Here is a 72,089-nt window from a genome sequence, read left to right as displayed (position 1 = left end):
TGTTCTGGGAGTGGAACTACATAGGGAATATTTTTGAAATGTTTTCTATGGAAAATTGCAAACTTTTTTTAATATACCTTGATAAGGGAAAGCATACTCAGTGAGGAATTATGATTGAACTCATGAGGAAAAAGGGGATACTAAATGGTATTGGAATTAGTATATATTTTCATTATACTATCAACCTTAGCTACTGGAATTTATTGTCGCGCATTCAAGCGGTGGAAGGAATTATGTGTCGCTAAGGGAATTTCACACATCATTTATGATCGTGGAATGTGCATTACGACCTGTCACTTATTTTGAAGTTTATGGTTAAAAGCAGACACACGAGGAAGTTACCATTCTATACAGGAGGTGTGGAATAATTAAACTCGGGTACGTATATTTCATTTATTTGTATAATAATACTAATATAGTGCAGGTTCACTTACTATAGTCAGGAATTCTTTTCGAAACATGTTTACACATGGAACTTCATATATTGATTAATATGTTTCAGCCAAGTGGGAGATGTTGGATATTTATGTGGCTTTCAACATTTATTCAACATGGCTATTATTTATTTAAATCAGAGTGGAATTATTCATATTATTAACATTTGTGATGGGGAATAATTGATGCGGAATTTCACTCGAGGAAGTAATACTCGAGGTGCCGAGGATGACTGTGATGGAATACAATAGAGGATTTAATAGGGATCGACTCTACTGGAATTTATATGTACATACAATTTTTTCCCGGGACATCACAGGGTGAAAGAGCTGGGTTTGTTTTGCAGGATCGGCTCTGCAGGTTGTTGACCCACATGATTAAGATTGGAAGTTGATCTCACATATACAATCAAATCATGGCACATGACTCACACATGTGTGCTAGGGACTAGTATATTTAGACTCGAAAAACTGACATGTTTTATCGTGGTTGGTAACATTGCTCAGGAGTCATACGGATCTTTCCGGAAAAAGGTGGAACAATAAAACACATGGAAGTGGAGTCTATAAATAGATCCCTACACTCTAGCCTCAATATGCATTGTGAGCGGCACCATGGAAAAGGCAGAGGAATTAGAGGGTAGACCGAATAGCCCACAATTCTAACAGTGCTGGCATTTTGGAACGGAAGGAATACCTGGCAGAAGCAACGACGGTGCAGTACTACTTCATCTCGTATGGTGCAGCGACTATTTTTCCTCAATCTGGTCTCCGAGAGAATTTTGCTATTTTAATATTTACACCATAATAGAATGACTGATTTGCTTAGTGGGGTTAGGCTACAACTGTTAGGTTTTGCCATACATAGATTACATTTTCTTAGCAAATTCAATAACATGTACCTGAGATCATCTATCTTATCTGTGACAGGTAGAGCATATGCCCAGCTGGCTGCTGCTATCTTGAGAGCCTTGGCCAAAACAGGGGTATGTATGTATGTATCTTTGGGTGGACAGGAGGCGAAGATGGTCTCATGTAGTATATCATACATATACTGTAACAGGTAGAGCATATTTTTTCAAAAAGGAATTAAGCAAGGATGTGCAGGCACCGTTACTTATTTCAGATGAACAACTCCTGACAAGTTGCTTGTTTTTCAGGCACGCAGCTTATTCGCTTATTCAGTTATGCGGATGCTCCTTGTGACTGAAATGGGTCAATGAACATTACTCGATCTTCACTTCAGGTAACCGTTGTTACAATGGGAAATGATTCAGTGAATGAGATTTCTTTCAGCTGCCTGGTTAAATGTTGTCCTGCTCTGTTGTTTACTAAAATATGTCAGAGATGCATATATACATGTCTTAGCTAGCTAGGATTATGTTGTAAGTGGGTGGTGCAAAAATTGTTGGGTAGCGATGGAGGAATGCAGTTGCTGAGTACTCCCTCCGTTCCGAATTACTTGTCGCAGGTATGGATGTATCTAGAGGTATTTGAGTTCTAGATACATCCATTTCTGCGACAAGTAATTCGGAACGGATGGAGTAGTTGACAAACATACTAGTTGCAAAAACAGAGGTCCGGGAAAAACAGAGGAGCTGCTCTGTTTCCTTTTTCCGGGAACTCTTAGTTCATCACAAGACAAGACAAAGGTAGTGTATTCGCAGGGCACTGCTCAAGTTGAAGCTTTCTTTATGGAACCCGAGTTTGTTACTGTCAGTGGCACGACCAAAGCTTCAATGAAGAAAGGTACTCCCAAGAAAAGATGAAGCTCGGCGTGGTTCAGTTAAGTTCAATTAGCGGATGGCCCAGGGATATGTGAAGACAAATGGCTGAGACACTGCTCCCGGAGTTGATGCCAACAAACTTGAATTATAACATCATGGACGTAATGCAGAATGATGGTGTCATTAGCTGCCACAGTTAGCTGCACAGAAATAAGCACCCCCCCTCTCTCTCTCTCAAGTGGAAGATGATCTACAAACAAGCATGTAGTTCAAGGCCGGATTTTGGAAGAAGCAAAAGAAAAATCCAGTATCACTAATTAGATCATGCTTCCAAGCCTCTGTTTCTTGTCAGTTCATAACCTTGAATTAACAGATATAGTTTTTTTTACGCAAAGGTTCTGCTGTTAAATCTTGTAAACAGTTGTAGGTCGAGTTTCTACTTTGAAATTTAAACAGTTTTTTTTTCTTTTCTTGTGCACCCAGGGTTTCAAACCCAGCTCTCTCTCTCTTCTTCTTGACATATATACATAATATATGCAGCACTCCTGCATATAAGTCAGTTTTCTTATGTTGTGGTACAGATTACTGGCAGGTAACGTTTAGTGATGGAGTAAGCAACCAAGATGGTTGAGATGGCTCTCCTCTCCCCCTCCCCCGCTCCCCCTTCACCTCTCCCCTCCCCCACCGCCTCCCTGCCCCCTGCTGCTCGTGCCCCGCCGTCCCCCTCTGCTCCCGGCCCCTCTCCCCCTTATTCTTTGTCGCCGTCGCGGTCCTCGGTTATCCCTGCGCAGTCGCTTGGTTCTCGCTTACGGGCTCTGGATGTCGCTGGGGTTGACTCCTCAGATGAGGAGGATGCGCCCTCGCCGGTGTCCCTCCTGCCGGCGTCGGCACCCAAAGGCGTGCCCCGTCCCCGCAACTTTGCGCCTGGGGGCCAGTGTCGGTGTCAAAACCGGCGGATCTCGGGTAGGGGGTCCCGAACTGTGCGTCTAGGCCGGATGGTAACAGGAGGCAAGGAACACGATGTTTTACCCAGGTTCGGGCCCTCTTGATGCAGGTAAAACCCTACATCCTGCTTGATTAATATTGATGATATGGGTAGTACAAAAGTAAATCTACCACGAGATCAAGGAGGCTAAACCCTAGAAGCTAGCCTATGGTATGATTGTTGTATGATGAAGTTGTCCTACGGACTAAAACCCTCCGGTTTATATAGACACCGGAGAGGGTTAGGGTTACACAAAGTCGGTTAAAATGGTAGGAAATCTTGAATATCCGCATCGCCAAGCTTTCCTTCCACGCAAGGAAAGTCCCATCCGGAGACGGAACGAAGTCTTCAATCTTGTATCTTCATAGTCCTGGAGTCCGGCTGAAGGTATAGTCCGGCTACCCGAACACCCCCTAATCCAGGACTCCCTCAGTAGCCCCTGAACCAGGCTTCAATAACGACGAGTCCGGCGCGTAGATTGTCTTCGGCATTGCAAGGCGGGTTCCTCCTCCAAATTCTTCATAAAAGTTTGTAAACACCAAGAGTAGTGTCCGGCTCTGCAAAATAAGTTTCCACGTATTGCCATAGAGAGAATAATATTAACACAAATCTAATCTGCTGACGTATTCCGCAGCGTGACATCACACTACGGCCAAGACTTTATTCGAATCGTTTTCACTTTTCCACCTCAGCGTGTTTTGCGAGGCGGTTTCCTTGACACGTCTTGTCAAAGCAGAGATCGTGTCCTCCATTTACGGGATTCTCATCAATACGGACGTGGGTAACCCAACCGCGCCATTTATCACGGCGCTTGAGAGGCAAGCGAGTTTTACTAGGCTGGTGGGGACGCATAGTCGCATCCGCCCATATAAGAGGATAAGGATCCACCTTTTTACCTACGCCTTCTTCCTCCTTTGCCTATCCATCTTCTGTGCACCCGAGCTCCAGCGCCCAAGCCCGCACTTCCTACCTCAACCCTCTCCAACAATGTCCGGAGCGGGAGGCAAGTGGATGGTCTCCTCCGTCACGGAGGGCCATGTCAAAAGGCTAAGGAAGGCCGGATACTTGTCCAAAGACATCGCACACCGACTTCCTGAGGAGGGGCAACTTCTCCCCACCCCAAGGCCCCATGAGAGGGTAGTATTTCTTCCCCACTTCCTCCGCGGACTGTGTTTTTCTCTCCACCCATTCGTCCGCGGGCTCATGTTCTACTATGGCCTAGATTTCCACGATCTGGCCCCGAACTTCATCCTCAATATCTCGGCGTTTATCGTCATGTGCGAGGCTTTCCTCTGCATCCGTCCCCATTTCGGCCTCTGGCTCAAGACCTTCAACGTCAAGCCAAAGGTGGTGCGCGGCAACCAGGCGGAGTGCGGAGGTGCCATGGAGGGCAAAATAGCCAACGTACTATGGCTCGAGGGCTCCTTTGTGGAGACCTTGAAGGGGTGGCAGTCAGGGTGGTTTTATATCACCGAGCCACGTGATCCGAAGTGGATCACAGCCCCTGAATTCCGATCCGGACCACCTACGCGGCTCACGTCCTGGAAGGAGACAGGCTTGTCGTGGGGCGACGAAGAAGAGGTGACCGGACTACAAAAATGCATCCAGTCCCTGGTGAACAAGCAGCTCAAGCTTGTCAACGTAGTCCAGGTCATGCTCGTCCGCAGGATCCTTCCGTGTCAAGAACGAGACTTCAATTTGTGGGAGTTCAACCCGGCGCAGCACCAAACTCTGAGCAGGCTCTTCGACACGACATACGAAGATGTCTGGAGGGGGCTAACCAAAGGCGCCGAGGCTCCCACATCCGCCTCCGAAGACCGCGGATTCAGCTCGCAGCGTCCTGCTGGCGAGGTAAAATATTTTCATCTTTTACAGGATGTTAAGTTTTCTTCATAGTTTGACTCTATGAGGGATCTAAACTCCCTCACCGTTGACAGGATTGGCAGGCGAAGTCCGGACTGATTAACTATCCGGCTCCCTTGCCCGAAGACCCAGCCCCTGCTCTCTTAGTGAAGCTGCTAGTTCCGGCACCTTATGTGGTGCCGGAGAAGAAGGCCAAGAAGAAGAAGGCCACGAGGACTCGAAAGAGTTCCCGGCATATGGTGGTGTCGGACTCGTCGTCCGACGAGTACGAGACGCACTCCTCCCGTGAAGACGAGAAGGAGGAAGAAGAGACCTCTCCCCCTCCAGCGGGGGGAGGAAAGAAGAGGAAGGCCGCCCTACTAGGGGAGGCCGAAGGGTCCAAGAAGAGGAAAACCCCTCCGCCGGACTATGCCCCCGACGCCGACGAGGAAGAAGAGGAGTGGCCGGATAGGGCCAAGCGTCCGGCGAAATCGTAAGTGTTCGGATACCAGAGTAACTCATGATATTCCTTTTGTTGCACAGCTTTCCCTAATGTCGAATGTAATCATGCAGCCCGCCCAAGGACGGGCTCGACGAGTCGTCGAGCGGCTCCCTGGATTCATCGGACGTGAATTCAGTTTCGCCCGCGCGCCTCCCCCTGTGCTAGGGATGACGCCGAAGTGGCGTCGCGACAACCTCCGGGGCAAGAGGAGGTGGTCCAGGAGGAGCCGCGAGGCGACCTCCCGGACTCCATGAGTAGAGGGGACAAGACCCCCCAGGGCTCCAAGTCCGGCTTTAAGCCGGACACCGTGCCGGAATCATCAACGGTTCCCGACCGCGGCAGGCGAACTCCTGCCAAGAGGAGCAAGCCTATTGAGCCGGTGTCCTCCATCCAACCGGAGGCGCCGGACAATCTGCTGGAGGTGCTTGAGGGCGCCTCCAACGACGAGGAGCACCGTACCATCATGAGTACGGTGGTCCAGAAGGTTCTGTCCGCCAAAAGCGGACTGACTGAAGCTTGCGCTAGCCTTCTAACAGGCTTCGAGGTAAGTAAAAAATATGTAAAAATATTACCGCATAGACAGTAGCCCCTGATGCTCTGTTTGGCGTTCGGAAAGAAAAGTCGAATAGAAGATCTATTAAATATCGCAGGAGTCTAACTAAAAAGGAGTCAATATACGTATGCAGGCTTCGCTGCTGGCCACCGCCGCACTGACTGCGGAGGTGGGTGCCCTGAAGCAGGGCCTCGAGCGGACCGAGCAAGAGCTCGGCCTTGCCAAACGGCAGCTCGAGGAGAAAGAAGGTAAGAGATACCTTATAGAAAAAATGCCTATAAGAAGACGCAATTGCAAAAAATGACAGGAGTACACTGCTTATTGTAGGGGCCACAACTGAGGTGGCGCCCTCAAGCAGGCGCTGTCCGGGGCCAAGAAGAAAGCGGCCACGGAGCGCACCGAGCGGGAGAAATTTGAGGCGCAGGTCGGCGAGGTGCAGCAAGAGCTTCAGGCTCTCATGGAAAAACATGAGAGTTTGGAGCTTGACTCGAAGACGCGAGCGTCCGAGCTTGCTGCGGCCCTTAAAACTGCCAAATCTGCCAAGGCCGAAGCCCAGAAGGCCCTCCAGGAATTGGATGCGGTGAAAAAGATAGCGGCGGGTAAGGCATTCTCTATGCAAAGCAGACATATAAAAGTAAACTACTTGTTATTTACCTGAATCCGGTGCTCTCCAGGGGCATTCGCAGATCTTCCCCGCAGTGTATCCGATGCCGCCGCATTCTACCGAGCCGAGGAAGGCAGCTCGACGAAGAAGGTGTTCTGGTCTCAGTACACTGAGGCCGGACACCCTGTGCCCTTGAGCGACCAGCTGAAGCAGCTGGTCGAGCTCCACAAGGCAGCCGAGCAGGCCCTGAAGGGCTTCATAGTTCGGATGTGGCCTGGAGAGGCCCTGCCTGGGAGCTACTTCGGACTGGTGCGGCGGCTGGTGGAGGCTTGTCCCAGGATCGAGGTCATCAAGTGCTCCGTCTGCATCGAAGGTGCCCATAGGGCCCTTGCCCGTGCAAAGGTGCACTGGGGTAAGCTGGACGGTGAGAAGCTTGTGAGGGACGGGCCGCCGCCGGGGAAGGAGGATCGCAAGCCCGAGAACTATTACAAGGATGTTCTGGCTGGTGCCCGCCTTATGGCGGATGAATGTACCAAGGATGTAATTTTTGAATGAACTCGCTCGTGTTATCCTGTGCGCTGAAAACTTGTTCATATGCGCTAAGCAATGCTTGTTGAATTTAAAATATTACTTTCTGTGCGGCCGTTTATCAAAAAATTGAGAGATGGCCAGTCGTCGGCTTCTGCCCCCATGCCACTAGTGCTGGGGTGTTCGGGATAAACCTGAGCGCTCTTTTTTCCCATGATTGGGTCCGTCGAGGGAGGCGCTCAGCACAATGAACAAGGCAATCGGACTATAATGCTTGAACACTCTCACTTAGCCATAGAACTCTATAATTTTAAATTTCGGCGAAGCCCCTAGTATTCGGAAGACCAAGCTCGGGGCGCTATCCACGCCTTGGCCGGACAAAGCGGGTTCCTCGCTCGAAGCGTCATAAGTCTTTAAGGACTCGAAAAACCTCTCGAACAGCGACCGGTCTCTCGCCTCATCATGACAGTCAGTTTTAGCTTTCTCCACTGAGGTGCTCGGCCCAGCTCAACTGGGGCACAATCGCAGTGGTTCTCCTAGTGCTACCTTAGCCGATATAGTGGAACGTAAGGCACCAAAACATAGGAGCCGGGCAAACCCAACTATTGACCCAAATCATGATTCGGAGCCGATGCATATAGTGCTATAAGTTCGGGGTGCCGCACTTGTGAAAGTGTACGGACTTCTCATGCCATATTGATGGTTACTGAAGCCCCTGGCGTATTTTGCCGTACCACAGTGTACGGATGCAACATGTTATTAATAAACATATATATATAAAGAGGATAATGCAAAAAATAGACAAAAAGCTATGCATTGTTTATAGAAAGGCTGCTATGAAAGCGGAACGATACAAATAGTGCGGTAAGCAAAAGAAATTGAACTATTTAACATGTCCTGGCCAGAGACAGGCCGTCGGATTGTATTAAAAAACAGGTATACTGCTCGCAATAGAGACCACCTTGGAGTAGCATAATGCGGCATGGCTTGTCTGCTTGCCTGGATCTTGCATCGTTTGTGCGGCAGTTGAATTGCCGAACGGGTCATCCGAAGTATGGAGTCCTGAGAGTAAGAAAAAAGGAAAAAAAGGAATCTGGCAGCCCCTGGTGCGGTTTAAGCCGTATTTCGGGCGTGCCGTGATAGTGCCCCTTCCCCTGTGCCCATGGTATTTTAAGAGCGTAGTTATGTACGCGAAGCACTGGTTTCGCTATATCGCGAGGGCTAGGGTTGGGGCCACATTGCTACGCTAGCTCAGAATGTGGCAGGCGGTCTTGTTGTAGGGTACTCCGGGCGTGCTTGACAGTGTCCGGCTTTTTGAAGGCCGAACTGGAGAACTTCCTAGAGAGGCTGCTTTGTACTTCTGCTGCGAGCGCTGCCGTGTGCTCCTCCGTTCGGAGGGAGCGTTCAGTGTTCCCATTGACCATGATTACTCCTCTAGGGCCTGGCATCTTGAGCTTGAGGTATGCATAGTGTGGTACCGTGTTAAATTTTGTGAATGTGGTTCGCCCGAGCAGTGCGTGATAGCCACTACGGTACGGGACTATGTCGAAGATTAACTCCTCGCTTCGGAAGTTATCCGGAGATCCGAAGATCACTTCCAGTGTGACTGAGCCTGTACAATTGGCTTCTACACCTGGTATGACGCCTTTAAAGGTCGTTTTTGTGGGCTTGATCCTCGAGGGATCTATGCCCATCTTTCGCACTGTATCCTGGTAAAGCAAGTTCAGGCTGTTGCCGCCATCCATGAGGACTCTTGTGAGATGAAATCCGTCAATGATTGGGTCTAGAACCAATGCGGCGAAGCCGCCGTGACGGATGCTAGTGGGGTGGTCCCTTCGATCAAAGGTGATCGGGCAGGAGGACCATGGGTTGAACTTTGGGGCGACTGGCTCCATCGCATATACGTCCCGTAACGCATGCTTCCGCTCCCTCTTGGGGATGTGGGTTGCGTATATCATGTTCACCGTCCGTACTTGCGGGGGAAATCCCTTTTGTCCACTGTTGTTCAGCGGCCTGGGCTCCTCCTCGTTGTCGCTATGCAGCCCCTTGTCTTTGTTTTCGGCTCTTAACTTGCCTGCCTGCTTGAACACCCAACAATCCCTGTTGGTGTGATTGGCTGGCTTTTCGGGGGTGCCATGTATCTGGCACAAGCGATCGAGTATTCGGTCCAAACTGGACGGGCCCTGAGTATTTCTTTTGAATGGCTTTTTCCATTGACCGGATTTGTAGCCTCGGAATCCGGCATTAACTGCCGTATCCTCGTTGTTGTCGCTGTTAACGCGGCGCTTTTGTTTGTTCCGACATGACCTGTCACTTTTGTCCTTGGTATTCGGATTACCAGGGTTCTTGGTTAAGTTGTTGCTGCGAGCTAGCCAGCTGTCTTCTCCCGCGCAAAAGCGGGTCATGAGTGTCGTGAGGGCTGCCATAGATTTCGGCTTTTCCAATGCTGTTAAGACAATGCCGGGCCGGTCCCTTAAGTTTGAGTGGGAGGTATTTGATGGCGTGTAGATCATCACCGCGGGCCATGTGGATATGAAGGAGATAATCCTCGATCCATACCGCAGGATCTGTTGTGCCATCGTACGATTAGATGTTTACGGGTTTGAAGCCCTCAGGGATTTTATGACCCATTACTTCATCTGTGGAGCATAGTGGGTGTGCGGCGCCTCTGTATTGGGCTATATCACGACGCAGATCGAAGGAGCTTTGTCTGTTGAGTTTGGCCCGGCCGGATTTATTGCATCTGGAGTGACGATCACCGTCACGTGCCGTGGGGCGCCTGCGCGATCCGTAGATCGATCTTGTTTGCCTTGCCTTGTCCTCCAGTATGTCGCGCAGGTCGGGTGCATTTTCCCGTGCCTTAGTATGCTTGACGCGGCGTCGGGGCATGGCTTGAGTGGAGGGCCAAGAGGCCTCTCTGTCGCTGCCACGAGGTGGCCGGTCGGCCATGTCATGCGCTGGTGATGTAGGTGCTTCCTCCTCTAGTCGGGGTAGCAGCCTGCGCTTTGGGTAACTCTTTGAGGGGCGTTCGAGTTCATACTCTTCGGCCGCAAGGACTTCAGTCCATCTATCAGCTAGCAAATCCTGATCAGCTCTAAGCTGTTGCTGCTTTTTCTTGAGGCTGCTTGCCGTGGCCATAAGCCTGCGTTTAAAACGCTCTTGTTCGGCGTGATCCTCTGGCACGACGAACTCGTCGTCGTCGAGGCTTGCTTCGTCTTCGGAGGGAGGCGTATAATTATCGTCCTCAACCTCTTGGTCCGCCGCCCTCCCATGAGGGCTGGCTTCTCTGTCCTCCTGTGCTGAATCTTGCTGGAGGGGGTGTTCTTCGGTGCTATCCGGAGTAGTATTATCTCCCGTGCCGGAATCACCATTTTTGCTTTGGCAGGATTTAGAGCGGCGTCGCTGATGCCGGCGCTTGGGTTGTTTCTTAGAGGTATCGTCCCCTGCTGTTCCATCGCCATCTCCATCATTTGGAGTGTCCACCATATATATGTCATATGACGAGGTGGCCTTCCAGCGCCCTACAGGTGCTGGTTCTTGTTCGTCTCCTGCATCGTCGTCCATGCCGTTGATGTCTTCAGAGTCGAAGTCAAGCATGTCGGTTAAGTCGTCGACAGTGGCTACGAAGTGGGTGGTGGGTGGGTTTTGAATTTCCTCATCGTCCGTATCCCAACCTTGCTGACCGTAGTCCGGCCAGGGCTCTCCTGATAAAGAGAGAGACTTTAGAGAATTCATAATGTCACCGAAGGGCGAGTGCTGAAAGATATCCGCGGCAGTGAACTCCATTATCGGCACCCAATCAGATTCGATCGGCAGGGGCGCGGGGGGCTCGGAGTTCGGAGAGGAATCCGGCTCCTCGGAGTCACAGGCCATGCGGGGTGTGGGGCTGGAGTTCGGCTCGATCGCCTCTGAGATCGCAGCCCCTGAGGCAGCGTCCAACCGCGGATCCTCGATCGGTGCAGTAGGCTCCGAATCAATGGTCGAAACCGATGCGTGTGCGGCCTCCAAGGTGTTGTTCGGCGGCAGAGCTATATCATGCCCATCGAGACAGTGCGGCGCGCTTGGCTGTGGCTCGAATCCATCGAAGATCAAGTCCCCGCGGATGTCAGCCGTGTAGTTCAGGCTTCCAAACCTGACCTGATGGCCAGGAGCGTAGCTTTCGATCTGCTCAAGGTGGCCAAGCGAATTGGCCCGCGGTGCGAAGCCGCCGAAGACGAAGATCTGTCCGGGGAGAAAGTCTCACCCTGGACTGCATCGTTGTTGATGATCGAAGGAGCCATCGGGCCTAAAAGCGACGACACAGAGGAACTCTCAATGAAAGCACCAATGTCGGTGTCAAAACCGGCGGATCTCGGGTAGGGGGTCCCGAACTGTGCGTCTAGGCCGGATGGTAACAGGAGGCAAGGAACACGATGTTTTACCCAGGTTCGGGCCCTCTTGATGGAGGTAAAACCCTACGTCCTGCTTGATTAATATTGATGATATGGGTAGTACAAGAGTAGATCTACCACGAGATCAAGGAGGCTAAACCCTAGAAGCTAGCCTATGGTATGATTGTTGTATGATGAAGTTGTCCTACGGACTAAAACCCTCCGGTTTATATAGACACCGGAGAGGGTTAGGGTTACACAAAGTCGGTTACAATGGTAGGAGATCTTGAATATCCGCATCGCCAAGCTTGCCTTCCGCGCCAAGGAAAGTCCCATCCGGACACGGGACGAAGTCTTCAATCTTGTATCTTCATAGTCCTGGAGTCCGGCTGAAGGTATAGTCCGGCTACCCGAACACCCCCTAATCCAGGACTCCCTCAGCCAGGGTTAGCTGGTGGTGTCGTCGGAGGAGGGTGCAGGCTGGATCCGTGTGTCTCGTCATCATCGGAAGTCTGGACGGGACGCGAAGATGGTCTCATGTAGTATATCATACATATACTGTAACAGGTATGCATACTTATTTCAGATGAACAACTCCTGACAAGTTGCTTGTTTCCCAGGCACGCATCTTATTCTCTTATTCAGTTATGTGGATGCTCCTTGTTGCCCTTTTTAGCCGACAATATAAATATTGTGGTGAGAAAGAGCCACAAGTTCAGAATACAATGCCATGTTGAATGAAATGAGTCAATGCACATTACTCAATCTTCACTTGAGGTAACCATTGTTACAGTATGAAAGAATTCTGTCAATGAGATTTCCTTCAGCTAACTAGAATTCCAATTCGTATGTTGCCCGTTCTGGTACAACAGAAGATAAGATTTTTGTAACTAGAACATGTGCCTGGCTAAATGTTGTCCTGCTCTCTTGTTTACTGAAATATGTGGGAGATGCATATATACTACATGTCTTTGAGAGTGTTTGTTCTTGTAGCAAGCTAGGATTATGTTGTAAGAGGGTGTGGTGCTGGAATTTCAGACCCTAAATTGTTGAGTGCACTACAAAAAAAGACACATCCGTGATATTTTGGACCGAACGGAAAAAAATTCTGTCATACATATGACACTTCTATGACGATAATTGTGACAAAACCCGGTATCATCATAGATGTGGTGGGCTCCTACTTCTATGACAAAAAATCATGACAGAAAATGGGCTTTTCGTCCTGGGCGGGCCGGAGACGCAGCTGCATGACATTCTTTGGGCCGTCCATGACGGAAAAAACCATGGTAGAAGCGAGGGGGAGGAAAACTTCGGGCTCGTAAACATACTATGATGTTGTTCTTGCCATGTCTAGCTTATATGTCATTTCTTCTTGATGGTTGTATGCTTAGATTGTCATGCCATGCTTTGTAGTGAGTGCATCGAGCTCGTAAACATGCCTGCTTGTTAACCTGTTTTGCATGCTCTAGTTTTTCACTAAGTCTGAATATGTTTATGTTTTTGCTATGTTCACATGCTTGCAATTGTATTTTCTGATCCCTTTTGGCTCAAGGTCACTAAGTGACTTTTGTTATGTGCTTAGAGTAGCTTCATTCCATGCCTTGCTTTGCCATGATATGTTCCTGTAGCATGTAGTTATCATGCTCGTAAGATTGCTTCCTGATGATAAATTCATGACTTGCTGTTAATTTCACAAAGTCTGAAACCTGTTATCATTTGCACTTTTGCTATCCTTGTTTGAACCTGTTAATGAGTGAATTAGCCATAGCTCACTGTTCATCTTTTGTCAAGCATCATGCGTGGATCCCTGCCATGTATTTTGTTTCCATGTTTGACTGTTGTAGCATACGTAACTTGATGCATTTAGATGGTCACTTGCTGATTATCGCAAACCGGTGCCATATTTGTTTTGCTTGCCATTTCCAAACCGTGCATCCAATTCCGGTGATCTTTATATCGATTTCAACCAAAATCACCTCACCTTTCCAGTGGCACTCTTGGCTTTCCAATTTGAGGCTAGTTTCAATCATTCCTTTCCAAATCTTTCATATGCATCACATATCGCATCCCGCATATCATACCATGTTTGCATCATGTTGCTTGAGCATTGCACGTGGTTGATTGTGCTCCTTTTGCTTGTTGTTCTTATTTGGGTAGAGCCGGGAGACGAGTTCGTGAACGAGGAGCCCATTGAGTTCGCTTACGAGGATCAAGGCAACTCTGAGAATTTTGCAGGCAAGATGACCATAACCTCGAAATCACTTCTATCTTTGCTTGCTAGATGCTCGCTCTTTTGCTATGCCTATCCTACGATACCTACCACTTGCTTATCATGCCTCCCATATTGCCATGTCCAGCCTCTAACCCACCATGTCCTAGCAAACCATTGTTTGGCTATATCACCGCTTTGCTCAGCCCCTCTTATAGCGTTGCTAGTTGCAGGTGAAGATTGGAGATCATTCCTTGTTGGAACATGTTTATTGTTGGGATATCATAATATTATCTTGTTTATCTTAATGCACCTATATACTTGGTAAAGGGTGGAAGGCTCGGCTTATGCCTGGTGTTTTGTTCCACTCTTGCCGCCCTAGTTTCCGTCATATCGGTGTTATGTTCCCGGATTTTGCGTTCCTTACACGGTTGGGTTATAATGGGAACTCCTTGACAGTTCGCCTTGAATAAAACTCTTCCATCATGGCCCAACATTGGTTTTACCATTCGCCACCTAGCCTTTTTCCCTTGGGTTTCGCGGACTCAAGGGTCATCTTTATTTTAACCCCCCCCCCCCGGGCCAGTGCTTCTCTAAGTGTTGGTCCAACTGAGCGATGTCTGGGGCTACCATGGGCAACTCTGGGCTGGCCTACCCGACGTCTGGCTCATCTGAGTGTTCCCTGAGAACGAGATATGTGCAGCTCCTATCGGGATTTGTTGGCACATTCGGGCGGCTTTGCTGGTTTAGTTTTACCATTGTCGAGGATGTCTTATAACCGGGATGCCGAGTCTGATCGGATTGTCTTGGGAGAAGGAATATCCTTCATTGACCGTGAGAGCTTGTGATGGGCTAAGTTGGGACTCCCCTGCAGGGATTTGAAGTTTCGAAAGCCGTGCCCGCGGTTATGAGCAGATGGGAATTTGTTAATGTCCGGTTGTAGATAACCTGAAACTTAACTTAATTAAAATGCACCAACTGCATGTGTAACCGTGATGGTCTCTTCTCAGCGGAGTCCCGGAAGTGAGCACGGTGTTGGAGTAATGCTTGACGTAGGTTGTTCTAGGATCACTTCTTGATCATAGCTGTTCGACCGTGCTTTTGCCTCCTCTTCTCGCTCTCTTTTGCGAATATGTTAGCCACCATATATGCTAGTCGCTTGCTGCAGCTCCACATCATGCCTTACCTTACCCATAAGCTTAAATAGTCTTGATCGCGAGGGTGCGAGATTGCTGAGTCCTCGTGACTCACAGTTTACTTCCAAACCAGATGCAGGGACCGATGATACCGCTCCAGATGATATGACCGAGCTCAAGTGGGAGTTCGATGAAGACTCTCGTCGTTACTATGTGTCTTTCCCAGATGATCAGTAGTGGTGCCCAGTTGGGGCGATCGGGGACTTTGTCGCATTTGGGGGTTGATCTTTATTTTAGTTTCATAGTCGGACCCTGAGTGTATTGGATGAATATAATGACTTATTTATGTATTCGTGTGATGTGGCGAGTGTAAGCCAACTATGTACCTTTCCCCCTTCTTTATGTACATGGGTTGTTTGTGAAGATTATCTCACTTGCGACATTGCTTTCAATGCGGTTATGCCTCTAAGTCGTGCTTCGACACGTGGGAGATATAGCTGCATCGAGGGCGTTACAAGTTGGTATCAGAGCCTTCCCCGACCATAGGAGCCCCCTGCTTGATCGAATCGCTGATGTTGTTGAGTCTAGAAAAATGTTTTGAGTCATTTAGGAATTATATATCGGAGAGTTAGGAATTCTTTTTACTCCTCAGTCCCTTCATCGCTCTGGTGAGGCATCCTGACATAGAGTTTTGACTCTTCTCTTCTCAAATTTCACTAAAATAAATTTTTAGGATCACGCGGGTATCTTGGAATCGTTCCGATGGTTTTGTGATGAGAACATTGTTCTTGGTGCCTCCTGTTATTTAGGGGTTGTGGCAGTGTCCCAGGGAGTTGAGCTCCGAGGTGTTGTCGTCACAATTTTATCGTTGAGGTTCTGGAATACCTGAGTTTCGCCGACATTGAAAATCTCTTTTATGCAGTTATTAGTGAGATAACCTCGACGCCACCCAGTACTGGGGCAGGAGTTCGGGGGTATTGCCATAACTTGTATAACGGATGCTTTTCGAAGGTTGAGGTAAATGATTTTCGAAGGTTTCTTGGTTATGTGTTGAAGGATGGATACAGCTGAATGTAGGATTTGCTTGCTTTGGGTGAGATATTATGCTTCCCCTGTATCCCCAACACCTGATTGCATAACCGGAAAGGTTCAGGAGTTTCATAGGTGGGAATTCTTGTAGCTCTAGTTCTTCTTCCGTGGATATTTGGTTTGGGATTGGGTAATCCTCACCAAGTATTTGTTCATGCCCGTACCTTGTTGTTTTATTCTTCTTCCTCTATCTAAGTGGCTTATAAATTTATGGAAATGTGACCATTTCAATTGGAATGCATTTGTTCATTTTGTTCGGATGTGAAGACTATATGTTGCAATTTGTATCCGTTGGATTTAGCTTAAATATTTTTCTGTCAAGATGCTAACGGATGTCACCCTCTTCAGGATGGCTCCTGCTAAGGGTTAGAATCAGAATCAAGATCTGCCACCACCACCTCCACCTCCGGAGGCATGGCAAGCTGTGATGGCTGCTACCAATGCAAACACGCAGCTGATCATGCAAATTCTGCAAGAGCGCAACCAAGGGAATCATGGCCATGGCAACAATCAGAATCAGTTTTCTACACTCAACCAGTTCCTTGCTAACCAACCAAAGACCTTCAGCAACTGTGTCGAGGCCTCAGACGTTGATGATTGGCTCGTGGACATATGCAAGCATTTCGAGTGCAGTAACGTCGGGCCTGAGGACTTTGTCAAGTTTGCCTCCTTCCAACTCAAAGACCAAGCTGCAGAATAGTTTCAACAGTACAAAGATTCCAGAGGAGGCTGTGTGATTACCTGGGATGAATTCCGTCAAGACTTCAAAGCTCATCACATTCCTTAGAGTGTGGTTGAGAGCAAGCGTGAGGAATTCCGCAACCTGAAGCAAGGCACTATGTCTGTTTACCAGCACAACATCATGTTTCAGAAGCTCGCCCGTTTCGCTAAGAAAGACGTCCCTGACGAGAAGAGCATGATATACCAGTTCAGAGGTGGCCTCAGAGAAGAACTCTAGCTAGCTCTCGTCCTTTTTGAGCCCAAGAAGTACGATGAATTTTACAACATGACAATGAAGAAAGAGGTTTCCCAACTGAAGTGCGATGCTTCCAAGAAGCGAGTCAGAGATGTGACTTCTTCCTCAACTCAAGTGGCTTCTAAGCAGCAAAAGTATTGGCTGCCTCCTCCTCCGTTCCGTCAGCCTTATCAGCAGAAGAGCAAAGGTGGCAATGGATCTTCCCACCCACCCAACCCTGGCTTTCATAACAAGACTTCGTCTCAAGCTCCAAGATCAAGTGCTCTGTATCACCGTCTGCTCTCGGAGGTCACGTGCAACAAGTGCCAACATAAGGGTCATTATGCCAACAAATGCTTCAATCATAGGCGTCTTCCTCACCTCCTCCTGTGAGATCTGCTAGCACCGCAGTGGTCAAGCATAACCCCAAGTCTGCTAAGGTCAACTTGATGAATGCAGCTCAGGAAGAGGACTCGTCAGATGTCATCATGGGTAACCTTTCTGTTAACGATATTCCTGCAAAAGTTCATTTTGACACTGGTGCATCGCATTGTTTCATCTCGAGACCATTTGTTTCTAAGCATGAGTTGCCTTTACAAGAATTGCCTAGGAAGTTATCGGTTGTTTCTCTGGGTAAATTCATGAATGCAAGCGCTATGATCCCGGATGTTACTATCACGTTGGGCGACTATAAGTTTCTATCCTCTCCAGTGGTCCTTGGTAACTCGGATATCGATCTTATTCTCGGAATGGACTGGCTTTCTAAGCACAAGGCTCACCTTGATTGTGCTGCCAGGCAGATTCAATTGACTCATTCGTCTGAGGATGTAATTGTCTTTGCCGCAAGGGATGATACCATTCGACTGTTTTCTCTCAATGAGAAGGGCGAGCTGGATGCCATCTCTCAAATTCTAGTCGTTTGCGAATATCAAGACGTCTTTCCAGAAGAGCTTCTAGGAATGCCTCCGCACCGGCCAGTTGAATTCGTCATCGATCTTGAGCCTGGCACGGAACCTGTTTGCAAACGTCCTTACAAGCTTGGACCTGAAGAGTTGAAGGAGCTGAAGAAGCAACTCGATATTCAAGAGCGTATGGGTCTCATCCGACCTAGTTCTTCTCTGTGGGGTTGTGGTGTTCTTTTTGTGAAGAAGAAGGATGGAACGGACCGACTTTGTGTTGACTACCGTCCATTGAACAAGAAGACTATAAAGAACAAGTACCCACTTCCCAACATCAATGAGCTGTTTGAACAACTCAAAGGTGCTCAAGTATTCTCCAAGCTTGATCTCCGTATGGGCTATCATCAGATTCGCATTCATGAGCAAGATATCCCCAAGACAGCTTTCAGAACAAGCTATGGTTCATATGAATATATTGTCATGTCTTTTGGCCTCGTCAACGCTCCGCCAACATTCTCTCGCATGATGAACTTCATCTTTAACCCCTACACAAATGACTTCGTCTTGGTCTACCTCGATGACATTTTGGTCTTTTCCAAGAACAAGGAAGATCATGCCAAGCACTTGCGTTTGGTGCTGGATAAGCTCGGAGAACATCAGTTCTATGCCAAGTTTTCAAAGTGTGAGTTTTGGCTCGATGAGGTTCTCTACCTTGGACATATCATCTCTGCCAAGGGCATAGCGGTTAATCCTGAGAAGGTGTCTGCAATTATGAATTGGGAACCACCTCAGAATGTGAAGCAACTCCGCAGCTTCCTTGGTCTCGCAAGCTATTGTCGAAGGTTCGTTGAAAACTTCCCTAAGATCGTGAAGCCTCTTTCCAACCTTCTCTAGAAGCATGTGAAGTACATCTGGTCTCCTGAATGTGACATCGCTTTCAACACCCTGAAAGAGAAATTAGTCACTGCTCCAGTTCTGACTCCTCCTGATGAATCCAAACCGTTTGAGGTCTTTTGTGATGCTTCCCTTCAAGGTCTTGGTGCAGTGCTGATGCAAGAGAAGAAAGTTGTAGCTTATACCTCTCACCAGTTGAAGCCCAATGAAAAGAACTACCCCACTCATGACCTCGAGTTGGCGGCAGTTGTTCATGCTCTTTTAACTTGGAGACATCTCTTATTGGGAAGAAAAGTGGACATCTTCACTGACCACAAGAGTCTCAAGTACATCTTCACTCAGCCTAATCTCAACCTTAGGCAGACTCGTTGGGTCGAAATGATTCAAGAGTATAATCCGAGTATCGAATATACTCCAGGCAAGGCCAATGTAATTGCTGACGCATTGAGCCGGAAGGCTTACTGCAACAGTTTGATTATCAAGCCTTACCAACCCGAGCTTTGTGAAGCTTTCCGCAAACTCAATCTGCAAGTTGTTCCTCAAGGATTTTTGGCCAACCTCCAAGTCTCTCCTACTTTGGAAGATCAGATTCACGAGGCTCAACTTCTTAATGTTATGATGAAGAAGGTGAATATTGGGATTGCCAAGAGTCAACCCAAGTACAAGTGCTATCGCCTTGATGACAAGGATACTCTATTCTTCGAGGATCGCATTGTTGTGCCTAAAGGTGACCTTCGTAAAGTCATTATGAACGAGGCTCAAAATTCACTCCTCTCTATTCACCCTGGAAGTACAAAGATGTACCATGACCTCAAGCAGTCGTATTGGTGGACTCGAATGAAGCGTGAGATTGCTCAGTTCGTGAATGAATGTGATGTCTGCAGAAGAGTGAAGGCAGAACACCAACGACCAACTGGTCTCCTCCAACCTCTTGTCATTCCAGAATGGAAGTTTGACCACACTGAGATGGACTTCGTGATTGGATTTCCAAAGTCCAAGCGTGGCAATGATGCTATCTTCGTTGTCATCGACAAACTCACTAAAGTGGCTCATTTCCTTCCTATCAAAGAATCCATCACATCAGCTCAATTGGCAGAGCTATATACCTCCCAAATTGTCTCTCTGCACAGCATTCCGCAGTTGATATCTTCAGATCATGGCAGCATCTTCGCCTCCAAGTTTCGGGATTCTTTTCAGAAGGCCATGGGCACCAACATTCGTTTCAGCACAACTTTTCATCCTCAAACTAGTGGCCAAGTCGAGCGTGTCAATCAGATTCTTGAAGATATGCTCAGGGCTTGCGTCATCTCCTTCGGTATGAAGTGGGAGGATTGCCTTCCATATGCCGAGTTCTCCTGCAACAACAACTTCCAAGTGAGTTCGGGCAAGGCCCCATTTGAAATTCTCTATGGCAGGAAGTGCCGTACTCCTCTTAACTGGTCAGAGACTGGTGAATGTCAACTTCTTGGCAATGACTTGATCACAGAGGCAGAAGAGATGTGCAAAGTCATTCGTGATAATCTCAAAGCCGCGCAATCGCGCCAGAAGAGCTACTATGATAGTAAGCATCGTGACTTGGCTTTCGAGATCGGAGACCATGTCTACCTCCACGTCTCTCCAATGAAAGGTACTCGTCGCTTCAGTATCAAAGGGAAGATTGTCCCTAGATAAGTAGGTCCTTTCAAGATCGTCAGCAAAAGAGGCGATCTCGCCTATCAACTTGAGCTTCCCTCCAACTTTGCAAATGTGCACGACATGTTTCATGTCTCTCAGCTCCGCAAGTGCTTCAAGACCCCTGACCACACCGTCAACTTCGAAGAAATTGATCTCCAAGAAGACCAGTCTTATCGTGAGCACCCCGTTGCTATCCTTGAAGAAACTGAGCGCAAGACTCGCAACAAGTCAATCAAATTCCTCAAAGTCAAGTGGTCACATCATTCCGACCGTGAAGCCACCTGGGAACGCGAGGATCACCTCCGTTCTGAGTACCCGGAGTTTTTCCAGTCCTAGATCTCGGGACGAGATCCTTTCGTAGTGGTGGAGTGTTGTAACACCCCGGATGTAATTTACCTTAATTGTATCCCAACTCTTGCCGTTTTCGACACTAAGTTATTTTTATTTCATCGTTGTAGGGTTTTTGTCTCTGTGTGTTTTGTCTTGGTCATGCATCTCATATCATGTCATCATGTGCATTGCATTTGCATACGTGTCCGTCTCATGCATCCGAGCATTTTCCCTGTTGTCCGTTTTGCATTCCGGCGCTCCTGTGTCCTCTGGTGTCCCTTTCTACCTCTTTTCGTGTGTGGGTGTTAAACGTTTTCGGATTGGACCGAGACTTGTCATGCAGCCTTGGTTTACTACCGATAGACCGCCTGTCAAGTTTCATGCCATTTGGACTTCGTTTGATACTCCAAAGGTTAACCGAGGGACCGAAAAGGCCTCGTGTGTGTTGCAGCCCAACACCCTTTCCAAACTGGCCCAAAACCCACCTAAACCTCTCCTATCATCTAGATCGTTCGATCACGATCGCGTGGCCGCAAACCGCACCTCGTTTGGAGCTTCCTAACTCCCTCTACCTCTATAAATAGGTCTCCCCTCGAAATTTCCGGGTCTTCTCCTACCCTAACCCTAGTCTCTTTCGTCCCCGCTGCCGCCGGACAAAATCCCACCGATCGGACATGTCCGGCTAGCCGCCGCCGCCACGTGTCATGCCCCCGTTGGCCCGGCCGCATCCCCCGCCGCCGGCCCGCCGAAGCCCGGGGCGGGCCCTCGTCGCCGCCTCCCGGGCCGCGTCCCTACGCCCGCTTCACCGCTTGTCTTCCTCACCGCGCCGCCCGAGGAGCCGCCGCGCGCCGCCCGCACCGGCCGGTCGCTCCGCCGCGCCGCCGTCAATGTACCTCGTCGCCGTCGATGTGCCAAGCTCGCCGCTGCCGTCTATCGCCTCCAACCTTGCCGCCCGGAGCTCCCGGAGCTCCTCCGTCGCTCCAAAGCTCGGATCCGGCCGCCTCCTCCTCCACTCGCAAAGTCTGGCGACCTCAATGCCGGCGCCGACGAACCTCGTGAACAGTGCTGCTACAGTGGATCTGGATCTGGTTCTTCTCGGATTGACTTTTCCCTCAGAAACCCTAGTTTTTTTGCTTACTTTGACATGCCATAACTCTGCATCCGTAGCTCCGATTCGTGCGTGTAGCATATCAAAATGTTCGTCTCGACGAGTGCATCATTTCATCTCGTTGTATCAATTTCATTTGAGCTCATCTTGATGCCCGAAATGCTGTTGGTAGAGGGCTATGTGAGGAATATTTTAGATCTGTTTCAGCAAATGGCCTTTTGTCATTTTTGCCACGATTAATGTGTGCATGCTATGATCCTGAGCTTTACATGTGTTTTGTAGAATGCCATGCCATCTTTACAGGGGTATATGCCATGTATTTTTGTGATCTATGTGGTGACTAGCACAAGCATGCAAAGTAGCTTACTCAATGATGCTGATTTCAGGGACTTAGAATTTCACTAAGTCCTTGCCCTGTATTTGTTTTTATGCATATGTTCATGTTGTTTCCCAGTGATCCATGCCTCTTTTGACGATGATCAGTAAGGATGTTTTGTTAATATTGTGGTGCCCTATCCATCCATGTCTTTGTTTGCATATATGGAGCGCCCTAGGTTGATTCAATCGAGCTCTACTTTTGCTATAAAATGTTCCTGGCAGATTGTTAACATGTTTTGCAATTTTGTCAAGCTTGTTGTTGTTGTTGATCCGTGCATACTATGATGTTGTTCTTGACATGTCTAGCTTATATTTCATGTCTTCTTGATGGGTGTATGCTTATATTGTCATGCCATGCTTTGTAGTGAGTGCATCGAGCTCGTAAACATACCTACTTGTTAATCTGTTCTGCATGCTCCAGTTTTTCACTAAGTCTGAATCTGTTTATATTTTTGCTATGTTCACATGCTTGCAATTGTATTTTCTGATTCCTTGTGGCTCAAGGTCACTGAGGGACTTTTGCTATGTGCTTAGAGTAGCTTCATGCCATGCCTTGCTTTGCCATGATATGTTCCTGTAGCATGTAGTTATCATGCTCGTAAGTCTGAAACCTGTTATCATTTGCACTTTTGCCATGCTTGTTTTAACCTGTTAATGAGTGAATTAGCCGTAGCTCACTGTTCATCTTTTGTCAAGCATCATGAGTGGATCCCTACCATGTATTTTGTTGCCATGTTTGAGTGCTGTAGCATATGTAACTTGATGCATTTAGATGGTCACTTGTTGATTATCGCAGACCGGTGCCATATTTGTTTTGCTTGCCATTTCCAAACCGTGCATCCGATTCCGGTGATCTTTATATCGATTTCAACCGAAATTACCTCACGTTTCCAGTGGAACTCTTGGATTTCCAAGTTGAGGCCAGGTTCAATCATTCCTTTCCAAATCTTGCATATGCATCACATATCGCATCCCACGTATCATACCATGTTTGCATCATGTTGCTTGAGCATTGCATGTGGTTGATTGTGCTCCTTTTGCTTGTTGTTCTTGTTTGGGTAGAGCCGGGAGACGAGTTCATGAACGAGGAGCCCGTTGAGTTCGCTTACGAGGATCAAGTCAACTCTGAGAATTTTGCATGCAAGATGACCATACCCTCGAAATCAATTCTATGTTTGCTTGCTAGATGCTCGCTGTTTTGTTATGCCTATGCTACGATACCTAAAACTTGCTTATCATGCCTCCCATATTGCCATGTCCAGCCTCGAACCCACCATGTCCTAGCAAACCGGCTATGTTACCGCTTTGCTCATCCCCTCTTATAGCATTGCTAGTTGCAGGTGAAGATTGGAGATCGTTCCTTGTTGGAACATGTTTATTGTTGGGATATCATAATATTATCTTGTTTATCTTAATGCACCTATATACTTCGTAAAGGGTGGAAGGCTCGGCCTTATGCCTGGTGTTTTGTTCCACTCTTGCCGCCCTAGTTTCCGTCATATCGGTGTTATGTTCCCGGATTTTGCGTTCCTTACACGGTTGGGTTATAATGGGAACCCCTTGACAGTTCTCCTTGAATAAAACTCTTCCAGCATGTCCTAACATTGGTTTTACCATTCGCCACCTAGCCTTTTTCCCTTGGGTTTCGCGGACTCAAGGGTCATGTTTATTTTAACCTCCCCGGGCCAGTGCTTCTCTAAGTGTTGGTCCAACTGAGCGATATCCGGGGCTACCATGGGCAACTCTGGGCTTGCCTACCCGACGTATGGCTCATCTGAGTGTGCCCTGAGAACGAGATATGTGCAGCTCCTATCGGGATTTGTCGGCACATTCGGGCAACTTTGCTGGTTTAGTTTTACCATTGTCGAGGATGTCTTGTGACCGGGATGCCGAGTCTGATCGGATTGTCTTGGGAGAAGGAATATCCTTCGTTGACCGTGAGAGCTTGTGATGGGCTAAGTTGAGACTCCCCTGCAGGGATTTGAACTTTCGAAAGCCGTGCCCGTGGTTATGGGCAGATGGGAATTTGTTAATGTCCGGTTGTAGATAACCTGAAACTTAACTTAATTAAAATGCACCAACTGCGTGTGAAACCGTGATGGTCTCTTCTCGGCGGAGTCCGGGAAGTGAACACGGTGTTGGAGTAATGCTTGATGTAGGTTGTTCTAGGATCACTTCTTGATCATAGTTGTTCGACCGTGCTTTTGCCTCCTCTTCTCGCTCTCCTTTGCGAATATGTTAGCCACCATATATGCTAGTCGCTTGCTGCAGCTGCACAACATGCCTTACCTTACCCATAAGCTTAAATAGTGTTGATCGGAGGGTGCGAGATTGCTGAGTCCCTGTGACTCACAGTTTACTTCCAAAACTAGATGCGGGGACCGATGATACCACTCCGGATGATATGACCGAGCTCAAGTGGGAGTTTGATGAAGACTCTCATCGTTACTATGTGTCTTTCCCAGATGATCAGTAGTGGTGCCCAGTTGGGGCGATCGGGGACTTCGTCGCATTTGGGGGTTGATCTTTATTTTGGTTCCGTGGTCGGACCCTGAGTGTATTGGATGAATGTAATGACTTATTTATTTATTTGTGTGACGTGGCCAGTGTAAGCCAACTATGTACCTTTCAACTTTCTTTATGTACATGGGTTGTTTGCGAAGATTACCTCACTTGCGGCATTGCTTTCAATGCGGTTATGACTCTAAGTCGTGCTTCGACACGTGGGGGATATAGCCGCATCGAGGGCGTTACAGTTGAACAGTAGCCGGTGGAGTAGCGCGCGGTGAAGGCTGGATAAACTGGAGCCCGTGGAGGCTGGAGGAGGTCGACGGTAGCCCGTGGAGGCTGGAGGAGGTCGACGGTGGAGATGAACAGTATCCCGTGGAGTCCCGTTTTGCGGTACGCCACACCCATCCCAATGAACAGGACCCCCGTTTCGACCGTAGGAGGTCCGTTTTGTCCGTTTTGCGGTACGCCACACCCCTCCTAATCAACAGGACCCCCGTTTCGACCGTAGGAGGTCCGTTTCGTCCGTTTTGCGGTACGCCACACCCCTCCCGATTAACAGGACCCCCGTTTCGACCGTAGGAGGTCCGTTTCCTCCGTTTTGCGGTACGCCAACCCCTCCCGATCAACAGGACCCCGTTCTGAACGTAGGAGGTTCGTTTCCTCCATTTTGCGGTACGCCAGGCCTCGTTTCCATCGCATGTTCCGTCCAAGCCCTCCCGATGAACACGATCACGCATTCCGTTCCGACCCAGTCGGTTAGCTCCCACGCGTTTCGTAGCCTCCCGATGAACACGACGCATTCTGTTGCCTCCCCATGAACACGACGCATTTCGTTGCCTCCCCATGAACACGACGCATTCCGTTGCCTCCCCATGAACACGACGACGACGTTGTTTCTCCTTTCCGACCCAGCCATGTACACGAGCCCTGGCCGTACATATGCACGAGTAGGCATTTAAGACCCCGCCCGTATGTACACTACGTGGTCGTATTTTCTTTCTTGCACCCTGACCATTGTACGTACGTGTACATGCTACGTGCGCGCCTCTACTACGACACGTACGCGCCTCTACTATGACACGTGCGCTCCTCTACATCCACCAGTATATATGTAAGTACACGTTCATGACCAGAATGACAACGCTACGTACGCTTCGACCAGGTGGGTCCCGACTGTCAGGCACTTCCTTGACTGCGAAGATGTAGCTGGTGGGTCCCAGCAGTCAGGGGGCGAATCGTTTTTTTTTTTGCCCGGATGCACTTCCTTGCGTGCGAAGATGTAGCTGGTGCGTCCCAGCAGTCAGGGGCAAACATATTTTTCGCGAAATACGGTGGCCCGTCCGGTGGGTCCCCGCTGTCAGGTGGAGAAATAATTATTTTGCACGTAATAAGGTGGTAGTTCCTTGTTACGGCCGTGGACCCAGCTGCCAGCCTCTCCACGTACAGTCCACGTCCGATGGAAGTCGTTCCTTGACCACGTTGACCATGCCACGCCGAGAGCACCAGGGCGGTGGACGACGGCGAGGCCTAGGAAGGGGACGACGTGGAGCCGGGGAAGACGCGGCAGTGGATGCCCACGCATAGAGGAGTACGAGGGTTCACTGGTTCGCTACGGTGTGAGGCTGCCGTCGCCGTAGAATAACAGGGGTGTGGGTGAGTAGAGGGATGGCCTGGCCAGCGGTGGGAGTAGTAGGGGGCGGTGAGGCCTCCGACGCATCGCAGCCGGCCACGGGAGGCAGGAGCACGAGGCACGACCGGCGCTGGTTTGGGCGGCTGGAGCAAGAAGACCAGAGGTTGAAGAAGCACTACGGCCGTTGGATGGACATCGTATGGTCACTGGAGCTAGAATCATGCATACTGACTAAGTTGACAAAACCCTCCGTCCCCGTCAACTTAGTAGGCCCACAAGTCTGCCTGCCACTATACGGGGTCCCAGCTAACAGGGGGAGTATTCATTTTTTGTGTGTAATAAGGAGGCACTTCCTTGCGTGCGAAGATATAGCTGGTGGGTCCGAGCTGTCAGCGGCGGTAACGTTTTTTTTGTGAAATACAGAGTCCCTTTCGGTGGGTCCCTGATGTCAGGTGGAGGAATCATTATTTTGCGTGTAATAAGGAGGCATTTCCTTGCGTGCGGCCGTGGACCCAAGTGTCGGCCTCTCCACGTACAGTCCACTTCAGATGCATGTCGGTCGTTGACCACGTTGACCAGGCCGCGCCGAGAGCACCAGAGCGGTGGACGACGGCGAGGCCTGGGAAGGGAATGACACGGAGGCAGGGAAGACTCGGCAGTTGTTTCCCACGCGGAGGGGAGTAAGACTGCCAAAGCTTGGGGATGCCCCGGAAGGCATCCCCTCTTTCGTCTACTTCTATCGATAACTTTACTTGGAGCTATATTTTTATTCACAACATGATATGTGTTTTGCTTGGAGCGTCTTTTATGATTTGAGTCTTTGCTTGTTAGTCTACCACAATCATCCTTGCTGTACATACCTTTTGAGAGAGCCATACATGATTTGAAATTTGATATAATACTCTATGTGCTTCACTTATATCTTTTGAGCTTTATAGTTTTGCTCTAGTGCTTCACTTATATCTTTTGAGCTTTATAATTTTGCTCTAGTGCTTCACTTATATCTTTTAGAGCACGATGGTGGATTTGTTTTATAGAAACTATTGATCTCTCATGCTTCACTTAGATTATTTTGAGAGTCTTGATAGCATGGTAATTTGCTTAAAATCCTAATATGCTTGGTATGCAAGATTAATAATAAAACTTTCTTATGAGTGTGTTGAATACTAAGAAAAGTTTGATGCTTGATGATTGTTTTGAGATATGGAGGTAATAATATCAAAGTCGTGCTAGTTGAGTAGTTGTGAAATTGAGAAATACTTGTGTTGAGGTTTGCAAGTCCCGTAGCATGCACGTATGGTAAACGTTATGCAACAAATTTGAAACATGAGGTGTTATTTGATTGTCCACCTTATGAGTGGCGGTCGGGGACAAGCGATGGTCTTTTCCTACCAATCTATCCCCCTAGGAGCATGCACATAGTGCCGAGGTTTTTGATGACTTGTAGATTTTTGCAATAAGTATGTGAATTCTTTATGACTAATGTTGAGTCCATGGATTATACGCACTCTCACCCTTCCATCCTTGCTAGCCTCTTCGGTACCGTGCATTGCCCTTTCTCACACTGAGAGTTGGCGCAAACTTCGCCGGTGCATCCAAACCCCGTGATATGATACGCTCTTTCACACATATACCTCCTTATATCTTCCTCAAAACAGCCACCATACCTACCTATTATGGCATTTCCATAGCCATTCTGAGATATATTGCCATGCAACTTTCCATCATTCCGTTTGTCATGACACATTCATCATTGTCATATTGCTTAGCATGATCATGTAGTTGACATAGTATTTGTGGCAAAGCCACCGTTCATAATTGTTTCATACATGTCACTCTTGGTTCATTGCATATCCCGGTACACCACCGGAGGCATTCATATAGAGTCATCTTTGTTCTAGTATCGAGTTGTAATTATTGAGTTATAAATAAATAAAAGTGTGATGATCATCATTGTTAGAGCATTGTCCCAAGTGAGGAATAAAAAAAGACCATAAAAAAGAGAAGACCCAAAAAAGAGAGAGGAAGTCCATAAGAAAAATAAAAGGCCCAAAAAATGAGAGAAAAAGAGAGAAGGGACAATGTTATTATCCTTTTACCACACTTGTGCTTTAAAGTAGCACCATGATCTTCATAGTAGAGAGTCTCTCATGTTATCACTTTCATATACTAGTGGAGATTTTTCATTATAGAAATTGGCTTGTATATTCCAACAATGGGCCTCCTCAAGTGCCCTAGGTCTTCGTGAGCAAGCAAGTTGGATGCACACCCACTAGTTTCTTTTGTTGAGCTTTCATACATTTATAGCTCTAGTGCACCCGTTGCATGGCAATCCCTACTCCTTGCATTAACATCAATCGGTGGGCATCTCCATAGCCCATTGATTAGCCTCGTTGATGTGAGACTTTCTCCTTTTTTTGTCTTCTCCACATAACTCCCCTCATTATATTCTATTCCACCCATAGTGTTATGTCCATGGCTCGCGCTCATATATTGTGTGAAATTTTATAGCTTTGAGATTACTAAAGTATGAAACAATTGCTTGGCTTGTCATCGAGGTTGTGCGTGATGAGAGCATTCTTGTGTGACGAAAATGAAACATGACTAAACTATATGATTTCGTAGGTATGAACTTTCTTTGGCCATGTTATTTTGAGAAGACATAATTGCTTAGTTAGTATGCTTGAAGTATTATCATTTTTATGTCAATATGAACTTTTGTCTTGAATCTTTCGAATGTGAATATTCATACCACAATTAAGAAGAATCACATTAAAATTATGCCAAGTAGCACTCCGCATCAAAAATTCTCTTTTTATCATTTACCTACTCGAGGACGAGCAGGAATTAAGCTTGGGGATGCTTGATACGTCTCCAACGTATCTATAATTTTTGATTGCTCCATGCTATATCATCTACTATTTTGGACTATATTAGGCTTTATTTTCCACTTTTATATTATTTTTGGGACTAACCTATTAACCAGAGGCCCAGCCCAGAATTGTTGTTTTTTGCCTATTTCAGTGTTTCGGAGAAACAGAATATCAAACGGAGTCCAAACGAAATGAAACCTTCGGAAACGTGATTTTCTCATCAGATAAGATCCAGGAGACTTGGACCCTCCATCAAGAAACCCACGAGGCAGCCACGAGGGTGGAGGGTGCCCCCCCTAGGGCGCGCCCCCTGCCTCGTGGGCCCCTCGAAGCTCCACCGACGTACTTCTACCTCCTATATATACCTACGTACCCAAAACAATCCGGGACGGAGCGAAAAACCTAATTCCACCGCCGCAACTTTCTGTATCCACGAGATCCCATCTTGGGGCCTATTCCGGAGCTCCACCGGAGGGGGCATCGATCACGGAGGGCTTCTACATCATCATCCAAGCCCCTCCGATGAAGTGTGAGTAGTTTACTTCAGACCTACGGGTCCATAGTTAGTAGCTAGATGGCTTCTTCTCTCTTTTTGGATCTCAATACAATGTTTTCGCCCTCTCTCGTGGAGATCTATTCGATGTAATCTTCTTTTTGCGGTGTGTTTGTTGAGACCGATGAATTGTGGGTTTATGATCAAGTCTATCTATGAATAATATTTGAATCTTCTCTGAATTCTTTTATGTATGATCGGTTATCTTTGCAAGTCTCTTCGAATTATCAGTTTGGGTTTGGCCTACTAGATTGGTTGTTCTTGCCATTTGAGAAGTGCTTAGCTTTGGGTTCGATCTTGCGGTGTCCTTTCCCAGTGACAGAAGGGGCAGCAAGGCACGTATTGTATCGTTGCCATCGAGGATAACAAGATGGGGTTTTTATCATATTGCATGAAACTATCCCTCTACATCATGTCATCTTGCTTAAGGTGTTACTCTATTTTTAAATTAATACTCTAGATGCATGCTGGATAGTGGTCGACGAGTGGAGTAATAGTAGTAGATGCAGGCAGGAGTCTATCTACTTGTCTCGGACGTGATGCCTATATACATGATCATACCTAGATATTCTCATAACTATGCTCAATTCTGTCAATTGCTCAATAGTAATTTGTCCATCCACCGTAGAATGCTTATGCTCTTGAGAGAAGCCACTAGTGAAACCTATGGCCCCCGGGTCTCTTTCTCATCATATCAATCTCCATCACTTTATTATTGCTTTGCTTTTACTTTGCTTTTACTTTTTTACTTTGCATCTCTATACCAAAAATACCAAAAATATTATTTATCATCTCTACCAGATCTCACTTTCGTAAGTGAACGTGAAGGGATTGACAACCCCTAAGCGCGTTGGTTGCGTTGAGCTATTGTTTTTGTGTAGGTACGAGGGACTCGCGCATGGCCTCCTACTGGATTGATACCTTGGTTCTCAAAAACTGAGGGAAATACTTACGCTACTTTGCTGCATCATCCTCTCCTCTTAGGGGAAATCCAACGCAGTGCTCAAGAGGTAGCAGCTACAAGTAAAGCTGACTCATCCAGCTCTGGATAAGATTTGCTCTCATTGTCTTCGCTCGAAGACATAGGATTTTGGTTAAGCATCACTTCAGTCACTCTGACTTTGTTCACTGGGACCCCACTTAACAGTACGGTGGTTCCTATGACTCAACAAAGAAGAAAAGGAAACAACAAAACAACTAAGTCTTCGCGCTCCATGGTCTTCACTCAATGTCTTCTCTTGTCATAGTCTTCAATGTGAATATCTTCACATACCACCTTTGTCTTCAATGTCTTCATACATTTTTAGGGGTCATCTCCGGTAGAAAACCAAATCATTGAGGGACTACTACTTGTGTTATCCTGCAATTCTTCACAAACACATTAGTCCCTCAACCAGATTTGTCGTCAATACTCCAAAACCAACAAGGGGTGGCACTAGATGTACTGTCATTAAGTCTCTCTATATATAGCTCAGCTCTTTCATTGCATGTATATATAATTATCCTCACTATATTATGCAGACTGAAGATCGTCGAAAGCATAAAAGCAAAAATCTATGATATTGAGTTCATTAACACAAATCTCATATACTAATATACGGTTAAATTTGATGCCAAAGAAACCGAGGCCAACTTGCTACGATCATTGCTTCAAAATCAAAACAAAGATAAAATACTCTTTCCTTACAACTTCAAGTGAGTGTTACTTTCTTGTGCATATTCAGTTTCCCTTATTACTCGAGGTTATAGTAATGTAATTGATGAGTTATGCATGCGTGTGCAGGTTCCACTATATTCTCCTAGAGATTAAGCTTGAGCAGGGACTAGTAACCGTCTTAGACTCGAGACGAAAATCTCCCGAGGACTATGCAGACATGACTAAAATTCTCGAGAAGTAAGTTCAATCGATCATTATCGCACCATATCGAAAACTTTGTTCATTTCATGATATCAAGTAATTGTTTTCTTTGTCTCACAGGGTTGGGAAAGTATTCACCGCACAAGCTCTGGGACTGCCGGGGGAGCTGCGATGCACATACCCGAAAGTAAGTAGTACTAGCTAGCTAGTTCCGCGCATCTCGATCCCGTTGATTCTAGCTACTTTCATCAATACCATTAATAACGCTTCATTATCAGTTTGATTGACCTCTATTTCTCGTAAAGTTCTTGTGGCAGGAACCGGGGAATGATTACTGTGGATACTACGTTTGCGAGTTCATCTACAACGCGACTTGCGAAAAAACCCGGGGCTACTCTAAAAGACAATTTGATGTGCGTAAGCAATAATATTCACAATTTCATTTTATTACCATCATTTGTGTTAAGTTTCATTCATATATATGTATTGAACCCCTTCTTCAAATTAGATGTGGCAGATGCGGGATGAACTCTTACCACAAGATCGCATCAAAGCAATTCAAGAGGAATTGGCGGGATTCTTTCTTGACCACGTCATCAATAAGCCGGAGAATACCATGTGGAACTTGAGTTCAGATGCTAGGGGATTGTAAAAGATCTTACATTGTATGTGTGTGTGTGTAGCTAGCAGCGTCGGATAGATATACGAAAACTTGTTGTTCGACCAATCTCTCGGAGAAGGACAGGTCGGTCACTTCTCTCTGTACATGTTCATGAAGATCTTCTATACTTAATTGTTTCCTTCATTTGCTTATATTACTAGCTAGCGTGTCGAGTCCTCTTTATACGTATAGTACGTACCGTCGACCAAGCACGGAGATAAGAGACGACACTTCTCTCTATTAGCTAGCTAACACAATATATGAAACCCCTATATTAACCCTACAAAAACCCCCAAAACCCTCCAACCCCCCCCCCCCCTCAGAAAAAAACAAAAACCCTAACCCCTAAACTGCTGACGCGCGGAAGCTTATCGGTCCCGGTTGGTGCTACCAACCGGGACAAAAGGCCCACCTGCCTGGGCAAGCCGCAGTGGCCACGTGCAGGCCCATCTGTCCCGGTTGGTGTAAGAACCGGGACTAAAGGTGTTGGGCTTTAGTACCGACCCTTTAGTCCTGGTTGCCGAACCGGGACAAATGGGTCTTTTTTTACTAGTGGATGACAGCCAGGTAGGTGGCCTCATTCCGCATTTAGTTGACGGAGGAGGGTCTATCCTACAGTACGCTACGCTAATGATAATATCATCTTCATGGAGCATGATTTGGCAAAAGTAAGGAACACGAAGCTTGTGTTATGCCTGTTCGAACAATTGCCGGGGTTAAAGATTAACTTCCATAAAAGTGAATTGTTCTGCTTTGGAAGAGCTAAAGGTGAACAAGAAGCGTACAAACAATTGTTTGGGTGCGAATTAGGGTCTTTACCCTTCACATATTTGGGTATACCAATCCACCATCGCAAGCTTTCCAACAAAGAATGGAAGTGCATTGAGTATCGATTTGAAAAAAAACTAAGCTGCTGGAAGGGCAAGCTTATGTCATACGGAGGCCAAATAATTCTCATTAATTCGGTCCTCATGAGTATGCCTATGTTTTTCTTGTCCTTTTTTGAGGTACCAGTTGGAGTTCGGAAAAGGCTAGATTTCCATCGATCGCGCTTCTTCTGGCAGAGTGATGAAGTAAAACGGAAATACAGACTCGCTAAATGGGATATCGTTTGTAGACCGAAAGACCAAGGGGGTCTTGGCGTTGAAAATTTAAAGGTGAAGAATAGATGTTTACTTAGCAAGTGGCTGTATAAGCTATCTGTAGAGACGGATTCCACGTGGGCCCAGATTTCTGAGGAATAAGTACCTTCAATCCAAAACACTATCCCAGGTGATGGTAAGGCCGACTTATTCGCCTTTTTGGAAAGGACTGATGAGAGTAAAATCAGTCTTTTTCAACAGGACAAAATTTGTAGTTGGAAATAGTACTACCACGAGGTTCTGGGAGGATACATGGCTAGGGGAGATGCCCCTTGCACTCCAATATCCTTCTCTCAATAATATTGCTCAGCAAAGAGACTCTTACGTTGCAACAGTATTACAGTCAAATCCTCTTATTATTCAATTCAGAAGGACGCTAGCGGGAAACCGTTGGGAAGTATGGCTCCATCTCGTGAGAAGATTGATGGATGTTCACCTATCTCAACAGCTCGACCAGTTGCGCTGGAAACTAACAAAGAATGGAGAGTTTTCGGTTAAATCCATGAATTTGGATGTCAACAACTCTAGCTCTATTCCTCGTTCGAGACATGTTTGGAAAGTAAAAGTTCCTTTAGAAATCAAAGTGTTTTTGTGGTTTGTCCATAAACAAGTCATTCTAACTAAGGAGAATTTGGGTAAACGCAACTGGACAAGATCCACAAAATGTAGTTTCTGTGATAGTGACGAATCCATCAAACACCTCTTTCTTGACTGCCCATTGGCAAAAAAATTGTGGTGGTCGGCCCACATAGCTTTTCATATTACTCCTCCGAATACTATCAACATGTTATTTGGGACGTGGTTAGATGGGATAGGTTCAGAAACAGCGAGACATATCCGTGTAGGAGCATGTGCTTTATTATAGGCAGTTTGGAACTGCAGAAACGATTTGGTTTTTAATAGAACAACAAATATTCATTTCTAGCAGGTTATCTTCCGGGCCACTGCATTGATCCGTATGTGGTCGCTACTCACTCCAACGGAGGCCAGAAAGCGTTTGGTTACTGGATCTATCCGATGGGACACGGTAGCACGGGATATCTTCAACCGGTTTGGATGACGGTCATGTAATAGGATAGATGTTTAGTTTCCTATCTTATCTTTTTGCCTGCCGGTTGTGGCTATTCTGTTATTTTGCTTGTGCTCTGTGTGAGCCTCTTTTCTTTCTTGAGACATGAAGACTTTTATTGAACCTTTTGGTTATTAATAATATGTCCGTATGCATCGTTCTGATGCAGAGGTCGGGTATACCCCTTTTAGAAGGAAAAAAAACATAAGACCTTGCCGAGCACTCCAAATGCACACTAGTTATCTAATGTTCTCACTTAATCATCTGGATTCGGCCGAGCTAAGTGTACCGTTGTTACGACAAGGATGGAAGCCTCAACTACTAGTTGGTGCCATCCCCAATAGTTGTTTACTTGTAAACAGATTCTTGAACAAGATAATTAAACAGTAGGTAAGCCTAACGTGCCAAGGTATTGTCGTTTTGTATACAGTGCCTGCACCAACTTAATATACTAGTACGTTCCAACTTGAATCCCTCATCGAAGATACACGGTGACAAACAAGTGGCTAAATTATTAGACACAAAGTCGATGCTACAATTGTCTCACTCATGCATTATGCAGCAGCGGCATATATATTTTAGCCAACTAACTAACACACACGTTGCTCTTCAACATACTGACAAACAGGCCACGCAAGGACCATTTGTCAGGAAGCGAGCAAAGTAATTGGATCTTAATCTATGTAATTATAATGCTAAAAATGTGCTAATTGTTTTGGTGTCTTGTCCTTCGTTTAGTGACAAGGATTCTAGAATTCAAAGATAATACCTCTGTACCGAAATGTTTGTAGTCAGGGTAAACTTGGTTCGATGCATATATATGTGACAAGTGCATCTAACCACACTTTATTTTATACAAAACCAATTGAACTTGAATACCCGTTATACTAACATATACTACTGTATTTTAACAGCCGGCCATATGATTAACCAGCCTGGCAATCATGGGCAATTTCTGAGTGCTGAGACACCCTAGTTTGCCTCCACACCGGTATAGAGTTTCTCGTCAGATCTCACTCCCGGGGTCTAACACCACCGCACCAGAGCAACCATCCATTTGAGCCACCACCGGCGGCGGCGACATGGGTTCCCTGCTCATACCGCTGCTGGTACGCGTGGCGGCCAAGGCCGGCGACGCGCTGGTGACCGAGCTGCTGCGGGCATGGGGGCTGGACAAGTCCCGCCAGAAGCTGGAGCGCCACCTCGCGGCCGTCCAGTCCATCCTGCTGGACGCCGACGCCAAAAGCCACACCAACCCCGCCGTCCGACGGTGGATCAATGATTTCAAGACCGCCGCCTACCAGGCCGACGACGTCCTCGATGACTTCCGCTACGAGGTGCTGCGCCGCCGTGACGCTCAGCTCCGCTGCTGCTCCACCACACGCAAGGTTCGTCCGTCCTACATCCTCTTACCATTCCGGCTGGCTCTTTTTTCAGTTTTGGCCCCGTTTGGGAGCTCTGTAAATTCCTATGCACTACAAATACAGTAATACACTGTAGAATTGAATACATTTCCGCTTGGAAGATGCTGTTCGGTTAAGGCCCTGATTGGATCGTCGTTCCACGGCCATATACACACTTGTAAAATATACAGAGCTCCATCCGTTCGTTCTTTTTCCAGGTGAAACTCACGCTGTTACCTGTGAAATACACCTGTAAAATAAATACGGGTGTAAAATGTTACACCCATACCAAGCAGAAAAGCAAGACATTGGCTTGCTGAGCTACTGGCCTCGATACAGGCAGCTAGAAACAAGAACAGGACTTGATATAAACATGACATAGGTTAAGGCAGTCTGTCAAGTGTCAGCGAACAGTTGCATATTTGTTGCACACGTTCTTTCATAATTTCTCTAAAACAGTGCATTACAGGAAAATTCCGTTTTGCGTGTGTTAGGTCATAAGCCGTGAGCTATTTTTCGGCCACTAGGCTTATGTTCCTCTAAGCTGAGTACAAAATAAAAAACACCCGGCAAACAAAAGGCACTCGGCTTATAGTATCATGTAAACCGAGAGATATCAAAAAGCCCTCGACTTACACTAGGCACACGGCTTCTACAAGAAAAAGCACTCGGCTTACATGCCACACACGGCTTCTACACGAGAAAGCACTCGGCTTACGGTTGGAACCCGGCAAAGATATTCGCCACGTGTCTACAATGATAGTGTTGACGGCGCCGTCACGGAGCAGCCTATAAGCCGTGTGCCCCTTGAAAACTCTCGGTTTACATGACATATAAGCCGTGTGCCCTCAGGAAGCACTCGGCTTACAAGGCATATAAGCCGAGTGCTTCATGCGTGTACTCCGCTTACATTTTGAAGATCTCTTGCAAGCCTATTTTTTAACGCAAAAAATTTTCAAAATGATTGCCGTTCATTTATGTTTACTATTTTAATAGTATTTCACCCTGATCAAACCCCTCTCGAGTCGGGTCAAAGGGGTAGATCGCGCGGGCCCAACGGGTCGGTTCATCTCCGAAAACCATGCGAACAAGTGTCGAAAGAGCACACCCACACATGCATGTGTTCCAAATATATGTATGAAAGGGTGGTGTGATGTCTACATACTCAATACAACACTTTGATGCGGTACTCGCTTCACAAACACGACAATACTGTAGAAAGGTTTTGCACCTACAATGTTGGTGTTGCACTTAGCGCCGCAGGTGGGGAATCTTGAGAAGGTGTGCTCAAACTTGGTCTAGCATGTCACCATAGAGTACTACCGTAACACAAACCAATAGGAGTTCACCCCGATCAAACCCCTCTTGAGTCGGGTCAAAAGGCCTACTGGGCAAAGAAATTCTTGCTGAGTTTTTTCTTTTTTGCACTGGGCAAGGAAATCTTTGCTGGCTTACTTTTTTTGCACTGGGTAAAGAAATGTTTGCCGTATTCCTTTTCATTTTGCACTCGGTAAAGAAATCTTTGCCGAGTTCCTCTTTTTTGCACTCAAAAAACATTTCTTTTTTCTTTTAAAATTTTCTGTCCCTTTTCATTGCCGAGTGTTTTTATTGCACACGGCAACCATTTATTTTTATTTTTTGTTTTCTTCTCCTTTTCCTAGTTATTTTATTTTATCCATTATATTCTTTTCTCTTTCTCTTTTATGCGATGTTCTTTCGTACGTTTAAAAAATATGTTTCCTCCTCCTCTCTCTATTTTCAATTATAGGCATCAAGTGAATTTTCTAGACATTATACATTTTTGTTAATACAATAAAAAATTGAAGTGTAAATGCATACAAAAGTCGGCAAGGTTGGGTTGAAAAATAATAAGTGTGTTCTTGCGTATATGTTTATGCGCTCTCCACGGGCGAGGTATGAAGGCGAGCGAACGTTGCTTCATCAATTGGTCTTGAATTTTTTTCTGCACTTAAGATACACCATTACAAGATCCATGCCAAAATTTGACTTCTTTCCGAGTCCGTTTGCTATATTCGAACCATCAAGTGCATTTCTAGACATTTAACGAATACAATTCATATTTGAACTACAAGTGCATGAAAAATTGGGTTGAAAAATCAAAACCATATTTGTTTTCTTTAGTATATGTTTAGGCCTTATACAAGAAAAATAAAGGAACTCCAAACATGAGAGTGCCAAGACTGGACCCCGAACATGTAATCTCTCATTTTACAAATCCAAAAAATTCAAACGAACTCCGAAATGCATAAAATTGGCATGGTGCCCTTATATGGCACCTACAAGCTGTGGTAAAATTTTGAGATGGTTTGGAAAAAAATGTGATGTACAACGCTTAGAAACTAGACCATCTCTGAGGAAGAAACTTGTTTTCGAGAGGGAACGGGTGAGGTATGAAGGCGAGCGAACGTTGCTTCATGCATTGGTCTTGAAATTTTTTGTGCGCTCAAGATACACCATTGCTTGATCCATGCCAAAATTTGGCATCTTTTAGAGTCCTTTTACTTTATTTTAGCCATTAAGTGCATCTAGACATTTAACGAATATAATTCATATTTGAACTACAAGTGCATGAAAAATTGGGCAAAGTTGGGTTGAAAAATCATATTTGCGTCCTTTAGTATATGTTTAGGCCTTATACAAGAAAAGGAAAGGAACTCCAAATATGAAGGTTCCAAGATTGGACCCCAAACATGCAATCTTTCATTTTACAAATTCCAAAAAATGTAAGCGAACTCTGAAATGCATAAAAATTGGCATGGTGCCCTCATATGACACCTACAAGCTATGGTAAAAATTTGAGACGGTTTGGAAAAAAATGTGATGTACATCGCTTAGAAACTAGACCATCTCTGAGGAAGAAACTTGTTTTCGAGAGGGAACGGGTGAGGTATGAAGGTGAGCGAACGTTGCTTCATCATTGGGTCTTGAATTTTTTTGTGCACTCAAGATACACCATTGCTTGATCCATTCCAAAATTTGGCATCTTTTCGAGTCCGTTTACTATATTTGAGCCATTATGTGCATTTCTAGACATTTAACGAATATAATTCATATTTGAACTACAAGTGCATGAAAATTGGGCAAAGTTGGGTTGAAAAATCATATTTGCGTTCTTAAGTATATGTTTAGGCCTTATACAAGAAAAGGAAAGGAACTCCAAATGTGAGGGTGCCAAGATTGGACCTCAAACATGCAATCTTTCATTTTACAAATTCCAAAAAATGTAAGCGAACTCTGAAATGCATAAAAATTGGCATGGTTCCCTCATATGACACCTACAAGCTGTGGTAAAAATTTGAGACGGTTTGGAAAAAAATGTGATGTACATCGCTTAGAAACTAGACCATCTCTGAGGAAGAAACTTGTTTTCGAGAGGGAACGGGTGAGGTATGAAGGTGAGCGAACGTTGCTTCATCATTGGGTCTTGAATTTTTTTTGTGCACTCAAGATACACCATTGCTTGATCCATTCCAAAATTTGGCATCTTTTCGAGTCCGTTTACTATATTTGAGCCATTATGTGCATTTCTAGACATTTAACGAATATAATTCATATTTGAACTACAAGTGCATGAAAATTGGGCAAAGTTGGGTTGAAAAATCATATTTGCGTTCTTAAGTATATGTTTAGGCCTTATACAAGAAAAGGAAAGGAACTCCAAATGTGAGGGTGCCAAGATTGGACCTCAAACATGCAATCTTTCATTTTACAAATTCCAAAAAAGTAAGCGAACTCTGAAATGCATAAAAATTGGCATGGTTCCCTCATATGACACCTACAAGCATTGGTAAAAATTTGAGACGGTTTGGAAAAAAATGTGATGTACATCGCTTAGAAACTAGACCATCTCTGAGGAAGAAACTTGTTTTCGAGAGGGAACGGGTGAGATATGAAGGTGAGCGAACGTTGCTTCATCATTGGGTCTTGAATTTTTTTTGTGCACTCAAGATACACCATTGCTTGATCCATGCCAAAATTTGGCATCTTTTCCAGTCCGTTTACTATATTTGAGCCATTATGTGCATTTCTAGACATTTAACGAATATAATTCATATTTAACTACAAAGTGCATGACAATTGGGCAAAGTTGGGTTGAAAAATCATATTTGTGTTATTTAGTACTTATTTAGGCCTTATACAAGAAAAGCAAAGGAACTCCAAAAATGAGGGTGCCAAGACTGGATCCCAAACATGCAATCTTTCATTTTACAAATTCCAAAAAATGTAAACGAACTCCGAAATGCATAAAAATTGGCATGGTGCCCTCATATGACACCTACAATCTGTGGTAAATTTTTGAGACGGTTTGAAAAAAGTTGTGACGTACATCCCTTAGAAACTAGACCATCTCTGAGAAAGAAGCTTGTTTTTGAGAGGGAACGGATGACGTATGAAGGCGAGTGAACATTGATTTATCCATTGGTCTTGAAATTTTTTTATGCACTCAAGACACATCACTACTTGATCCATGCCAAAATCTGGCATCTTTTCGAGTCTGTTTACTATATTCGAGTCATTAAGTGCATTTCTAGACATTTAACGGATATAATTCAAATTTGAACCATAGGTGCTTGAAACGGTTGTCAAAACTTGATTGAAAAATCATATTTGTGTTCTTGAGTCTATGCTCATGCCTTATACAAGAAAATAAAGTGTTTTTCAAACATAATTGTGTCAAGATTTGACCCAAAACATGGAGTTTTTTGGTTATTTAATTCCAAAAAATGCAAACAAACTCGGAAAAATATGAAACTTGGCGTGATGCACTCTTATAACACGTACAGTCTGTGGTGAATTTATAGAAGAAGAAAATACATAAAAATAAAAGTAAGAAAAGGAAATATAGGATGCAAAGAAAGCACACAATTGTTGAATGCTCCCTATTGGCCAAGAGGTTGCACCCACGGATCAGTGACGTGGCGGGGCATAAAAACCGAATATGCCTTGGGCACCGATAGGCGCCGGTGCGCCGGCCGAATCGTTCGGCCGGTCCAGCCCGGACCGTTCGATTTGAGCCACGCAGCCGCTGGATCCCAAGCAAAAAAAAAAACGAATCGCCCCAAGCTCTCTTCTTCCTCGGGCAGTCAGTTGGATCCCGTTTGGGGGAGCGCGACGCCGCGCCTCCTGTCCCCTCCGGTGGTCGCCGGTCCCCACCCTCGCCGGTCTTCCTCGTCGCCGCCGGACCCCCACCCTCGCCGCCCGTCCTCGTCGCCGATCCCTGCCCTCGCCGCCCGTCCTCGTCGCCAGTCCCCGCCCTCGCCAGCTGTCCACGTCGCCAGTTCCCATGCAACAACTCCACCTGCGTTGCAGCTCTTGACGGCGACGGTTGTGGCTCGGCCGCCGCCCCTCGCCATTGATGCTCGCCATTGCAGCTCGACCGTCAGTCAATCAACACCGTTTTGAACGGATGTAGCAAAAAACTTCACCCGTAGTAGCGAAAGTAAACTACGGTTGCAGCAAAAATCAAACATCGTCGCCGTCTTTCGCGAGGTCGCGACTCCGCCTTACATGGATGTAGCAAAAAAGCTTCATCGATAGAAGCAAAAATCTACTATGGTTGCAGCAAAAATCAAACACCGTCGCCGTCTTTCGCGAGGTCGCGACTCCGCCTTACATGGATGTAGCAAAAAGCTTCACCGATAGAAGCAAAAATCTACTATGGTTACAGCAAAAATCAAACACCGTCGCCGTCTTTCGCGAGGTCGCAACTCTGCCTTACATGGATGTAGCAAAAAACTTCAGCGGTGGTAGCAAAATTCTACTACGATTGCAACAAAAAAATCGTCGTTGTCATCGTCGTGAGGTCGCAGCTCCGCCTGATGGATGTAGCAAAAACCTTCGCCTGTAGTAACAAAACCAACTACGGTTGCAGCTTCCCCTTATTATGCAGTTTCATTGAAGCTTTTCTGTCTATGGTTGAAGCTTTTTTCAACAGCTGTTAAAGCTGTTCTAGGTGACGGTTGCAACACTAGTATACGCGGGCTGCATCCAGCCATGGCGGCAGGCAGCCATGGCGGCCGGCGAGGGAGCGCCTGGTCGCCGGCGATGGAGGTTGTGGTCGCCCAGTCGCAGCCCGGGGGGAGGGGGGAAGGGGGGGAGGGAGGGGGAGGGGGGAGGGGGGAGGGGGGAGGGGATGCGCCCGCGTGAAAGCTTGAGGTAGGGGATGGATCTGGCCATGGCGGCAGGCAGCCATGGCAGCCGGCGAGGGGAGCCTGGCCGCCGGCGATGAAGGTCGTGGTGGCCCAGTCGCAGCTCGGGAAGAGGGGAGGGGGGGGGGACACACTTCCAGGAGGCGGCGCTCGCGAGAGGAAGAAGAAGCATATAAGAAAAAAAATGTTCCGTCCGTGGAAAAAAGCGAGCGAGCGAGGGGCACCGGCCGAAGCGTTCCGCCGGTGCGCCGATGCCAAACGTTTCCCATATGCATATGCCTTTTATCTCAACTCCCACGTCCCACCCACGAGCTACATTATCTCCGGGAACCACTAGGGATCAGACAACTGATCCCTAGCTATCTATCAGACCAGTCCATTGCCGTACGATTGGAGTTGATTTAAGCGTCCGATTTAAGGCCTTTGGTAATTAAGTTTCCATCCATCAGCGCTAGCTGTTTAACTGCTAAAAGGAAACTGCTCCATGAAGCACGCACGGCTTCCATATCTAAACAATTTCCATCTGGTGATGCTTGCCATTGATTTCCCTCAATAAACCATCGATATTTCTTTCCCCGCAAAAAAAAAAAAAACATCGATATTTCTTTGATTTACTATGGCCGTGCTTCATATGTTTCCCACAAACCATGCTTCATATGTTTATTTCGGTTATATGGAAGTCATGCTTCCAACACTATAGCTGTGCTTCATAATCAGTAGTAAATCGCAGCACTATCAGGTGGCGTGCTTCCTTCATTTTTTAGATAAAATGCTTCCATGCATTATGCTTTCAATTCTTTCATTTACTAGCAATTCAGTTGCTTTGTACAAAATTTAATAAATCTGCATAACTTATTATTGTATTGTTTCGGCACCAACAAAATCAACGGATCACATATCCATGATTTTTTTAGCACTTCCATGATTTAAATTAGACAAGTTCACAACTGATTCAAATTCTCGTCCAGTAGCAATATTTAAATGTTCATCACATATGCTTCCATTATTTCAATTATTGTTTCAACCATTGTCATTGTATGCTTCTTTTTCAATTTTCGTATATACTTAATATGTTTAATCAAAGTTACTTGCTTCCAACAGAATTTTACAGAGCTTCCTAGAATATCATTCAGTGCTTCGTCAACATAAAAAAAAACATGCACCCTTTAGTTTCATTCCGTGCTCCAGTAGTAGCACCGACACATATGCACATATTCATGTTAGCTACTTCCTGATTGCATCAATATTGCCCAATATTGTTTTAGTACTCGAGTAGCATTGTGGCATACCAGCTGATGGGAGAGGGGGATGCTGTTGTTGTCGGTCGACGTCCTCGCCATTGCCGGTGCCACCCCTAGCAGCCATGTCGTTGTCGGCATCTCCGTCTACACACTGACCCTCGATGGCTGCAGAGAAGCCCTTGGGGAAGCGAAGGTCACCACTCCGCTGTTGCTCATGACATTGTGCAACAAATATTGCTTCCTGCATAGGAAGAGTATGCATCAAACATTGCTTCCAAAGATGTTTGATTTGCACCAGAAGAAAATAAGAAGCACATTATAGTGATAGCCAGAATATCTTAGCATTATTATTGAAGCATTACAGGAGTACGTACTAGCAAAGTACTAAAGAAACATTATAGGAGCAAAGTTAGGAAGCACTTGGTCACCTCATGGAAGCATTATTTACAGGCAATAGAAACATTTTCTCATGCTGATGAACTATTTTCCCTTGCAAGGAAACAATCACGACAAATAGAATGCGACAGACAACAGGGAAGGGACGCTGACACAAGCGAGGCAGTGAGATAGCGAGTGCACGTAATCATCGACGGGGCATACTGAAATGCCCTCTCGGTCGAGCAGGGACATGTCGTGGTTAAACCTCTTCCATATCTCCGTCGAACTCGTCGGGATCCGACAGGATCCGGACGTCAGCTCACCGTTTCCGACCCCCCCCCCCTCCCCCTTCGCCTAGGTCACCGGCGCAACGTCGTCGTCTCGCTCGCTGGTCGAGCGCCACCGCTAGCTGGCATCTTCGTCGCCTGGAGGAAACACCCCCACATCGGCGCCTCCCCACACGAGCAGTAGCCACGGAGCAAGATGAGCATCAGCGAACGCGTCGGCGCCGGCGGCGGCAGCAGCCTTTTAAACAAAATGATTTTAAGTAAGTTTACGAAAAAGCCGATTTCAGTAGTGCGACCATGCTAAATGTAAGCCGGGAGAATGGGCACTCGGTTTATGTATAAAACCGGGCGTCTCGACTCGCCTTCTATTTTTATATAAACCGTGCGTCTCGCCTTGGCCTTCGGTTTATATGTGAACCGTGCGACCAGATTCGACACCTGGCTTATATATAAGCCATGCGGCATGCCACGACCCTCGGCTTACATAGATAGACAAGTGGCTTGCCGTTAATGCCCGGCTGCCGTCATGTATAAACCGTGTGTCTCTTGGCACTTGGCTTACGTGGAGATGCTCGGCTTATATATAAACCGAGTGTTTTCCTCATGGCACTCGGCATGTCCTTAGTAAGCCGTGTGGTATAAGCCGGGAAAAACACACGGCTTATATATATACCGAGTGCAAATCGGCATAAGCCGAGTGTATTGGACACACGGTTTAAAAGTTTTTTCCTGTAGTGGTGGTAAATTGCAATGAAAATTTCTCATTCGGCTAGCTCTGCTTTCAGTTTAATTTGTAAAACAAAAGTCTTTTCATTTCAATTTAAGGTTTTCATTTGGAAATGGAAGCTTTACAATTTCAATTTACGGTTTTAATTTGGAAATCCATGCCTTCTAATTTCCTTTTTATTTGTATTCACTTCAGGTGCTAAGCTACTTAACCGTCAATAGTCCTGTTGTTTTCCGTCTCTCGATGAGTAGGAAGATGAAGGATGCTCTTGAAATGATTGATGAACTGGTCATGGAGATGAACAATTTTCACTTCCTACAACATGCCGAGGTACCAAGCATCAATCATCCGCAAACATACTCTCATATTGATGAATCCAAGATTGTAGGCAGACAAGATGAGAAGGAACGAGTGGTGAAGATATTGCTTGAGCACTCCGACAATAGTAGTGATGATGCTGATAATAATGTCTTGGTGCTCCCCATAGTTGGTATGGGGGGGATTGGTAAGACTACCCTTGCCCAACTTGTGTACAATGATCAGAGGGTGAAGCATCATTTTGAGTTGGTCTTATGGGTCTGTGTCTCTGACAAGTTTGTTATCGAAGAAATAATCAGATCTATAATAGAAGTGGCCATGATGAAGAAGTGTGATTTCACTCAGATGGAGGCACTGCGAAAGGAACTTTGTGAAGTTTTGGGCAATAAAAGGTACCTCCTAGTATTGGATGGTGTTTGGAGTGAAGATGGACAAAAGTGGGAGGCCATGAGATCATTGCTAAACTCACATGCTGGCTCAGGTAGTTCTATAATTGTGACAAGCCGAAGCGATCAAGTTGCTTCTATCATGGGCACACTTCCTCCACGTAAAATATCACTCCTAAATGAGGATCACTCATGGGAGCTTTTTCACAGAAACACATTTGGAAGGGGAGTGGAAAAGCAAGAGGAATTGATTTCAATGGCTAAGAGTATTGTCGACAAGTGTAAGGGATTGCCTCTTGCTATCAAAACCATGGCAACTTTACTTCATTCCAAGCATCACAATCAGTGGTTTTCTGTTCTGGAAAGTGATGTCTGGATGAATGATGTACTAGCAACCGGGGTTATACCTGCACTACAACTGAGCTATGATCACTTGTCATCGGAAGCAAAAATATGCTTTTCCTTTTGTGCCATTTTCCCCAAAGATAGCATGATGAATAAGGACACGTTAATCCAGCTATGGATGGCAAATGACTTTATTGCATCAGAAGCAAGAGGCCAACAAATTTTTGATGTGCTAGTTTGGAGATGTTTCCTACAAGATGTGGAAGTTCAAAACAATAGATTCATCCACCAACCAACTACTTGCAAGATGCATGATCTCATGCATGATCTTGCTGACTCCGTAAGCGGAAATGATTGCTCAGTTCTGCAAAAACCTTCATCATGTCAAGACAACCTGCAAGGATCCACAGATGCTCGTACATTACAACATGAGGTTCGGCATTTGTCAGTTGAATATGTTGATAATTATACCATTGCAGCCATGAAAGAAATTCTAGATAACCGACCCCGCACACTTTTAATTGGAATGAGGTTTAAGCATCGTCAGGATTTAACCAACCTTATGCTTATGGCGAAGTCAAAATTCATATCTTTACGAGCACTGGAGATAGACCCATTCAAGGCACACATGACAAATATGAAGCATCTTCGTTACCTAGATTGTTCTTATTCTAGTATATTTGCATTGCCTGAAGCTGTTACCATGTTGTATAGCTTGCAAACGTTGAAGCTCAGTTACTGTAAATATCTTGAGAAATTACCAGAAGGGATGAGATATATGAGTAGTCTTCGACACATCTTCCTCATTCAATGTGATAGTCTGAAGTGCATGCCACAAGGTATTGGTCAGCTGAATTCTCTAGTGACATTAACAAATTATGTCATTGGTAGTGATGCAGATCGCGGAATTGATCAATTGAGAGATCTGAATCTGGGTGGTGCTCTTTCTTTGACTGATCTGAGAAAAGTGCATAGTGCAGAAAATTCTAAACAAGGCAATATGTCTTCCAAGCATAATTTGAAACGATTGTCACTCGACTGGTATGGACCTTCTAGCATAAATGTTGGATATGAAGTAGATACTAATGCAGAAGGAATATTAGAGGCCCTTCGTCCTCACAAAAGGCTTGAAGTTTTAATGTTGTCCAATTATACTGGTGCTAAATTATCATCATGGATGAACAACTCTACACTGCTAGAACATCTCAGTGAACTTTCTCTGACTGGATGCAAGAATTGCAAGGATCTTCCACCATTATGGCAGCTGCCCTCCCTCGTGAGCTTGTGTTTGAATTATTTTGATAGCTTGGCAAGTATATGCATTGTTAATCATGATACACACAATGGGGAATCATGTATTTCTCCACCACCTATTTTTGGTAAATTGGAAACTATGGTAGTTTCAAACATGCCTAAGCTAGAGAGATGGCACCAAGAGATGGCGGGACAAGAAGCGGATGTATCATTCCCTCGTCTCAAGAAGCTAAATATTTCTAAATGCCCAATGCTAGCAAGCATGCCCAAGGTGCTCCCTTTGCTTGAAGATCTAGTGGCAAGAGACATTCCCCTTTACCATCTGATGAATCTGTCTGTGCAGTCTAATCTTGAGTGCAAAGGTTCCATTGAAGTGGAACCTGCGGTTGGTCAGTTGATTGTTGATGACCTTCATTTTGACCTTCATTTCTCGATGTCTATTGATTCTTATGTGTTCCTGAGACTGAGAGGTTTGACGGACAATGTAGAGCGCTTTCAAGGGGAGTTGAACAAAGTCCCTTCCAGATTTATTAAGAACCTGACTATAATAGATTGTGATGGCCTTTTCTCATCTGAACCATGCCAAATGCAACGAGATATATGGAACCATTTTGGTTTTGTTGAAGGAATGTTGGTTTCATGCATCAATAATATAGTACAATGGCCAGCGGCAAAATTGGGAAACTTGAATCATCTTCGAGATCTACATTTTTCTGGTTGCTCCAACTTAACTGGTTCACTTACATCAACAATATCTGATAGGGAAAACATCCTGCTTCCTCCACTCCAGAGTCTTACAATTACGGATTGTGAGAAATTGTCGGAGGTTCCAAAGTTGCCTCCATCTCTTGAAATTTTGTCGATCTCTTTTTGTCCCAACCTCGTGTCCATGGCAACAATTCGGAATGTCGACAAATTGAAAGCATTGAGTGTGCTTGAGTGTGAAGCCCTGACGACATTTCCAGATGGAGATTATGGAGTCACTAAACTCGGGACGTTGGAAATGCAGCGGTGCCCAAGGTTAGAGACACTACCAGAGGGACTCCTGCAGCAGCTCCCAGCCCTCAAGATGCTATGGATCAGAGACTGCCCCAACTTGGAAGAGGAATTCTCAAGAGGAGGCGCTTACTGGAATTTTGTTGAAGCAATTCCATACAGATATGTTGGCGTTCAAGATCAGTCCATGGACCCAAGCGCTAAATGCTTCACTTGCCTTTGATTGGGATGACTATGTCAGTGATTGTAGGATTATTTATGCGTTCCGGGGGTGATCCTCCTTCTCAGAAAAAAAAAAGGATTGATGTATTTGTTCAGTCCGTTAATTACGTATGTACATGTCAAAACTCAAAAGCACTTTTGTCTATGTAAATATTTTTTTCATTCATGTTTTTTCAGGTACCCTCTACAACTTGTTATTAGTTTCTGCCGTTCATAGATTAGATTTTCTTAGAAGGTTATGGCCGTAGCTTTATGGACTGAAATTCTATCAATGTAATGTATATTTCTCAGTTTTGAAGTAATTGTTGTTACTGTATAAAAAATTTCAGTGACATGGAAGTTTTCTTTAGCTCTGGAGTTCCCGGTGAATATGCAATACTAATTTAAACCTCCTGTGCTGCTTGCTGAAATAGTACTGAATATTGTATCATACTGACTCTGTAGAAAAGTCTGGAAATTTTTATGTACGCAGTAAAGTATGTACTACCACATTTTGATTCATTCTTATAATATCTCTGGAATGGCCGTCTATGTACTATGTACTTGATGTATATTACTCAGTCTTGAACTAATCTCTGTTACTGAGTAATATACGTCATTAGTAATATACGTTGTTGCCCTATTTAGCCGAGAGTGTTAAGACTGGCGAGAAAGGGTCACAAGTTGGGAATGCGATGCGTAAGATGTATATCGCTCGATAATGTTCCAAGTAATCACTGCTACTGTAAGAAAGAAATCAGTGGCTGAGAGATTTTGTTTGTTCAAATAGGTCCAGAATTCATCGACTGAATCTGCTGCTTACGGAAATATGCCTGCTTACTTATGGCACCAGTCGTTATTGTTCTTTGAAGCTAGGCTAGGCTAGAAATGAAGAGGGTAGTGCTGGAATTGCAGAGCCAAAACCGTACAGAGCATGCAGCAAAAAACAGAGCTGCTCTGTTTCGGGCAACTCCACACCAGCTACCAGGCGACTACACAGTTGCAAATTCAGTCAATCATGCTTGCATCAATTCACAGCAACAAAAGCACCACCGCCTAATTTAATGTTCTCCTGCTCTTTTGTTTGAAGCTAGGACAATGCCCTGTAGAAAATTAAGAGAGCCGTGGTGGCGCTGGAATTCCAGAGCCAAAATTGTACTCCCTCCGGTTTCTAAATATAAGTCTTTTTAAAGATTCTATTATAAGCTAGAACGAAGTTCAGTAAGTTAGCGGGTGGTGCAGATGGTCGGAGGGATAAGTGTGGACCGACGACGGTTGAGACGCCGCTCCCGGCTGGAGTTATAGTAGCATAATGTCTGTAATGCAAATGCGAAATAAAGATTTCAGCAAGCACACGTCGTTGGCTGCCACAGTTAGCAATTCATTGCAGCACTCCGCCTGCTCTTTCTGAATGTTCACAACAACCATGTTTGCAGAGCCGAAACTGTTTAATATATGAATGTACTTCCGGTCCAAGTAGGATTCATCCCCCCCCCCTTCCTATTCCAACTAGGGAAAGGAGGGAAGGAGGAAGAGGGGGGCGCCGCCCCCTCCTACTCCAATTCGGACCAGCCGAGGGGTGTGGGGCGGCCATCCCTTGAGGCCCTTCTCTCCCATAAAGGCCCACTACTTCCCCGGGGTTCCGGTAACCTCATGGTACTCTGGAAAATATCTGAAACACTTTGAAACCATTCCGGTGTCCGAATGTAACCTTCCAATATATCGATCTTTATCTCTTGACCATTTCGAGATTCCTCGTCATGTCCGTGATCTCATCCGGGACTCCGAACAAACTTCGGTCATCAAATCACATAACTCATAATACAAATCGTCATCGAACGTTAAGCGTGCGGACCCTACGGGTTCGAGAACTATGTAGACATGACCGAGACATATCTCCGGTCAATAAACAATAGCGGAACCTGGATGCTCATGTTGGCTCCTACATATTCTGCGAAGATCTTTATCGGTCAAACCGCATAACAACATACATTGTTCCCTTTGTCATCAGTATGTTTCTTGCCCGAGGTTCGATCGTCGGTATCATCATACATAGTTCAATATCGTTACCGGCAAGTCTCTTTACTCGTTCCATAATGCATCACCCTGTAACTAACTCATTAGTCACATTGCTTGCAAGGCTTATAGTGATGTGCATTACCGAGAGGGGCCAGAGATACCTCTCCGATACTCGGAGTGACAAATCCTAATCTCGATCTGTGCCAACTCAACAAACACCATCGGAGACACCTGTAGAGCATCTTTATAATCACCTAGTTATGTTGTGACGTTTGATAGCACACAAGGTGCTCCTCCAGTATTCGGGAGTTGCATAATCTCATAGTCAGAGGAACATGTATAAGTCATGAAGAAAGCAATAGCAGTAAAACTAAACGATCATTATGCTAAGCTAACGGATGGGTCTTGTCCATCACATCATTCTCTAATGATGTGATCCCGTTCATCAAATGACAACACATGTCTGTGGTCAGGAAACTTAACCATTTTTTATCAACGAGCTAGTCAAGTAGAGGCATGTTAAGTATAGTCTATTTGTCTATGTATTCATACATGTACTAAGATTCTGGTTAATACAATTCTAGCGTGAATAATAAACATTTATCATGATATAAGAAAATATAAATAACAACTTTATTATTGCCTCTAGGACATATTTCCTTCAGGCCATGCATTGACATACTCTTAGGACGATAGATAAATATCGGTCATTACCATGTAAACTTCATTCAAAGCACATATAGCCGAAATAAACAAATGAAATGACGAATAAAGTACTTTGGCCCTTTGGATCAGCAACATATTTGTAGCTAATCAAATTTATAGTGATTTGGTAATACCCTTTCATGACATAAAAAATTATATTGCATCCATGGATCAAAATAAGCCCATGGAGGGTAACCAATCATACCTGGGGATGAATTCCATGGCAAAGACATCAATGGCATGTTTGACGAATATGGATGATGTTCTAACCGAAGATTTTCATGGGATGATGCACACCTTCGGCTTAATTTTTTTTCTACTTCCATCCTTCCCTTTCCTCACTTTTGTAACACTTGGTGCAATAGAAAGATAGGCATCATTTTCATTTTGACTGTTCCTCTTGGGAACACATGCCATGTTCTTGTTTCCCAGCTCGTGTGCACTAAGCTTTTGTAGCTCCTTCTTTTGCCAGTACGATAAGCCGAGTGAGCACCTCGACTGTTATTTTGTTTCAACCAATGGCAACTCTTTTTGGGCCTTGTGCACCCTCAACTTCTTTTCTTCCGATTTGGCACTCTGATTTTTAGCAATTGATTACAACCATATTTCTTGACCCGGTATACTTGCTTGACCACCTCTTTCTTGTTCCTTGAGCCCTGGACCGATTCTTTATGATTGAGACAGTCTTTGACGTATGATTGTTCGGCACATGTACTATTTGATTCAACTTTTTCATTAGCCGAATTATGTTTGTTGTCCAAATCATTACTCTTTCTTTCTTTGATTTGCAAGGCTGCTTGTTCTTGTGTAAATTCAATAAACATTGCAGCTAGGCTATCTTTAAGATTTTTCGTCCATTTTCAGCCCGGTCTTCATTAGATTGCCCCCCAATACTTTAGATGCTTTTGGGATTGATATGTTGCCGAAATTTTGTAATCGTGCAGGGGCAACATTATATGCTATGGTACTAGGTGAAGGCATTAGAGCTCTGGTAGAATTTTCACTTATTCGGACATGAGCATTAAAGTGCGGAGCCAAATTTTGAACATCTACAATTGCGTATGGTGTCGAAAAATTAGTAGCATGAGGTGTAGCGTATGATGTTTGAGGGTAATTGGCCGAATAACTAGTAGTAGCATGACCAATTCCTCTATCCACCGGCATGTTTGGATTAACATGCTGCAAGTTATCTGCAGATACATAAAAAGGTGAAACACTATGTTGCATGCTATTGAAAGTTTCTACATGGGGTGTTTCACCTTGATTAACCAAACTCATCATATTGTTCATCGGCATATGAATTTGAGGGGTTGCCGATGCATGAGACTTGGAATGCATATGTTACATGTTGCTAAAATTATATGAGGTAGAAGCATGGAGATTCTGTTGCATCGGCTCTTGCACATAGTTAGAAACATGATTGATAAAGCTAGGGCTAGCCGATACATTATTCTCATTAGACGATCTAGCAACAACATATGCATTATTTGCATCTACGTAAGTGAATTAGGTATTCATATTACCTTTGTAGATTGCAAACCCTAGATGGTGATTTATTCGAAGCAAGAACGGGCCGGAGACCGTTCAAAACTTCATCCCCAGCGGAGTCGCCAAAAAATGTTTTCGCACATATGAACACGTCACCGTGTACCCTCGACGCCGGGGATGATGCACCGCAGCTCACGTCGAAGGAGACCCTGCTGGAAGCGCGGTACCCAATCAATCCGGCGGGCGCTTTTGTAGATCCAAAGCCCCACACGCCCGGGAGGGACCCCGTTAGGGCACACGGCAGCTATGGGCTACCCTAGGTCGGCCAAACCGCCCCTAGGACCTCGTGGATTCGCTGCCTCCAACAAGAAGAACGAACGAAGAACGAGAAATAAGAAGAACTAGGGTTAAGGAAAAAATATAAAAAATAAAAGGTGATGCATGAATTGATCGATTGTGTGTTATTTAATCGGCCGTCACCCCTTATAGGTATATAAGAGGCGGATGGACTTCCCGTGCAAGGAAAGGTTAGAATTCACGTTCAAAACCCTAGTTTGGGTCCAACTCGGAATTCGAACTTTCCAAAACTGTTTGGTTTACATCCTAGCTGCACTTTGCGGGTCACGTTTGAGGTAGTAAACGACCTTGGATGGAAACGAGCACAAAAGCAATCTTGACCGTTTTGACGAGAGGAACCACTTTCATGTTGAACGGTTTTTGATCAGAGGCCATCTTGAGGGGGTTTTCGGCTGTTTTACGAAGTGTGTGGCAGAGAAATCTAAAACCCGGACGAACATCCACGGAGTGTCCGGCCATCCTAATGCAGCTGCGCATATTCGACTCTAACTTTTGCATAAGACTTCGGATTAAGACGATTTTTATATCAAAATCGACCGCTTCGATGAGATGCACAACTTTCATGTTGAAGCTTTTTCTATCCAACTCTATCTTGATTGGGTTTCAAACCATTATTTAATGTGGTGTCAACATGAGCATCTCTGAACTTGTCATAACTTTGCATCCGAACTCCGTATTAGACCATCTTTATATCCATCTCGATCTTCTCAAAGAAAGCCATCCCATGATGACTTTCAATAATAAGTTTGAATTAATCTTAACATAGCTTCAAGCTACTTTTTATGATTGTGTCACTTTTGAGTGTCAACTATTTTGCTCCGTATGTTGTCTCTTGTTGAAATCTCTATAGAGACTTATATTTGGGAATGGAGGGAGTACTTACAAAGAATGCATGTTGAAAGAATGATATCTTGCTTCCACCTACTTACTTGTGGATGCATTTGGATCGTCTTCAAATAAGAGTAACGACTGTGCAAGACATGGACGAAAGAGAGAATGCATGCAGCTAGAGCTAGCGGTCCAGCAAATGCAGAGGAGCTGCTCTGCTTGGAGTAGAATCGCATGATCTCCTAATCTAATTAGCCTTACCCGAATGCTCGGTGAAATCGCGTTCTACGTGACTTACTTTATCATGCATGCATGGCCACTGACTTCACACGACAATGTGCAACCTACACAAGCACCTACCTACATGTAGTATAACAAAAGTAAACACGCAACTACATGAATCAAGATTGACTACTCTTATCGGCTCCAAATTAATCGCATTGGGTACGGGCTACTGCACTTGTGCATGCATTGTTTCTTTATTTAGTTAATAAGATGGCCGTATGCATCTTTCTGATGAAGAGGCCGGGGAATCCCCTCTGTTCGAAAAAAAAAACTTGTGCATGCATTGCAACAGTAAGGGAAAGCTCTTTCTTGAACAAGTCAAGCTCAGTGGAGTTCATACTTGCTACTACTCCAGTATCCTAGGCAGGCGAGTACACTAATGTGTTTCCCGATATGAGTAATAACGTGTCGATCCTCTTCTTCCGACCGTGTCATCTGCCAAATAATTAACGTGTTTTTCCCGTAAAATAAAAATAAAAACAATTAACGTGTTTCCCAGTATGAGTAATATTGGCCATACACCTCCAAGCCATACAGTGCAAATTATCAAACCACGCCTCAACTAGCGATCCAAAGTAAATCTAATCCAGGAATGTTAATGCGCTGATGTTTCTCCGATTAGTTCTGTCTCCAGCGCACCAACAGTCTCGCCGTCCGAAAACTCCGAACCGCCTGTTCCATCCGAGCTGCATCTCCTGGAGCGCAAAGAGGTCTCCAGCTGCAAGCTCTCTTTGATCCCCTCCACAACCTCCACCATCGTCGGCCGGTCCCGCCCTGTGTGCTCCGTGCACCGCAGGGCCAGCTCCGCCACCTTCCACACAGAGTTGATGTCGCAGTCTCCTCTTACCGTCGGGTCGGTCGCACTGTCAGAGAGCCTGTGGCGTGCCCAATGAGAGATGTTGGTTCTCTCTATGTCGCTGATGATGATGATGGCTGGCTGGCCTGTGATGAGCACCAGCAGAACGACGCCAAAGCTGTACACGTCACTCTTCTCACTCAGATGAGAGGTCGCGTAGTACCTGCTCAGAGCTAAGTCTCACATTTTACTCAAACAAAAAGTTAGTAGGGGCAAGCTATGTGCAACAGTTGTTTCAACAGAAATATGAAAAATCAGGGTCAAGAACGTGCATGCATACTCTGGGTCCAGGTAACCTAGGGTACCAGCTGGTTGGGTGGTTGTGTGTGTTCTCGTACCACTGCTGAAAGCCCTTGTAAAGCCAAAATCCGTTAATTTTGCCTCCAGATTTGAAGTAAGTAGGATATTTCCAGTCTTCACGTCTCTATGAATCAAGGGTGGGCTGCAGGATTTGTGCAGGTATTCCAGTCCTACGTTTAAACTTAGATGATGTCTACACAATCAAAACATCGATGATTTCTAGCATTGAAGGGATATGGTATATGGACAACAGCCCACATGTGAAAAAGAAAAGGAAACTTGCAGCATACCGTAGGCAGAGTCCAATGCGATCTTAAGGCGTTGCAGCCAGTTAGAGGATTCTTGACCTGTCAACAAAAAGTAAATTAGATAAACCAGTTCAACTTTGAAGGGAGGGCTGGTAACCTGTTGCACTAGTAGACCACCATTTTTCAAGTATTCATTCGTAAACCAGCTTTCAAGTATTTTGCAAGCAACCAAATTCTCTTGATGCTATAGTAAGAACTAAGAAACAATGTTTTACTATTTTACCTAGCTAACATTGGGTAACTAATTTGTCTCACGGTTGAGGCCTGTACCATGCTGAACTTACCTTTGTACTCACGCAGAATGATGTGGGAGTGGGGCAAAAGTTACTAACGTCTGAGCCGGTCCTGCAGGTTTCCTCCATCCATGTACTCATAGACAAGGCTTAGATGTTTTCTATCCCTGCAAAAACCAATTAAGGACACCAAGTTCTTGTGATGGACCCTCGCTAGGTGCTGAGCCTGCGGTATGGATATGATAATTCATAAACCGGCAATATGTACTGTATGATATCTGATACACCGATACTTATTTTCTTGAGCGGTAAATGTACATGACTGACTACATGTACCTCAGCTAAAAATTCTGCATAACCTTGTGAAGATGTCTTTGACAGCATCTTCACTGCAACAGGAGTTCCATTCTCCAAATAGCCAAAATACACAGGGCCAAATCCACCCCTTCCGATTACAGTGTTGAAGTTATTGGTAATGACCTTGAGTTCCTTGTACGTGAAGCTCCAGTTCTCGAACTGATTAGCAGAACGAGGCACATCTATAGGCAGCATAAACACTGCTCGTATTTTAGTACGCATGCAAAAGGAATGCCAATCAAGCATGCTAAACTCTCTTGGTAATACCACTATTCATAAGTTGATATTGATTTAGTTACCTGGCCTCTTCTTCCTTCTAGACCAAATGAGAGTGTTGAACTTTTTTTTTATGGAGGAAAAGTTGATAAAAAGTTATGCCAATGAGCTAAGGAGTATCATTACAAACATATTTCCAACAATATAATTTTTGTGACACATTATCACTTATATTTTGCTAGTCAAATCTTTGTTTAATTTATGACCCAAAATATGAGGGAAACTAATCTAATAAACCATGCTCTCAAAGGAAGTAGAGTTAATTGCATCTGAGGTACACAAACTTGCATAGTGGGTACAACTTCATACAACAACTTGAAAATGACACAAATTCATCACACAACTTGTGTTTTAATAACATCCAGATACATTTTCGTCCTTGTCGTCAAAATGTAGTCTGCTTTCTAGGCTTCTGTTCTACTCCCTCCGTTCCAAATTACTCGTCGTGGTTTTAGTTAGTCGTCGTGGTTTTAGTTCAAATTTGAACTAAAACCACGACGAGTAATTTGGAACGGAGGGAATAATTCATATTAGACATCGATACAAGAGGCTGGGTCAGAAGAAATTAAATTGGTCAGCGTAAGAGAAAGATTACTCTGTTTCGAGTACATCAGCAACGGGGGCCTTGATAAGCATATTACTGGTAAGATAAGATCCTGTTGCGTTCGATGCAGCTCTTCTCTTCTTTACTTCTTTGCCTTATTGCCTTGAACAGTGCTCAGTTTTGAAGTCATGGCCGCCAGTTAGGGACATACTTGAATCAGAAATGTTCCATCATTGCTTGGTCTCACTTTTTCTATGTATTTATTCTTCTACAGATGAATTAAGGGGACATGAATGGGAAACACACTATGACATAATCGTCGGAGTTTGCAAGGCTTGTGCCATCTCAAGGGAAAAAATATTATTCATATGGACCTTAAACCAGCAAACATATTACTCGATGATGATATGATTCCAAAAATTACCGATTTTGGTTTGTCAAGACTAAATGAAAACTCACATACTAGGGGTCAACGGTTCGGAACAAGGTAATATATGCTTCAGAAGAACCACTATTTAATTACATGTTTCTGTTATACATTCCTATGTTTACTTTTTGTCATAATGCGTCACACGATCGTCTTTTCTTGCAGAAGATATCTCGTGCCGGAGTATGAGAACACTGGCAAAATTTCATTCAAGTCTGACATATATAGTTTGGGTGCAATAATCATTGAATTAGTAACTAGGTGTATGAGTGCCCCTGACAAAAATAATATAAGGGTGATTTCTCTCACTTTTTGGAACAAATGCGGTGTTTTGCATCCTTCTTTTAATTTTTTGCACTGTCATATGCATACCATCCTACGGAATGGCATATCTTATTTAAACTACATGTTTCTGTGTGAGGCGTGCGAATTCGGGGGCTTGCCGTTGAAATAGGTTTTTAGGGAGTCAGTGGACGAATTTAGTTCCTCCAGGGTCATTTAGGGCACGGTCAATGCATAGCCCCAGGGTGATGTCCCATATTTCATTTAGGATCAGACTTCAGGAGAAATAGGTCCGGATGGTGATGCGGGATCCTCTGCAGGAGACGGGGTGCTTGCGGAGAAAAGGTGTGGTCCGGTGTAAAAAGCTTAGAAAGTTGGAGTGAAAAATAGAGATGCATATCTACTAGAGTCTCTATATTCCATTTATTGATGAGGCACACTAGTGATAGCTTGCGATGGAGAGAAATAATCAACGTAGGTGTTTCAATTTACTTTTTCTCGTGAACCACCCTAGTTTATGCCCTCGATAAAAATAATACTAGTATCTGCCGGCTTTGGAGACAAAGTGTGAATCTTCCTCGCTTTGTAGGTGAGGCGTGAGTCACTTTAAACGTGTAACGCACTGGGGCACTTTGGTGGGTGTTTCCACGAAAGCCTTTGGTATAAACTTTGGTATAAACTTGGTGCCTTTCCGAGTCAATGGCCTTCACCAGAATAGATCTGGAGGGAGGCGGCACCGGCCATAGAGCGGAGAGAGGAGGGAGATCGCCTTGTTGCCTGCGCCGCGGACAGGAGGAGGCTGGAAGGTATGTCTCTAGCTTGTGGCACTGATGGTGTGCTGTGTGTTCTTGGAGGTTGATTGATAGACCAACTCTTTTGGATAGGATGACTGGCTTCAATTCAGCCCTGCCTACTAGAGTAGAGTAGAGTAGAGTAGAGTAGAGTAGATCTTACGTAGTAGGGGAAATTCATAGCAGCCCCTGCTGTGAACAAACGAGCTGTATGTATATATGAATATTATTATTAATAAGTAGTTCTTATTCAAATAAAGGAGTATATATAGTACGTACTAGTAGTTCGCTTGGCAATCATTATTAGTTTTTTTTCTTTTCTTTTCTTTTCTTCACGCACATAGTCCTAAACAGAGAAAAGGGGCTATTAGGAGATAAAACATGGCTTAGTAGCAAAAAGGAATACTTCGCTTCAATAAATATACAATATATATTGTTGCTCTTTCGTTCTTACACCTTTCTATAATACTTGCCACTTCAGACATGATAAGTCTGCCCTTCGCGAGAGCATAACTGCAAAACTACATCAGAAGGCATCTGAGATCAGCAGCACCCCCCATCGTCATTGCCTTTGTTTTGGCCAGAGAGCTGGGTATCTATCTAGTCACTCACTGACCAACCACTCTGAACAAGAAGCATCTCTCCACTAACAAGCAGCCATCAAATCGGCAAATAAACAAGGTAACTACAACTTCATGTTGTGTCTCTCGCCTTTCTAGATGATTACCTGTTTTCGATAGCTTAATGTTGTTTTATACGATCGATTTCAACAGTGCTCAGTTGTGGCCATGGCTTTGGCCATATTCAATGGGTATGCTTCTCAATCTGTGCAATGTTTCCCAAGGATCACAAATTTGGGAGGGATTTTCTAGCTGATATTTGGATTGCACAGGGATATGTGGAGGGGCCCCAAGAAGCATCAATGTGCTTTGATGCCCTTGCAAATCGTTCATTCTTTCAGAGAGCATCGCCACATATTGATGAGCATGTAATTCATGATCTGATGCATGATATGGCACAACTAGTCTCAACTGATGAGTATGTAATTCATGATCTGATGCATGATACGGCACAACTAGTCTCAACTGATGAGTGCTTCATTATAAAGCATGCGAGTGACCTTGATAATGTTCCTTCAAATGTCCGCCATCTGTCCATATTCACGAAAGGAGAAGCTCAGTGTTCTGAATTGAAGAGCATATGCAACAAGAAAAAGTTGAGGTCCCTGGTATGTGATGAATCATATAGCAGTGCAGAAGATTTTGAGCCCGTGGTAAACTGTTGGTTCAAGGAACTGCTGAAAATCCGTGTACTGAGTATAAAACTTTCCGGCGCGGTACAGCTACCAGAGAGCATGGGCAACTCAAAGCATCTGTGTTACCTTCGTTTTCTTGGAAGTCCAACTTCCTGCACATTTCCTTCGTCAGTTTGTCATTTGCATCGTCTCAAAAAGGTAGAGTGTGGCAGTTGCTTGATTGAAAGGTTTCCCCCAGACTTCAGTGATGCCCTCAGTTTACAGAAAATCAATTCAAAGGGTTTTGCTTATAACAAGGACCACTCTGGGAAACTCTGCCTAATTTGGTCCGGTTCGCAAAGTCCTGAGACGGTGAAGATGATGGAAAACCAGATGTAAATATTACCTCACTGGAATCTCCAACATTTGTGTGTAAAGGGTTACGGAGGTGAATCTTGTCCTAGCTGGCTCCAGCCCAACCTGCTGCCAATGTTACGTTCCCTTGAATTTCTTAAGTGTGACAACTTGAAGAGCATACCATTCTTTGCCCCGTTGGAGGGATCAGTTGATAATACAACACGTTCAGACAACCTTAATCGTCTTGAAGAGTTAATCATAAAAGCTTGTGGTCAAATCAATTGGCGAGGCTTGGTGGTCCTACCTACTTCTCTTAGAAGGCTAACCCTTGAAAGATCAGGCAATTTCATGGATCACTTTGTGAGCTGCTTCCTTGACCTCACCTCCCTCACTCATTTGAGCATAATTGGCTGCGAATCGTTGACACCTATTCCCCTGCATTTGTGGAGAAGCAATCTTCCATCCCTGGAGGAACTACATATTGATTCTTGCGACAATCTTACATCAATCGTCTCTGAAGCAAGTAGCAACAGCGATGTTAAAGGATTCTCATCCCTTGCCAAGATACGTATTGAGAGGTGCCCCAAATTACTCAGCATGGATGAATTGCTGAAGCGAGATTGTGTGTACCTGGCGTGAAGACCATTTGGGTTTTCTCTTGTGGAGAGTTGATGTCCCTCTGTGTTGATAGGCTCGAGGGGTTGGAAGATCTGCTAATTATAGGTTGTCATTTTAAGTTGGATTCGCGGAGGGTAGTGATATTACCATCCTCTCTTAAGAATCTCCGTGTGGGGTGTTGCGAGGGCATAGAATGTATCAACCTCGCCAATAGCAACATGGACATGGCAAGTTCTCCGCCGGTGTAGTGTAGCTCGGGAAATTATGCTTGAGAAAGAATCTCATCGCGAGGGCGACGGAGGGCGCGGCGGAGGGCGCGGCGACGACGAGGCTACCAGAGGGCACCGCGGAGGGCGCGGCGACGACGAGGCTACCAGAGGCGGCCGGATCGCCGCCGTTGCTCCTTCACCCTTCCTCTGATGGATGCGTTCCGGCGCCTGTGATCCAACCAGCCTCTCCTAGTATCTTGGCGGCGGCGCCGTCGGGAGGAACGGAGGAGAAGGGAGGGTCGAGTGGCGCTCGCGGCGATCTGCAGCCGGGTGGGATCGGACGAGAAGAGAGGAGTTTGATTCAATGGCGGACGAATTTTTCTGAAGGGATCAACTCCGCCGTCTGGATCGAAGGGCGACTTCGTTTCTCTCCACGTTCGAGATGGATGGTTCTCCTAGATTTGGACAATGACGTCCTCGCTGGCGACTATCTTCCCGATGGCGACAAGATTGAGGTTGGTTCTAGATTCATTCTTGATTTATATGATGTAGTTGTTTGTGAGTATATGCAGGTGGATGTTCAACTGAGATCACCGGAGGTGATCGATCTTTCGGAGCCTCTGGTTCATGCGAGACCGGGAGGGAGGTTTTGGGCGCTTATGGACAGTGACGACGAGGACCAGGTCGAGGGCGAAACACCTACGAAGGTAGCTGCCGGGGTGACCTTCGCCTCGCCGAGGGCTCGGTCTTCACCGGAGTCTGATATCAAGACCAATCGGCGCATCTCTCCAGTTCAAAACTCGAAGCCGGGCATGAAGCCGTGGAGCGGTCCGATTCCAAAAATTCTGAGAAAAACGGTAACGTTGTCTGATTTCTTGCCGGATAACTGGACTCTTGTGACTCGGAAGAAGAAGAAGGGTCGGCGGCCGCCGGCGGCACTGAGGCCGGAGCCGGCGAGCGATCGTTCGTCCGTGATTAGGGCGGATCGGATCAGGCGTTTGAATTCTTTGCTGGGTTCTGATGGGCTCGGAGTGGGCCACGGCACGGGCCTTTCTTCAACCGGAATGCCTGGTGCGATTGATTTGGCTAAGTGTGGGCCGGGATTAGCGGGGCTGGAGGCCCAGGCAAAACCGGTTTCTGGCGAGGGGACTGTCGATGCCTACGTGCATGAGATTGCGTCGGATCGTGAGCCATCACATGCACGATCGTCTCCCTGTCGAGGCGTTCTTCTCGCTAGGGTTCGCCGCCGTGGTCGGGTGGGATTTCCATCATCTGTTCGCGGTCGTGTCAGGCGAGACTCAGGGTCCTCTGATCTTGCGAAGTCAACTGCCGACGTCATGCCGCCCAAGGCCCCGCCGCCGGCCAAGGGACCGCCTCCGGCGAAGCCGCCTGCGAGGGCTGCGCCGGGGGGTCCGGCTGCGACTGTGCCTGCCTCGGCTGCGGCTTCGACACCGGCGCCGGCTGCGCCGGCTGTAGCCAGGGCTGCGGCGCCGCCACAGCATGGGGCCACACAGCCGCCGCCGCAACGACCTTGGCCTAGGCAAATGGCTGCCGGCCGGGGAGGTGCTGCCACTGGTGTAGCCGGCCGGGGAGGTGCTGCCAATGGTGTAGCCGGCCGTGGATCGGGTGTGTTCGCGGGGGACAGCCGCAATCCTCCCCGTGGTCAGTGGGGAGATGATGGATACGACGCCTACGGTCAGGGTCTTCACCGAGGTTCGTCGTCCACCGGTGGTGGGCGAGGCTACGCTTGGACGGATCATGGTAATGCTGGCCGGGGCTTTCAAGGACCACCGGGGAACTTTGTTGAGGGTGCGGTTGGCCCGAGCCGCTTCCGTGGCCGCTTCCGTGGTGGGCGCGGTGGATATAGGCGCCCTCCACGTAACTTGCCCGGTGCCGCAGCCTCGGAAACTTCTGAGATGGTCACTGATGAGGCGGGTCTAACCCAGGCAGTGGTGGAGACGGTTAAGGCTCTCGCTGATGTGTCTGTACCGATGATAGCACAATCGGATGATGCGGAGTCTGATAAACGTTCGGAGAAGGCCGGAGGTGACAAGTTGTCCAAGTGGGCGGCTAAGAAGAAAAAATTAGTCTGTTTCCGGTGCGGGGAGACGGGTCACTTCATGGTTGACTGCTCTGCTGAGTTATGTGATATTTGTCGGAAACCTAAGCATGTTGCGGCTGAGTGTCCGCTACTTCTCGGACCCAAACCGACACTTAATATCTACGGGCTCTGTTGCTCTGAGTTGATGTTCTTTGAGTCACCAAGTGTGGCTTCGGTGGCTCCTGTCGTTGAAACCTCATTCCCTGGGGTGGTTAAGGTGGTCACCGGACCGCTCACTGAAGCCCAGATTATTCAGCAGTTGCGGGAATTGGCTCCGGGGAATTTCAAATGGTCCTTGTTGAAACTTTCTGATAAGTCTTACAAAGTGGATTTCCCTTCTAAAGAGGATCAGAAGAGGATTCTCAAGTTTGGCATGATTCGAGTTACTGGAACTAGCTTTGTGTTGCAGTTTGATGAGTGGAAAAAGAAGGAACCGCAGGGCACACCACTGACTTAGATCTGGGTTCGATTTTCGGGGGCACCTTCCGAGCCCTTGGATGATTTCTTTGTCACGTGGAGCTTGGGGTCCTTGCTCGGTAAGACGGAGCAGGTGGATATGCCTTTCACTCGTGCTCACGGTGTAGCTCGTTTGTTGATTAGCGTGGCTAACATTCAGTTCTTGCCGGATGTGGTCAGATGGTGTTATGAGGGTATTGCCTACATGTTGAATGTAGAGTATGAGGACCCGGACTTGTTTCAGGATTTTGAGGAGCTGCTACCTATGGATACCTCTGAGGGGGGAGGTGCTTCTGGGAACCGTGGAGATGACGCACCCGGTGATGGTGACAGGGGTTCCAGGCCTGTGGATTCGTCTAAGCCAGCAGAGTCTGCTCAGGGGAAAACATCGGTTTTGGCACCGTCCAACATGCTTAAGCTTGGCTCCATAGGGGCTTTCTCTGCGCCCCTTCGCCTTTGGAATGATCGTGTGGAGTTGGATGATCCGTCTGAGCATGTGCCACCGGTGATTTCGGAGGTCTTGAGGGCTGAGGAAACGGACAGACTTTCTGCACAGGAGGTTGTTTCCCCTCCTTCATCGCCGATACCGCGGCTGGACATGACGACTCTTTTGGACGACTCGGCGGAGCTGGCCGGGAGTACGGTCAGGTCCTTCTCTGCTTTGCCGGTGATCGGTTCGTCGGGACTCAGGGCCAGCGCAGTAGTAACGACCACTCCGGAGGCTCGGCGGGCCTCGGATGGGTCTAGCGGGCAGGAGGCCCGCGCACCGCGCTCTCCTTCCTTGCCGGCATCAGAGGCGGCTACTGATCTTCTGGGAGGGTCGGCTGTTGGTCGCAGACCGGTGTCTTCACAGGCAAGTCTGGCCTCCCTGGCTAGGGAGGCGTCCTCACCTCTTCACGCCACCGTTAGTGCGCCAGGGCAGGGGGTAATCGGCTCACCGGCCCCCACTGTGTTAGGTGGGCTGGGTGGAGCCACTGCAGCTACTGCCTCCTCCTCGGTGCGCGGCGTGTGGGCTGCCCCGGAGCCAGCTGCTGGTGGGTCGCCTGTTGACGGGCTGCAGGCGGCGCCGCCGACTTCTTCTCCTGCGCTGGTGACGGCGACCCGGGGCGTCGCTGTGGGGGGAGGGGCAGGCGGTCTCTCCCCTTGCAGGGCTTCCTGCGAGGAGGTCATCGCCTTTGGTGGTATCCCGGACCCTGTCTCCCAGGGGAGGCGGATCAGCGGGAGGTTGCAGGAGCAGCCGGACGTCGATGACATTCAACTGCGGTGTGCTTTGAGGGCTGCCAAGTTGCAGGACGTCGAGACCACCACTGGTATGTTTGTTATTAAGTCAAATTCCATTTTGCATTTCACTGATAATGAAATCATCCATAATGCAAATCAACTAGGAATTTCACTTGGTAATAATGATCTTCAAATTGCTAAATCAGTTAACGACATTCTTGATTTGGAAGCTGAGCGTGCGGTAGATATGATTCGTCACATAGCTGCAGTTAAACCAATGAATGATTCGGAGATTGATGCGCTTGGGGTTAGGGTTCTCGATGGTATGTGTGCCGATCTTGACCCTGCATGTCTCGAGGCAGAGGAAGACTCACAGCCTGAGACGTCTCTTCATGTAGATGAGCCTTTAGTGCTAGAAGTTGAGAATGAGGGCCATGTTCAGGTTGATGGTCAAGTGAAGCCTAAGCGGCCATGGAAAAGAAAGGTTTATCCAGTTTCCGCAGTGCGTAGGAGTGCTAGGATCCGTACTGCCAAAAAATTTCATGATGACTTATGAGAGGCATTTTCTGGAATAGCAGAGGTCTTAGAGACTTGGCTAAAAGGAGGTTTCTAGCGGATGCTTCTCTTGAACATCATTTAGATTTTATTGCTTTGTCCGAGACTGGAAGAAGCAATTTCACTAATCAATTTCTTGCCACTTTGTCTGGGGGGTTAGATTTTGATTGGCATTGCCTCCCACCTCGGGGAAGATCCGGCGGGGTTTTACTTGGGGTTAAGTGTGAAACGTTGGAGGTTCGGAGCGTAGTTATGGGCGAGTTCGCTGTCAAGTTTCGGGTTAGATCTAAGGCAGATGGGTTTGATTGGGCTTTGGTGGCAGTTTACGGAGCTGCACAACCAGAACTCAAACCAGATTTCTTGGCAGATTTGGTGCGCATCTGTGGTAATGAACAGTTACCTCTCTTAGTGGGAGGGGATTTCAACATTATCCGAAGAAAAGAGGACAAGAATAATGCCAATTTTGACGGTCGATGGCCCTTTATGTTCAACACTATCATTGAAAGTTTGGATCTCAGAGAGATCGAGCTCTCGGGTAGGAAATTCACTTGGGCTAATTCGTTACTGGTCCCGACCTTTGAGAAACTTGACCGTGTGCTAGCTAGTGTCGAGTGGGAACAGAAGTTTCCCCTGGTAACGGTGCAGGCTTTGACTCGAGGTGTCTCGGATCATACACCGCTACTAGTTGACTCCGGAGTTCAAAATTTCGTGGGAAACAAGAACATTTTCTCGTTTGAACTTGCCTGGTTTGAAAGAGAAGGGTTCCTCGAGTTGCTAGCTAGAGAGTGGGCTATGGACTCGGGAGGTAGGACGCCTATCGACAGATGGCAATCCAAGATTCGTCATCTCCGTCGATTCCTTCGTGGCTGGGCTAAGCACACGCATGGGATTTATAAGGTGGAGAAGGACAGACTTCTTCTAATCATTCAAAACTTCGAAGCTAAAGCAGAAACCTCTATCTTGGATTCCAATGAGTTGGAAACAAAGATAGATGCAGAGATGCAGCTTAAAAAGCTTCTCCGTGAGGAGGAATTGAAGTGGGCATTGCGAGCCAAGGTTCGCAAAATCGTAGAAGGCGAGGATAACACTCAATTCTTTCAAATGATTGCGAATGGGAAGCATCGTAAAAAAAGAATTTTCCAATTAGAACAAGATGAAGGGACGATAGTTGGTCAGGATAATCTCAAAGATAATATTACCAATTATTATAAACAGTTGTTTGGTCCCCCGGTAGAGACTTTCGTGTCGTTGAATGAGTCTAGGGTTGAGGATGTGCCTCAACTTGAGACTGCCGAGAATGAGCTCTTGACTGCTCCTTTCTCGGAGAAAGAGGTGTTTGAGGCTATTACTCAAATGGAGAACAACAAGGCTCCAGGGCCGGACGGGTTTCCGGCGGAGTTTTACAAGAAGTGTTGGCATTTTATCAAGGGAGACTTGATGCCCATGTTTCACGAGTTTTTTGAGGGGCAGCTTCAATTGTTCAAGCTAAATTTTGGGACGATAACTCTTCTGCCTAAGAAGACAGAGGCTGTTCGGATTGAGCAGTTTCGACCCATTTGTCTGCTAAATGTGAGTTTCAAAATCTTCACTAAGGTGGGGACAAACAGGCTTACACAAATAGCACACACAGTAGTTCAGCCGTCCCAGACAGCTTTCATGCCGGATAGAAACATCCTGGAAGGGGTTGTTGTCTTGCATGAAACGCTCCATGAAATCCACTCCAAAAAACTTGATGGCGTAGTTTTTAAAGTGAATTTTGAAAAAGCATATGATAAAGTCAAATGGCCTTTCCTTCAACAAGCTTTGCGTATGAAAGGTTTTGATCCGGCCTGGAGAAATCAAATTGACTCTTTAACGCAAAAAGGGAGTGTCGGGATTAAGGTGAATGATGACGTGGGTCATTATTTCCAAACACACAAGGGGCTACGGCAAGGAGACCCTATATCACCGATCCTGTTTAACATAGTGGCTGATATGCTGACTATTTTAATAGGTCGGGCAAAGGATGCAAGACAGGTAGGTGGCCTGGTTCCACATCTAGTAGACGGCGGGATATCCATTCTTCAATATGCTGATGATACTATCATATTTATGGAGCATGATATGGCGAAAGCAAGGAACATGAAGCTGCTGCTTTGCTTATTTGAACAATTGTCTGGGCTTAAAATCAACTTCCACAAGAGCGAATTGTTTTGCTTTGGAAGAGCAAATGATGACCGGGACTCGTATCAACAATTGTTCGGATGTGAATTGGGTTCTTTACCATTTACGTATTTAGGTATACCCATTCATCATCGTAAGCTAACTAATATTGAGTGGAAATGTATTGAGGATCATTTTGAAAAGAAACTGAGCTGTTGGAAAGGAAAGCTCATGTCATATGGAGGTCGATTAATTCTGATTAGTTCGGTCCTTACTAGTATGCCTATGTTTCTGTTATCCTTTTTCTTGGTTCCGGTCGGAGTTAGGAAAAGGTTAGATTTCTATCGATCTCGATTCTTTTGGCAAATTGATGAGCTTAAACTGAAGTATAGACTTGCGAAGTGGGATATTATCTGCAGACCTAAGGACCAAGGTGGCCTAGGTATTGAAAATCTGGAAATCAAAAATATATGTCTCCTTAGCAAGTGGCTTTTTAAGTTGTCATCTGAGACGGAGGCCACTTGGGCACAGATTTTACGCAATAAGTATCTCTTTGCTAAAACCTTGGCTCAGGTGTCTGTGAGACCTTCCGACTCGCCCTTTTGGAAGGGTTTGATGAGAGTTAAACAAATCTTTTTCAACAAGACTAAATTTATTGTTGGGAATGGTATCACGACGAGGTTTTGGGAGGATACGTGGCTTGGGGAGACCCCACTAGCACTTCAATATCCTTCTTTGTATAACATAGTCCAACGTAGAGGTGCCTATGTTGCTACTGTTTTACAATCCGTTCCCCTCAATATCAACTTTAGGCGGACGCTTGTTGGAAATCGTTGGGAGGCCTGGCTCCATCTGGTTCGTTGTTTAATGGATGTCCGGTTGTCTTCTCACCCTGATCAGCTGCATTGGGAACTTACTAAGAACGGTGTGTTCTCGGTCAAATCAATGTATCAGGATGTCATTAACTCTACTGTCATCCCTACCTCCTTACATGTTTGGCAAGTTAAGGTACCCTTACGTATTAAAGTGTTTATGTGGTTTGTGCATAAACAAGTCATTCTGACTAAGGATAACCTTGCAAAACGTAATTGGGTAGGTCCGTCTCGATGTAGCTTCTGTGATCATTCTGAAAACATCAAACACCTCTTTCTCGATTGCCCGTTGGCTAAGATTCTGTGGCGGTCGGTTTATATTGCTTTTAATATTAGTCAGCCCACCTCTATTAGTATGTTATTTGGAACATGGCTAGATGGGGTGGATTCTGACATTGCAAGACACATTCGGGTTGGCGTTTGTGCACTTTTGTGGGCAATATGGAATTGCAGAAATGACTTAGTCTTTAACCGATCAACAAACATTCACTTTTTGCAGGTTATCTTCAGGGCCACGGCGTTCATCCGTATGTGGTCGCTACTCACTCCGACGGAGGCCAGGGAGCGTTTGGTTACTGCGTCTACCCGATGGGAGATGGTAGCTCGGGATATTTTCAACCGGTTTGGATGGCGGTCATGTAATAGGATAGACATGTAGTGATCCTATTGTTTTTGCCAGCCGATTGTGGCTTTGGGCTTTTCTTATTTACAGATTTTGTTATAGTTTGTACTATGACCGTTCGGTACTATGCTATTGGTTTATCCTTTTAATAATATGAGCCGTATGCATCTTTCTGATGCAGAGGCTGGGGCACGTCCCCTTTTCCAAAAAAAAATTCAGCTCATTAACCTTTTTCATTTGTCTAGCCTGGCTGGCACTGCTTATGATGAAATCGATGATTGGCACGAGGCGTACGGGCCGGACAGTGGTCCGACTGGACAGTGGCGGCTTGTGTGAGAAAATATACTTTTGGAGGAGTACATGCGAGGAAAATAAATTCAGGTGATGCTCAATAATAGCTTGTCAAGTCAAAGTAGAAATTGAGCCAGCTTGAGTGAGATGTTTGTGTGTGTATCCTTCCTGTATTTCTATTACCCCGCTGAAGCGTGTTTCCTAGCCAGCTTATTTACCATATCATCATGAACCTGGCAACTTGTTATTGTAATATTTTTTTTTGAATCACTGCTACTCTCTTTGTAAACTAATATAAGATCATTTAGATCACTCTACTTTACGGAACTACCACTCCCTGTGTAAGCTAATATACGATCGTTTACATCACTCTAGTTTACAGAACTAGTATTCTCTCTGTAAAATTATATAAGATCACGTAGACCACTTTAGTTTAGATGGAGTATTATTAAGATCCACGCACTCGTTCGTCTTTTGCTAATTTCGTCATCATTACTGAAATGCAATGACAAACTAGTTTCATCATCATCTTTTCCTACACGTCATTTACACTGACTGACACATTGCTTGTCAGTGAACTTGTGACTTTGCATTGCCCAACAAGGCAACAATAGAAACTTACGGCCTGGTAATCAAGTGCATTTTTAATTAGAAAGCTATTATGAAGGCTTCGTGTACGAGCAACATAACACATGATGCTTCTAGAATAATCCAAGACGCGCAGTCGATCTGCTGAGGACTAGGCAATAACACAAGCACCGACACAGAGATTTGTTAACAAGGTTCACCAGCTATATCCTACGGGCCTGACTATGGACGCTTCTTCCCATGACACCGCCACAATATAGCACCCTAGACGCAGGCTCCCACCGCGTGCATGAGCATGGTATTATGTTGTCATAGTTACATCGTGTGTCCATATATATAAGAGGCCTAGAATACAAGTGTCCGATCAGGACATGGCTCCATATCATATCTACACAGCATATGACTCAGAGTCCAACTGTAACCTACCTTATACAAAATATTCGATATGACTCTTAACACTGTTGACGAGAAATGTGTTGTAAATCTACACGTACTTGTATTTGCCTACCCAAGTGATATTTATGTTTTCATGACCAATACCAATGTTTTATTTGTGAAGATTGCTGAGAGTTGGCTGTGAGTTTTTATTTACAAATCTATGTTTCACTGCTTTTGAGACTGGTGGTGATCTGAATCTTCACTTGAGTGAAAAAGACGGATGGGTCCTACGTACAAGTCCCGCAAAAAAACAGGATGGGTCCCATATGTCCCGGACAAGCCGGATCAAATATGCCCACGACAGTATATAACAATTTTGATGGATGGTTAGGAGGACAGTGGTAACCCGAGCCTACCAAGGTTCAAGTCATACACTTGATAATTGTGCATGTATCTCAAGTATGTTGGTGTTCTGAGTCAACCCATGAAGCAAGCAAGCAAAGCGGAGAGAAACACAGAATACCCAAACAAAACACATATTAGCACTCCAAGCGGAGAGAATAAAGGGGAAAAGAAGCTATGTAGGAGTGCCAGTCTCAACAACTCCTCTTGTCATGGGTAAAAACATCATCCTTGTTATCTAGTGGTAACAACGACATAGTATATTACTAGTGGTTGGGGCGCCACCCTGTGGCACCGTTTGAGAGGAAATTGTACGCACGCTTAAAAAAATCATGTGGTCCTCGCCTCTACCTAAAAAACATCTCAGAAAAAAAATTCTCATCTCCATCTAGAAAAACAGAAAAGAAAAATATTGCCGCCGTAGCCTACAGGCGAGCGCCACTTTGCATAACCCTTCATTTAAAATAATAATGTGGGGTTCTGACCATCCTCTAAAAAACATTTAAAAAAATCCTTAACTCCATCTAAAAAATATTGCAAAAGCTTTCTCACCGCGACCAACCAGCTTGCGCCACATGGCATAACTGGTTGCTTGCGCCACATGGCATAATTGGTTGGTCACCAATCTCGCGATGCTTAATGATTTAAAATATAATGTGGGGTTTTGACCACCCTCTAAAATACATTTTTTTTTAAAAATCCGTAACTCCATCTAAAAAATATTGCAAAAACTTCTTCACAGCGACCAATCAGCTTGCGCCACATGGCATTGCTGATTGGTCGCCAATCTCGCGATGCTTAATGGGTTTAATTACCACCGAGTAAAAACACGCACTTTTCCAGTTTATTTGTCTTACAAGACAAGATGTTGGAGTTGAAGTTTGTGAGGGAGCCACTCATGCCGTATTTGTCAGAGAGCTTGTGGTTCATAAAAAGACAAGACAAGACAAGATGTTGAAGTTGAACCTTTCTTTATGGGACCTGAAATACTTGCTGACAAGAGAGACCACAGCCTAAGCTTCAGTGAAGAAAGGCGCTCTGAAGAACTGAAGCACATCAGGGTTCAGTTAAGTTCAGTTGGTGGATGGCCCAGATGGTCCGGTCGAGGAGCGATAAGAGAAGACTGATGGCTATGTCCGTCGTGTTTCAAGTTCCGGCGATGCTACCATGTTTACCGTTGTATGTAAGTAAAGATGAAAGCAGAGTTGACTCTCAATATGGGCCGATGAGAGGTTTTTTGTTTTGAAAAGGAGGTCTCTTCGGCCTCTGCATCAGAAAAATGCATACGGCCATCTTATTAAACCAAATAAAATAGTTCCAACAAGGTCTCGAGGTCTCCAAAAGTAAAAAGTGAGTAAAAAAAGACTCACACGGAACCAAAAAGGCTAGAAATACAAACTAGCCAAAAGAAGGATGCCACAACCGGCTGGCTAAAAAGAGATAGGTAAACTAATTGCCTATCCTATTACATGACCGCCATCCAAACCGGTTGAAGATATCCCGAGCTAGCGTCTCCCAGCGGATAGATCCAGTAACCAAACGCTCCCTGGCCTCCGTCGGAGTGAGTAGCGACCAGGAATGGATCAGCGTCGTAGCCCTGAAAATAACCTGCAAAAAATGAATGTGTGTTGTCGTGTTAAAAACCAAATCATTCCTGCAATTTCAGAGCGCCCACACCAAGGCGCATACTCCTACATGAATATGTCGCGCTAACTCGGGCTCTACCCGTTAAGCCACGTTCCAAATAATGTGTTGACTGAACTC

General features: G+C 45.7%; 1 protein-coding gene and 1 pseudogene across 1 annotated transcript; one reads left to right on the top strand and one right to left on the bottom strand.

Moving 5' to 3' along the window:
* Positions 1-35,533: 35,533 nt before the first annotated feature.
* Positions 35,534-48,369, top strand: LOC123152630 (putative disease resistance protein RGA3). The gene is made up of 4 exons (XM_044572129.1): positions 35,534-35,905; positions 44,919-46,111; positions 46,143-46,220; positions 46,508-48,369. The coding sequence occupies exons 1-4, from the start codon at positions 35,600-35,602 to the stop codon at positions 48,243-48,245; spliced, it is 3,315 nt and encodes a 1,104-aa protein (XP_044428064.1). The 5' UTR covers positions 35,534-35,599; the 3' UTR covers positions 48,246-48,369.
* A 6,131-nt stretch (positions 48,370-54,500) lies between these two features.
* On the bottom strand, positions 54,501-56,969 carry LOC123149961 (probable LRR receptor-like serine/threonine-protein kinase At4g20450; annotated as a pseudogene).
* Between the last annotated feature and the right edge of the window lie 15,120 nt (positions 56,970-72,089).

This window comes from Triticum aestivum, chromosome 7A, assembly GCF_018294505.1.
Source record: "Triticum aestivum cultivar Chinese Spring chromosome 7A, IWGSC CS RefSeq v2.1, whole genome shotgun sequence".
Taxonomy (NCBI): Eukaryota; Viridiplantae; Streptophyta; class Magnoliopsida; order Poales; family Poaceae; genus Triticum; species Triticum aestivum.
This window is presented reverse-complemented; position numbering and strand designations above follow the sequence as displayed.

What these genes read in the sequence shown, in the direction of transcription:
- LOC123152630 (XM_044572129.1), top strand. Translation starts at nt 35,600, where the DNA reads ATGGGTTCCCTGCTCATACCGCTGCTGGTACGCGTGGCGGCCAAGGCC. An exon ending in GCTGCTCCACCACACGCAAG is followed by an intron (nt 35,906 to 44,918) that starts GTTCGTCCGTCC and finishes TATTCACTTCAG; the next exon opens with GTGCTAAGCTACTTAACCGT. An exon ending in ATGCATGATCTTGCTGACTC is followed by an intron (nt 46,112 to 46,142) that starts CGTAAGCGGAAA and finishes TCAGTTCTGCAA; the next exon opens with AAACCTTCATCATGTCAAGA.